Source organism: Mus musculus, chromosome 17, assembly GCF_000001635.26.
Source record: "Mus musculus strain C57BL/6J chromosome 17, GRCm38.p6 C57BL/6J".
Lineage (NCBI taxonomy): Eukaryota > Metazoa > Chordata > Mammalia > Rodentia > Muridae > Mus > Mus musculus.
In genome coordinates this window covers 38,061,782-38,133,870 of record NC_000083.6, presented here as the reverse complement: position 1 = coordinate 38,133,870, position 72,089 = coordinate 38,061,782, and the positions used below count along the sequence as shown (strand labels likewise).

Sequence of the window (72,089 nt, the reverse complement as noted above, 5' to 3'; positions counted from 1 at the left end):
GGGGCTAGTTTTAAATATATAACATTTTTGGTAAGGTAGGAAAAAAAGGGCAATACCTATTTTCTATGTTTGAAATGCTTGGGTCTATATTTGCTATGATCAGGCCTGCTAGATCCCCTTCAAATTCCTCATCTAACACTACAAATAAGACAGATGGTGAATGATGGTTATATTGGTGCATGCTAAGTGTTACCATGATTATTCAACAGTGCAGGGTACTTTGTAATCTGATGGGTGCATACTTTATTTCCAGACTATTTTCCTAAGGCACTTACTTCTAAATGGACTTACAGAAATCACTTTTTTATTTAGGTTCTCCTTAAAGCACAAATTTAGATGGAGAAGTGGGTATAGCTAACCAATGTAGGCAGTGATACCAAGGGCAAATATAAGAGGGAAAAATAGAATGAGATAGTAAGTAGGAAATACAATATAGAGTTTTGATAGTCAGGCTTTATGGAATGAGTATATATAATCTTGGGTTCATCCTGAAAAAAAGGCATGCGTACCTGAAGGAAGACTGGCTAAAACATTAATCTACTTGCTACCATCTTCACTTGAAGATTTCTTTTGGGTCATTTATGTCTCTCTGCTTCTGGAAAACTTACTGATACACAAAATGGTTTCTCAGGCTTTGAGATCTCAGTATACAGAGAAGAGACACACTATGTTCTTAAGGCAGAGTAATGTTAGTTTATGTGCTATACATCTGAGGTCACAGAGAGCTGTGCATTGTAGTTCTTCTGAAATAAGAACTGGTCTTAAGAATGAGATATTTCTGAACCAGAGAGAACAGCTTTAAGAGAAAAATACAAATGCTGCCTTTTGCTTTTGTGACCATAAGGGTCAAAGGGGCACCATGTGTCTTCATGAATCCTTTGAAGATTACTTACAAGAGTAAAATGGTGAGTTGAAACAACAATGAAAAGATAATTGATATTTTCTAGAAAATGACAATCTGAACAAGAATTCTTGAATTTTACATAATGAAAACCAGCTAGACTAGGACTACCCCTTATGAAAAACAGTGTATAAACACTTGATTCAGGGAAAGTATATCTCTAGAAATAATTAGTAGTTAATTAAGAAGTGGAAGATGGTCAGTAGATAAGCTGATATATAGAATCTGAGCAGAAATACAGTCACTGCTACTCAACAGAGGAAACAAAGACAGAGTGTGGAAAAACAGAGACTAGCAGAGAGGGACCATAAGAAATGACAGAACCCATAAAATAGAATGAGGCTGTAGATTTTGACACAGGAAACAAAGTTACTCAAAACATCAATTAGCCCTCTGTGAGTACATTATACTCATATTCACAGCAAAGGTACGAAAATGACTGCAGTTCAAAATTTTAGAAAATATAAAGGATGACTAGGACTGAAAAATCATAGTCACAAAGACAATATATAAACTTTTTAGAATGCATGGTACAGTAAAAAAATATGAATGAGTAAATAAAGATTGCAAAATTTGAACTATTCATCTAAGTGCTCTGAAAAAGAAAAGAACCTTGTCCTGCAATTAGCCTGTACTTTAATAAATTCCTTAATTATAATAAATACTAATGGTGAAACCCTCAGCTAAATCTGTTTCTATTATATAAGTAAAATAAAAATATGAATATAACACACTTTAAGTATTAATGCATACAATTTTCCCTGAATCAAGACTAAAGTTTTATATATGACCCTTAACTATTTGTGCTGATTTTGTTTTTACTGATTTGAAATATTTTAGTACTAATTCTAAGTATTTTGTTTATTCAATTCTCTTTTGTAATCATGCTTCACCATCTCTTCTTTAAAAATATATGAAAATCTTACTATATAAAATTTAGGCACTACAATTTCAGTGTCAAACTTGTCCCCAAATTGAGAATGTGGAATACTTATATGAATGATAAAGTGTTATTCTTCACTGGAAGAAAAACACATTAAATACAGGTGTGTCAATTTATATAATAAACGCTTAGAATTTACTTGGGGTGGGAGTGAGTTCATTCATTTTAAGGTTTATTTTTGCCCTAAGTCAATTATAAACATAAGAAGCAGAAGATTAAATCCACCCACAAGATTGCACAGCATAAAAATGCTAAGTGATGATTCAAGATCAGAAATAATTGAAAGATAAAATAATAAAGGAGGAATGTAAAATGATGAAAGAGGTGTGAAGAGAAGAAGCATAAAAGAAGAAAAAAATGAAAATGTAGACAGCAAAAATAGAAACCAGAAGATAACAGTCAGAAGAATAGAGATGCATGGAAATAACAAGAGCAAGAGAAAGTATAAAATGATGATAAGCATTGCACAATCTGTGTATTCAGTTAGTGTAGTAAATGCTAAATCTTAACAAATATGCAGCATATTTAATATTTTGCAGTGTAGTTTTATTAAAACATCAGTGTATTTTACACAGTTTACCTTGCAGAGTTATAATTAGATATAAAGCATCAGAGAAAAAAAGACAAGGAAAAGAATGAATGACAAATCTTAACTATTAAACTACTTCACTCATTCATTTATTTTCTCCATAAATATTAAAGGTTAACATCATACGCTTAAGGAAAAAAGAATCAAACAAGTTGCACAGCCTTGGTCCCTGCCAGCTAGGATCTTCACAGATTTAAGAACAACCACTTTTATGTCATCTCCTGAAGGAACAATTCTCCCACAGAGCATGGGCACAGTTTGCAATGACACCCATGGTGATTTCATCCTCCGTGGCTTCTCTGACAAGCCATATTTAGAGAAGGTACTTTTTGGGGTAATTTTGGTCTTTTATTGTTTGACTCTTGCTGGAAATACAATCATAATATTTGTTTCCTTGAAGGACCCAAAACTACAGATCCCTATGTATTTCTTCCTTTCCAATCTTTCCTTATTAGATATTTGTTTCACCAGCAGCTGTGTTCCTCAGATGTTGGTTAATTTGAGAAGTCCAAAGAAAACTATCACCTATAGTGGCTGTGCCACTCAGCTCTACATCTTCCTGTGGCTTGGTGCCACTGAATGTGTGCTTCTTGTTGTCATGGCCGTGGACCGCTATGTGGCAGTGTGCCATCCTCTGAGATATGTAACTGTCATGCACCCTAAAGTATGTCTGCAGCTGGCTGTCCTTGCTTGGGGTTCTGGCTTGATTCAGTCTCTGATCCAATCTACTGCTACCCTCAGGTTGCCCTTTTGCTCTCAGCGGGTAGTAGATAACATTGTGTGTGAAGTTCCAGCCCTGATTCAGCTGTCCAGTGCAGATACTACCTACAATGAAGTGCAGATGTCCATAGCCAGTGTTATCCTCCTAGTGTTACCCTTGGCCATTATCCTTTCCTCCTATGGTGCTATTGTGAAATCTGTTTTGAAGATAAAGTCACCTGCAGGGCAGAAAAAAGCATTTGGCACCTGTACTTCTCACCTTCTTGTTGTTTCCCTGTTCTATGGTACAGTAACAGGTGTCTATCTTCAACCCAAGACTCACTATGCTCATGAATGGGGAAAGTTTCTCACACTTTTCTACACTGTAATAACTCCAACTCTTAACCCTCTCATTTATACACTGAAGAACAAGGAGGTAAAAGAAGCAGTGATAAGACTGTGGTGGAAGACTTGGATTTCACAAAGATAACTAAGGATGCTGGCATATGAGTTTCTATTTCTTTATTTGAAAAGGCAGAACCATCTTAACTCAAAAACATTGAGATTGGCCTCCACAAAATCAAGAATAGCTTCATTTTGATTGGGGTGTGATCTTAGCTTCATTCATCAGGTATTGATTAGACCATCTATTTCCTCAAAGTGGTGACTAAACAATATGGTAGTTAAGTTATTTTAGTAGTCATTTTCTTAAGAAATATGACGCAGTTGATTTGTGATAAAGAAACACTAGACTTGCAAATTAAACACCAAATAATGCTTCATACCTTTGTACTGTTTGTATTTACTTCAGAATGTACTGGGAGTTTAAATCAGAGCAACCTACGAATTAAACAAACACCTTTTGAACTACAACACAAGCCTGGTTTTATTTCCTTTAAAACATAAAATATTTATTGTATTTGTGAGAATACATCTATGTGACTGTATGCCACGAGAGTACAGGTTCCTGAAGGTGTCAAAATTTTTTTTTGGATTCCCTGAGCCTGAAATTACAGAATAATATGAGTGCTAATATGTTACCTTAGGTCCTTAGAAAAATAGGAAGCACTCTTAATCACTGAGCCATCTTTCACTCTTTCTTTTTATTTTAAGACACCCCAAACTGGCAAAAGTCATAACAAAAACTCATGTAGACTCATGCAGGTTCCATGATTGCCACTTCAGTCTCTATGAGCCTGTATGAGCCCTGCTTAGGTCATTTGTGGGTTGTTGTCTTGTGTCCTTAACCCCTCTGAAAGTTGCAATCCTTCCTGTCCCTATTCTGGAGGGTTTTCTGAGCTCTGCCTAATGTTGGCTTGGCTGTGGGTCTCTGAAATGAATCCCATAGCTGACAGAGGAAGCCTTTCTGAACTGGCTTATGCTTCAATCTATGAGTATAGTAGAATATCATTAAGAATTATGTTTTGTCAGTTGCATTTGGTTCTTCCATAAGTCTATGGCCCTCACCTACTTGATATATCCTATTCCCAAACCCAACCACTGCAAGTCTATCCATAAAAACAATTCTATTTCCCCTTCCCAGTGAGACCCTAGTGCTCCTGCAAGCCAGTCTTTTTATAGAATATCGGTGTCTGTGTATTGTAGCTTGATTATCTTATATTTAACAGCTAATATCCACTTTTAAGTGAGTATATAGCTTGTCTCTCTGGGTCTGTGTTCTGTCACTTAGGGTAGTTTTCTTATAATTCCAACTATTTGCCTGCAAATTTTTGATATCTTTTTCTAATACCTGAATAATACTCCATTGTGTAAATATACAAGATTCTTTTTTAATCAATTCTTGAGTAGAGAAATGTTGGGCCATGAAAGGCAGTCTGTGTTCTGGTTGAGTGAAGCTTACTCGGGAGTCCCAGTAGAAAAATCTACAAGGGACCTAACCATAAGCTATGCTCCCAGACACAAACGTCTGACACTACCTCAGCTCCTCAACTCCATAATTCTGTGACTATCAGTCATGCAGACAATGTCCCAATCTCCTGGTATTCTGGCTACAAGCAGGTAAGCTCCTCCCCAGTTACCTGGCAATTGCAAGGTAGCCCAGCCCACTATTAAAGGGGTTGCTTGGCCCCTCCACTCTCTCTTAAGCTCTTGCTTTCTTTCTTGTCTCTCACCTCTCCCCTCCTCTCTCCCCTCCTCTCTTCCCTCCCTTCTCCCCTCTCTCAACGTGGCCATGACTGGCTTCTACTTCCCCACTCTTCTCCCTCTCTCTGCCTTTCTACAATAAACGCCTACAAACCATGGACCATCTCTGCTCATGGACATCTGCTGTGCTGGAAAAATGGAGCAGGCTTGTGTCTAACCTCCTCCCAGGAGGCCTTCCTTTGCTCTAGCCACAGCCGCCAGCCAACACAAGCTGCTGAGCTAGCAGACTGATCTAGCCACACACTCTTGCCTGAGTGGGAAACACCGAACGCTTTCTCCCCCTACCCCTTTCCCCTTTGGCCCCAAGGCAACCTGAGCGGCCCTTGAGGCCCCCACCCATTCTCAGTTCTTCGTCAGTGTCCAGGGATGTCCTGAGATGTCCAAGAGCTAGAACCTGTCATCTCTGTACTCGGTGAGGTCAAGGGTCCTTGGACTGGTTCCTCTCTACCCCGGCAGACTGGGGTTACGTGGCTTCCCACAGCCACATGGCCACACACGCAGCATGGAGAGTATGTCACAGTCCCCCGTGTCCACCTGCCCAGAGCCCCCACCCCCTTTTATTTCCCCACACAGCACTCAGCAGAGAAACTCCAAAGGCATTTCCAATTTCTGGCTATTATGAATAAAGCCTCCATGAACAAAAGTGAGCAAGTGTCCTTGTGTTAGGATGGAGTATATTTTGGTATATCTGCCTAAGATTGGTGTAGAAGGATCTTGAAGTATGTCAATTCCCAATTTCCTGAGAAACTGCCATATTGATTTCCATAGTTGCTGTAAAACTTCGCATTCCCATCAGCAATGGAGGAGCTCCCCTTGCTCAACATCCTTACTAGTATGAGTTGTCACTTCTGTGTCTTAATTGACAGGAGCTTTTTAGTTTTGAGAGGTCCCATTTATTAACTGTCATATTTAGTGCCTGAGCTATTGTTCTTTCCAGAACACTTGTGCCAATGTATTCAAGGTTATTCCCAACTTTCTCTTTTATCATGTTTAGTGTGTCTGGTTTTGTGGTGAGGTCTTTGATCTATTTGGGCTTGTGTTTTGTGCAGAGTGATAAATATGGATATATTTGCACTTTTAGCCATGCTGACATTCACTTAGACTAGCACCATTTGTTGAAAGTGCTTTCCTTTTTTCCATTGTACATCTCTGGATTCTTTATTTTAAAAAAATCAGATGTCTATAGGTGTGTGGATTTTTTTTTTTTTGAGTCTTCAATTGAATACCATTGACAACATGTCATATATATATATATATATATATATATATATATATATATATATATATACACACACATACATACAAAAAACATTCAGTTTTTATTGTTGTATCTCTATAGGATAGCATGAAATCAGTGATAGTGATATCTCTGGAAGTTCTATTCTTCAGGTTTCTTTTAGTTATCTTGAGGTTTGTTTGTTGGTTGGTTTGTTTTTCATATGGAATTGAGTGTTGTCCTTTTAAAGTTTGTAAAGTACTGTGTTAAAATTTTGTAGTGAAAATTTTGAAATTTTGGATTAAAAAAAACAAATATAAGAATGTAGTTTTGTTTTAATACCAGGTGTAGAGCTATAGGGCTCCTTTGGACTGACCACAGCAGCAATTATTTGTCTTGTGCTCTATCCAAGTCTTAGTTTTGCCAGCTGCAGTTTCTGTGATAGTGTGACAATTGAAATTCTAAGAAACTTTCAGAGAGGATGTAAATGGTAGGGCCCGAAATGCTGGACCTGGTGATTAGTGTTCACTTAAGGAGGTTGTTTGCAGTCTGTTACTAGCTATGCTCAAAGAAGAAACACAAAGAAAAAAATTAGATTCAGGAATTTTCCTAATTCCCCTCTCCCTCTACTCCCATTTCTCTCTTCTCTAGTTTTAGGAGTGAAATAGAGGGAAAGAAAAAAAAAACACAAAATAGCAAGATACAAATGGTGCATAAAATTAAGGATAAATGGAGAAGTTTGGTTCCAAAAGTCATACAGCAAATAGCATTTGATGAAGGAATGGATTGTTTTTCAGGATGCCACCAAAAAATTTATTGTGACTACAACCACTGGGATATCCCCAGCTTTGAACCCAAGAGATTTTCTGTTTTATTGTGTTTGTTTTTTGTTTTTGTTTTTGTTCTCTTTGTTTTTCTTCTTCCTATACTCTGTTTCAAAAAACGTTGAAAGAATGGCTACACAGTTGAAAAATTGCAGGTGGAAGTGGAGGTGCTTGAGAAATGATAAGTTGCTGAAATGGGGGAAAAGGTGGTCACTTTACTATCTTTTCTGAAAAAGTTGCAGAGTTGTCTGTGCAACTAAAAGGTTGCAGGTGGAGATGGGAGCATTTGGGAGACAAGGAGCATTGGAAAGAGAGAACAAAAAGGCTCAGCTTTAGTGACTGAGCAAGAGAATGGGAGCTTGCTGCAGAAGAAAAGAGGAAATGAAATTGGGCAGGAGGGAGGTCAGTTCAGAGAAAAGCTGAACATCTGGGAGGACAGAATTAGCAGTTTTGAGAGAAAAGCTCAAGCTTAAACCAACTTTACCATCAGAGTTAGAGCAGGGGATTCCTGAGGTTGTGAGATCATAAGCTTTTCCAGTAGTTAAAGAGGATATGACTGCTAATGGTGTGGAACAAGCTTATTACAAAATAGGATGACATCCTTGAGAAATGATAGGTCTAAGGCTATTTAAAGAGGCTATGATTTCATGGAGGGTGCACTTGCCTAATCTGAAACAAATTTTAAATAACCTGGCTACTCAAAATAGAATTATTCCCCAATACTGTAAGGGATTGGTAAATTGTACTAGAGGCCATTCCCCAATTGCAGTGGATAACATGGTAGAGGAAAGGAGCCACAATTGAACACTGAAGTAGACTGAGGGGAATGAACATAGGAAAAGACCAGTTGCTGGATGAAGGGCAGTACTCTGAGGTAGCCTCCCATAAACCTGAAGCAGGCTAAACCAGAACTTGACCTTGCTGCCACTAAGGAGATTATCTAGAGTGGAGCCTTGCTCCCTAGATCGCTCTATTGTTCTGCCACAGCCTCTGTTCCTCTTCAAGATACTGCTACCTGCTGAGAGGCCCCACCCCACAACCCCACCCCCACCCCAGAGCTATTCCGGAGACTATGCCCTATTCTGCACATCATCACCTGCAGCTGGTTCCAGGCTCCAAAGATGAATTGGGGGGAATGGACTCCCCCCCTCTTTTATAAAGCGTGTCTGCCATTAAAAATTTGAACCTTGATCAGAACCCTGTCTTGGTTCCAACCTTCCTCTCATCGCCTAGTTTCCCTCTCTTTCAGCACCAGCATGCTCTTCAGGTATACCCGTCCTTGTGAGCTGCTGGACAGCTCACAATACTCTGATATACAAGGACAGATTTAATTTGATGATGCTACTACAGAACAATACCATTTAATAGTTTTAAGAGTTTGGGACAAAGTTGAGAACCCTGGGAAAACGGTACCACATTTATAGCGATTATACAATGCTATGGATAGCCCTTATCTGATTTTTTTAAAAAGATTATTTTCAGCTGTAAACAAAGCCAAATCTTATCCTGATACAAGGCAAATGTTATTAGATGTGTGGTGTGTGAAAATTCTAATACCGAATGTAAAATTTTATTAGACCATTAAAGCAGCTGGTGCTGTCTATGGATGATTAGGTAAGGGATAAAACTATGTTGTTTCTATATTGTATCATGCTAATAGATCGAGCTATAGCTAGAGTCCTTAAATCTCAAGATGACTGTTGCTTTAATTGCGAAAAATTCGGTAATTTGCAAAAAAATGCAAACAAAACATCTCTACAAGAAATGTCTTTTTCTAAATATAAACCACAAAGAAGGCCTAGGTTTCCAGCAGTGTGCAGGTGATATGGCAGTGTTGTTATTGGCCCAATGATTATATGTCCAAAAGAGATATTTAAGGTAATTTCTTACTGTCAGGAAATGTCCTTAGGGGCATAGCTCGAGGCCCCACAGCAAAAATCATAACCCATTTCAGTCAAGGAATAACAAGCAGACCAACTCCCACCACCACCACCACCACTCAACATTGGAGATACAGTTCAGGTAAAAAGTATAACAAAGTAAAAACAAAATTCTAGGCCTTTAGGCCCAGGCTTGGGAATGTGACCTCTGTGACTCTTTGCTCCAAGGTATGCTAATCATAAAACAGATAGTGACATTCCTCCACCCAACCCCCTTCCTGGGTTCAAAGAGTGTTCATTCAAAGAGAGTCACCCTGACCATTGCCAGAACCCGCTATGCAAATGTGCTATTGTTAGGGGCTCTTAGAAACTGTCTTGAGAAATAACCCTCACAATTACCAGGTATTCCTTGTGACTCTTGTAACTTTGCACTTCCTTGTGACTCTTAACTGGTATTTTTGTTATTTTCCAACAACGCCCTTCCCACCTCCTTGAGTTGTGGTTTCTTCCTTTAAATACCCCCTTATCCAGCTACTCGGGGCACAGTGGTCCTCTACCCCTGCGTGGTGTATGACCGTGGGCCCGAGAGCACTCTTGAATAAAAATCCTCTTACAGTTTGCAACAAGACCATTTCTTGTGGGTGATTTTGGGGTGTTGCCTCTCCTGAGTCAGAACGTGGGGGAGTCCTCACGTTGTGGGTCTTTCACAGGCTACCACAGGCAGCAGAGCTCCGGACTTGGCCACAGCTAAACATCCCCCAACATACAATGTTATAAAATAGCTCATTGTGTGTCCAAGAATCATAGGTGAAGATTTCAGAGGAGAAATTAAAAGTATAGCCTTTGTAAAAAGAAAGATGCAATTTAATGCAGGTGATATTTTTTGCAACAAATAAAGCCATTCATGTTGAAGTGATAGGAGGGATCGGATGTACTGAAAAATGTGTGATCTGGCAAACATTTATTGATGATCAGATGCCAAAAGTAAAAATTATAAATACATAGTATTAAAATAGAGTGGATATGGGAGCTGGTATAACTATCATTTCCCAAAATTATTGGAATTCAGAATGGCCACTTCAATGATTTATACCTAGATTTCGGAACTGAAAAGTTATCTTAGATAAACAAAGTCTGAGATGTGTTAAATGTGTGCAACTGCATGGTCAAATAGGAAAGTTAGTGCCTGTGAGGCACCAGTCCTGGGGAAATTAAAGGGGTGGGAGAAATGACCCACATCCCATCAGAGCTCTAGGGCAGGCAGACTGGGAAACTGCCCCGGGGACTCCAGAGAACTGCTGTGGGATGGGGGTTGGGCCATGTTAGGCCGCTGGACCCAGGGGGTGGGGAAGGTGCAGTCTCAGATCCAACTCTCCACAGATCACTGGTTACCTTTGGGGACCGCAGAAGAGTCTGCTCTGGGGTCTCTGGCCCTCACAGAGACCAGAGACAAGTGGTTCTCAGTCTTGGACATCCCAGATGACTTTGTATGTCGCAGGAGAGCTGAAATGAAGTGGGGGTAGGGGTCCCTCGGGCAGCCCTGGCAGCTCTGGGGCCGAAGGGAGAAGGGTCAGGGGGAGAAGGCACTTGCCCATGTGGGCAAGTGTCTGGCTAGCTCAGGCTGCTAGCTCAGCGGGTGGCTTCTGTTGGCTGGCTGCCAAGGGTAGAGCACAGGAAGGCCTCCAGGTGGGAGGTTAGATGTGTGGCTCTTAGAGGGAAACCTGCTCCATTGCTCTAGCCCAGCAGATCCTGATGAGAAGAGATGGTCCATGGTTTCAAGGTGTTTATTGTAAAAAGGCAGAGAGGGGGAGAAAAGTAAAGAAGTAGAGGGCAGCCATGGCCACATAGAGAGAGAGAAAAAGAGGGGGGAGGGGGGAAGGAGGGCGAAAGGTGAGAGTTAGAGCAAGAACTTAAGAGAGAGAGAAGAGACAAGAGAGAGAGGAGGGGGCAAGCAGCCCCTTTTATACTGGGCTGGGCTACCTTGTTGTTGCCAGGTAACTGTGGGGAGGAGCATACCTGGCTATTGCCAGGTAACTGTTGGGGTGAAGTCCAGACAGCCTATGTAACTGATGGCCACACAATTATGGAGCTAGGTCCTCATGTCAGGAGCCTAAGTCTGGGAGCATGGCAAACAAGCCTTTTATCCCTTGCAGATTAATCTGTTGAGTCTCCAGGGTTTGAACCTAACTTGACCAGAAAACAGGCTGCCTTTTATGATCCCACAAATGCCTTATGTGAATGATATACCACTAAATCTTTTGGGGAAAGATTTTCTATAACTTGGATTAATATTAGTATTCCTGCCATTTCAGAGATAGCCCATGATAAAATAAAGGGTGACATGATACAGGAGGTACTGGGTGGGAAGGCCTTGGGAGAAAGAGAGGAGGGTGTAAAGGTGGAGCAGGATCGGGTATAAGAGGAGACTGGGTGTAGCCACCAACAAGTCCTAGATGCCAGGAAAGCAAGAGGATCACAGGACCCAACAGGGATGAGATTACCTGAAATGACCAACAAAGGGGAGAGAGAACCTGTAGAGACCATATCTAGATGCTAGGCAAGGCAAATACTTAAACCAGAAGGGCTCTATTTAAAGGAAATGTGGGGACAATGTGTGGGGCAGAGACTGAAGGAAAGGCCATCCAGAGATTGCCCCACCTGGGGATCCATCTTATATATAGACACCAAACCCAGAAACTATTGTGGATGCCAAGAAGTGCTTGCTGACAGAAGCCTGTATAGCTGTCTCCCAAAAGGCTCTGCCAGAGCCTGACAAATACAGAGGAGGAGGATTGCAGCCCACCATTGGACTTAGCAGAGGGTCTCCAATAGAGGAATTAGAGAAAGGAATGAAGGAACTGAAGGGGTTTGCAACCCTATAGGAAGGACAATAATATCAACCAACCAGAACCCCCAGAGATCCCAGGGACTAAACGACCAACCAAAGAGTACACATGGAGGGACCCAGGGCTCCAGCTGCATATGGAGCAGAGGATGGCATTGTCTGGCATCAATAGGAGGAGAACACCTTGGTCCTGTGAAGGCACAATTCCCCAGTGTTGGGGAATTGGGGAATGCCAGGGTGGTGAGGTGGGAGTGCGTGGGTGGGAGGGGGACCATCCTCATAATCACAGGGGGAGGGCTGAGGGGAGAAGGGGGTTCCAAATGGGAAACTGGGAAAGGGGATAACATTTGAAATGTAAATACATAAAATGTCCAATTTAAAAAAAGAACAAAAGGAAAAAGAAAAAAAAAAGGTGAAATGGTAAATGTTCCTGGTGAAGATATTGATATATGTCATCAAAAGCAAACACAGGCAGTCCCAATTATCCAAACACAGGACATAACTGACATTGAGTTTCCAAACTTATAAGGGAGATGGGCACTGTTGAAATACCAATGTCCCTTCCCTTAAAATCATTTACTGACAAGCCTGTGTGGGTAGATCTATCATCCATAACTAAGGAAAAATTCCAAGCACTTGAACAGGTGGTACAAGACCAGCTGGAGACTCACCATAGAGAAGAGTCTACCAGCCCATGGAATTCCCCTGTATTTGTTATAAAAAATATATCAGAATAATATAGAATGTCAACAGATTTAAGAGCAGTGCATAGAGTAATCCAATAGTAGGTCAATTATAGCCTGGACTTTCTGTACCTTATTACCTAAGACTTAGTCTGTGATAATCGATTGAAAGGATTGGGTTTTTTTTACTGTCCACTTGCATGAGCAAAATAGGGAAAGGTTTGCTTTCATAGTGCCTACTCATAGTTGTGCTCAATCTGTAAAACGATACCAGTGAAACTTTCTGCCACAGGGAATGTTGATCAGCCCAACTTCGTGCCAATATTTTGTGCAAAAACCACTAGAAATAATTCATAGGCCATTTCCTCAATTCATTCTGTATCACTGTTTGGGTGATATCTTTGTTCGCTGATTATGACACATATACTTCAGAGAAAATGTTTAAGGACACACAAAGAATTCTGCCATGCCCGGAGTTACAGATTGCTCCTGAAAAAAATGACAGTGAAGAGGCTTTATTAACTATTTGGATTATAAAATAAGTCTACAAAATTGAACTACAAAAGGTACAGATCAGAAGACATTAGTTGCAAACCCTTGGTGATTTTTAAAAATTAATGGGAGGTATTAATTTGCTATGGTCCATCATTGAATTAACGACTCGAAAGCTAAGTAATTTGTTTCAAACATTACAGGGAGATTCAGATTTAGACAGTCCAAGACATCTGTTAGTGGCTTTTTAATCAGTGTCTTACCAAGTTATCTCTCATATAATTGATATTGGACAATTATATTTCTTTAACATGCTTTAACCTGAGCAGTATTATTTTAATATTAAGATAATCTGGCTACTTCCCACAAAAATTCACATGATAACTGTATTCTGTGACTTTTTCTACTCAAGCTGTATTCTCATGGTCTCTCCTGGACTCCCTCCCCATGGATAAACCCCAATTTCCTCTCTACCTCACCTACTCTCTTGGCTGGCAGGAAGTTCAACCCTATTCTCTGCCCTGCTCTGTCACTGACTGTTAAGATTTCTTATTGACACTTCAGGGAACAATTGGATAGCTGCTGTTTACACAAGATTGAGACATTAGAGTTTCTGAATACAGATTATAACCATATAGAAGGGAGACAGAAATCAACATTTGAATCTTCACACAGTACACAATAATATTATGCCTACAATTAACAAAGGAATCAAATAAAGTCAACTTTAGTAGAAAAGAGAAGATGCATATGTGGATCACATAGATCCCAAACTTGCTTGTCGTTTGGTTCTTTTGCTTTAAATTCATTCTCCTATTGGGCTCATTAAGCAAAGAAAATGGTATTACAGAATGAATTTTCTTAGCACACAAAGTAAAATATTAAAGATTTACATTGAAAAAAATTTGATGTAATCATAGAATAAGATAGTATATGACTATATCAATTGCTAGGAACAGACCTGGCAGAAATCATAGTACCTTATACTAATGCTGAGATCATGTCGTTATGGATAATCAGTGAAGACTGGCAAAGAGTATTAAGCAATTATTTGGAGATATTAACAACAAATATCCTAAAAGCAAGCACCTTCAGTTTATGGAAAGAAAAAAAAAAAGAAAAACTTAATTGGATTCTCCCATGTATTGTAAAAGAAATGCCAGTTCCTAATGTGCCTTTGATCTACACTGATGAAAATGAGTTTGGAATGGCAGGCTATAATTCCGACAAAATGAGCAAAGTAATTCAAAGCCCTCATACTTCAGTTCAAAAATTCAGAGCCATACACAATTCTTATGGTATTATTAGATTTTCTTGAGACTCTTAATTTAGTTACTTAATCTCAATGTGCAGAAAGAGTTGTTTTGTATGTAAAAATTGCTCAACTTATTCTAGATAATTCAGGGATAAATTTTGTTATTTATACAGCTGCAACAGGCAATCAAAAATAGAAACTGTCCCATTATAAATCACCTATATTCAGCTTACCAGGTCGATTAGCACATGGAAATGTGACCAATTATTAATAGGAAATGCTTTAGAAGCCCTAAAATGTCCTGATAAATACAATGTTAACAGTAAAGGTTTAAAGAAAAAATTTCTATCACATGGTAACAAGCCAAGGAAATTATAAGAAAATGTCACACTTTTGTCTGTATGGAACCAAACTCTATTCAAATGACTAGAATTAAACCCAGGTGTACCAAAAGTAAGGAAATTTGACAGATGGATACATTTTATTTTGCAGAATTTGGAAACTTAATGTTTGTACACCATACCATTGATGAGTTTCAATGAGCAACAGCTTTGAGTTCTGAATAGGCAGATTCTGTAATTATGCACATTATGGAAGTAATGGCTCTTATGGGGATTGTTGGTTTCTGGGAATGACCACACAAACTACTCAGACATAGATCTCAGTCAACTAGGAATGGTTTACTAAATATCACACCCCAAGATTGGTGGACCTGAGACAGGATTCAGGCTTGAGAGCTGAACTGTGACTCTGAGTTAAGATCTACAGGGCTTTTAAGCTTAAGATCTACAAACATCTGTCTCAAGTTGTTCCACCAATCAAAATCTAGGTATTGGGAGATTTTCTTAGGAATATGTCTTTGTTGTACACTTATCCTGCTTCGATTTGTTGAGGGATTCAACTGTGTCTTAACTTGCCAACCTGGATTTCAGTTGCCAATGTATGTGTCTCCTTCTGCTCAGTATGATGTCAGTTTCCAGGAAGGTTTTGGGAACTTAAACTTTACTTGACCACTACTGAAAACGAAAAGTCTTTCCAAATAATTTCTTACATTGATGCAGGTGTCTCTCTTATGTTAGGGTCCATTCATATAACAGTTTATAAAAGCAAATGCCAGAAAAGCATATATGCAGGCGGGGCAATTACTGTTGGGTGATTGGTTCAGGTCTAAGATTATTGTGGGTAACTATGCAAAGCAATGTTACTGACTACTATTGTGATTGGTTTCCAAGGACACAAAACATAACAGAATATGTAATAAACTTAGGCACAAGGAAGTTTCCTAGTAACAACAGAAATAACATATGAGAAAGTTTCCTTATAATGTTACTAACAGTACAAAATAGCAGGCTAGCCAAATAACAATTACTAGGCCTTAACATTTTACCTAGGCCTAAACACTCCATTAATTCCTTAATATTTTACTTAGACCTTAACAGGGATATTTGTACAAATAGGCACTGACAACGCCCCTTCTTATGTCTCTAGTAAGAAGTAGAAAATCTTTGTATATTAAAATATGAAGCATATTGTAGGTACACCACACAGTCATAAAGGACAAATAGTTGTAGAAAGTTCTAATTTCATCTTAAAAGTAATGATTATAAAACAAAAAGGAAGACTAAAGATCCCCAGTGATGAACTAAATAGTGCTCTATTAACTTTAAATTGTCTGACTGTTAATGAAAAAGGAACAACAGAAGCTTAGAGACACTGGGTTATCCACAAAAAAAAAAAAAAAAGTGAAATTAAATCAGCCTATACACTATAAAGATGATTTAAAATCAGAGTGGAATCCAGTTAATATTTTGTATTGGAATGCAGATTTGTTTATATATCCACAGGAAATAAAAAGCTGTGGATGCCATCAAAACTGATAAAGAATAGAATTTGAGCAGGTGACCTCTTTTGAAAACCTTGGCTACTGAGCCGAAAAGCACTTATCTCATTGTAAATACCTCTGTTCCTAATTTCCCAATATACGTGGCACAATTAATGGCTTAAAAGAGAAGTGAGCAAATGTAGTGACAATTGTAGAATTTTGATTTTTTTAAAAAACATGGAATAATAAAAATTATTATTATTACTATTAGAGTGGGGTTTTTGTTTTAATCCCAGGTGTAGGGATATAAGGCAGCTTTGGACTTACTGCAGCAGCTGACTATAGTTTGCCTTGTACTTAAGCCAAGCCATAGTTTTGCCAGCTGTATACAGTTTCTGTGATTGTGTGATATTTGAAATTCTGAGAAATTTTCAAAGAGATTATAAATACTAAGGCCCCAAGAGGTGGGGCTTGGTGATTGTTGGTCATTTAAAGAGGCTGATTGCAGTCTGTTACTGTCCATGGTCAGAGAAAAAACAAAAGGAAAGAAATTAGATCAGGGATTTTCCTAATTTGTCTTTTTCCTATCCTTGTTTCTCTCTACTTTATTGTTAAGGATGATACCAGGGGTGTAAAGGGTGGGACAAAGAAGAACCCATAAAATAGCATGATCAACTACAGAATGTGGTGGGGTTATATTGAATCTGTACATTGATTTTTGGAAGAGCTCCATTTTTACTCTGTTAATTCTATTGATCTTTTCATTTTTTGATATGTTCAATATCTTTCATCAAAGACTTCTCATTTTATCATACAAGTCTTTCACTTGGGATGTTAGAGCTACCTCAAGATATTTTATACTGTTTGTGGATATTGTGCTGTTTCCCTGATTTCTTTCTTTGTTCTTTTGTCATTTGTATATAGAAGGGATACTGATTTTTTTGAGTTAACCTTGTAACAAACCACATTGCTGAAGATGTTTATCAGCTGTAGGAGATCCATGGTAGAATTTTTTGGGTTACTTATAAACTGCAAATGTAACATTTTGACTTCTTTTTTTCCAATTTGTATCCTCTTGTTTTCTCTTTGTTTTCTTACTGCTATAGTTAAAACTTAAGTACTGTATTGAATAATTATGGAGAGAGTAGACAGACTTGTCTTGTTCTTGATTTTAGTGTAATTGTTTTGAATTTCTCTCCATTTATTTTGATGTTGGCATTCAACTTGCTGTGTGTTACCTTTATTGCATTCATGTATGTATGTATCTAGAATCACTAATTTCTCCAAAAATTTTATCATGAAGGGATGTTGGGATTTATCAAAGGCATTTTTATCATTTTCTGAGAGGATCTTTCGTTTGTCTGTTGTTTTCTAGTTTGCTTATAGGTGGATTACATCGACTGGTCTTTGTTTGTTAAACCATCCCTGTATCTCTGGGATGAAGCCTTCTTAATCATTGTGGATGATCTTATGATGTGTTCTTGGATTTGGTTTGTAAGTATTTCATTAAATAGCTTTGCATGTATGAACAAAACAGAAATTGTTCTGTAATTCTCTTTGTTGAATATTTGTATGGTTTGGGTATCAGGGTGACACTGGCCTCATCAAATTAAATTGGCAATATTCCTTCAGTTACTTTTTTCATTATTTATTTATTTATTTCACTTTACATTCAGATCTCAGCCCCCTCTTCTTTTCCTCCAATTCCAATCTCTCAAACCACTCTCTCATATCCTTTCCCCTTCTCCTCAGAAATTCTCATAAAAATTCCAACAAAATTCTTCACAGACCTTGAAAGAAAACTTCTCAATGTCATACGGAAAAACAAACAAACAAAAAAACAGGATAGCAAATACAACCCTGTACAATAAAAGAACTTCTGGATATATCACTATCCCTGATTTCAAGCTGTACTATAGAGCAAGAGTAGTCAAAAGGTCATGTTGTTGGCATAAAAACAGATAGGCTGAACAACGTAATGAAAAAAATAAAAATTAAAAAAACAGAACTAAACCAACACACCTAACTACACTTAATTTTTGATCAAGAATGCAAAGCCATGCACTGGAAAAAAGAAAGAATCTTTAACAAATGGTGCTGATGTAGCTGCATGTCTGCATGCAGAAGAATGTAAATAGATCAATATTTACCATCCTGTACAAAACTCTAGTCCAAGTGGATCAAAGACCACAACATAAAACTGGATACACTAAATATAACAGAAGAGAAAATGGCCAATTGCTTTAAAAATATTGGCACAGGAGATAACTTCCTGAACACCAATAGTTCAAGCACTAAGATCAACAATTAACAAATGGGACCTCATGAAACTTTAAAGCCTCTGTAAGGCAAAGGACACCATCAATAATGCCTTCTGTTTCTACTTTGTGAAATAATTTGAGAAGTGTTAGAGTTAACTTTTCTTCAAAAGTCTGGTATACTGTTGGAACGATGGCTCAGTGGTTAAGAGCACTGACTATTTTTCTAGAGGTCCTCATGTTTGAGTCCCAGCAACCACATGGTGGCTCATAGCAAGTGGATATTAAGGAAAAAAAGCTTGGAATATCCACAATACACCTCACAGACCATATGAAGCTCAAGAAGAAGAAAGACCAAAGTGTGGATGCTTTTGTCCTATTTAGTAGGGGGAACACAATAATCATGGGAGGCAGAGGGTAGGAGGGACTTGGGAGGAGAAGGAAAATAGGGGTAGCAGGATCAGTTGTGGGAGGAGATAAGAGAGATGTACAAAGGTCAGGAAATTGAACAGAAGTGTGTAGCAAGAATGGGGAACTGGGGGTAGCCACCCAAAAGTCCTAGATGCCAGGAAAGCAAGAGACTCCCAGGACCCAGAAGGGATGACATTAGCTGAAATACCCAATAAAGGGGAGAGAGAACCTGTAGAGACCATATCCAGAGGTTAGGCACATCTCCCTGTTGAGGAATGGGGCCAACCACCCACCTCAAAATTTTTAACCCAGAATTGTTCCTGTCTAAAGGAAATATGGGGACAAAGAGTAAAGCAGAGACTGAAGGAAAGGCAGACCAGAGACTGCCCCACCTAGGAGTCCTTCCCATATGCAGACAACAAACCCAGACACTATTGCTGATGCCAAGACGTGCTTGCTGACAGGAGTCTGATATAGCTGTCTCCTGAGAGGCTCTTTCAGAGCCTGATCAATACACTTGCAGATGTTTGCAGGTAACTATTTGACTGAGCATAAGGACCCCAATGGAGGATTTAAGGGAAGGACTAAAAGAGCTGAAGGGGTTTGCAACCCCATAGGAAGAACAACAATATCAGCCAACCAGACCCCACAGAGCTACCAGATATTAAACCACCAACCAAAGAGTATACATGGAGAGACCAATGGCTCCAGCTGTATATGTAGCAGAGGATGGCCTTGTTGGGCATCAATGGGAGGAGAGGCCCTTGGTCTTGTTAAGGTTCGATGCCCCAGTGTAGGGGAATTCCAGGACAGGGAGGCCGGAGTGGGTGGGTGTGGAAACACCCTCATAGAAGCAGGGGGAGAAGGTATGGCATAGAGGATTTTGGGGAGAAGGGGACTGGGAAAGAGGATAACATTTGGAATGTAAATAAAGAAAATATCCAATAAAATTTTAAAAACAAACAAACAAACAAATGGACCTATAAATTACAGACTACTGCGGAAAAAGGAAACAGGTACTGACCACATTTCAAATGATTCTGAAGATAGTCTTATAGGAATAAGAGCTTGCTGTTCATAGATGCAATACTGCTTCTTACATTTGTCTGATAATATTCTCCTAGAGAAAGCAGTTTTTCATTTTATTTTCGAACTCCGTTAGGCATTGTCTTCCTTAGAACTGATAATCTGCTAAAATATGATGAGCATTTTAGGTTAAAGATACACAATGCCTTTCAGTCATAACCACTTTCAATTAATCTCCAACAGTGTTAATTAGTAACATCAGAAGTCAATATAATTATAATCCATAATCTTAATATTTGTGGGTCAGGAGGCTGCTACAAGCATGTATCATAGATACCTGACCTTTTCTTATGTGAGGACACCACATAGACAATGTGCCCATATCATATTTCTGACTTCTGTTCTACTCTATGTGGTTAGAATTCAGAAAATATGACTAGCTTCTATTTAACATTGCCTTAAGGTAAATTTTATATGTGTCTTTCTTTACAATATTTCATAGAACATAAACGCTCCAGTTATATGCAATACCCATCCCTGTATCAGATTCAGATGAAAGAGTCCCAAACTATATTCCTATACCAATAGTTCTTTAAACCTTCCCCCAAATGCTTTCATGGTTTAAATTCTGAACTATGGACTCCCAATTTCTCTGAACTTGGAAACACAAAGAAACATCAATCCTGCTGGAACCTTTCAATTGGGTAATAATGGAAGCTCCTTTGTCTACTACATCTTTGACAGTGGTCACTTAGTCACACCATTATCGGTTTATAAATCTTGACAAATAAAAATATATTTAGGATATATAAACCAAGATAAACATACCAGTTACAGTAAACATCACTATTTATAATGAAACACCTAAAACAATCTCTTGCAGTTTTTAGGAAGTAATCATGACAGCTATCAATTTCTATTTAATCTATTCAATTTGTTAATAACCAATTCCACCCTGCTTAGATGAGTATTATAACTCTCTTCTTTATTATTCTGTGTCAACCTTGTCAATCTTATTTTCATTCATTCAGAGTATTTCATAATTACGTACACATTTCCGTTTTCCTGTAGAGTCCCTTGGATCTCTCCTATTACTTATTCTCACTCTCTTTCTGATTGAATTTGATTGGATGCTTTTATTAACTTCTGTAAGACATATCCCTAGAGGAAAGCTAAGACAGCAAATTCAATAAAGTTTCTTTCTAATACTGTTGCTCAGTTTTCATTAGGAAGATCATATGTAGTATTCATGGAAAATGGGGAGCCCTTAAACACAGCATTGGCATTCACAAGACTATTTCGTGGACACTTACCCTAAACCCAGTTCCACATGATCTGCACACACATATCTGGTGCTTCATCTGAAGTACTCAAGACAGCATGTGCAGCAAGGGAAAGTCAGATGCTTTCATAGGGAAGTGGATTTTAGAGCAGTTATATCTTGTCTATCAGGATGGCTGCTTCCAGATGAATCATCTGTTTTGTGTCTAGAACATATTTAACCATCTAATTGCTCAACAGTTTTACTTTTGAGTACTGTTACATTCAAATATTTGCCTCTAGTCCATGTTATTTAAAAATATGCAATGTCCCTAAATTAGTTACTGTTAAAACAAATGGTAATAATTCTGGGATTAATAATTACTTAAGAATTAAGTATTCACACACTGGAGATACTTGTCTACAGAATAAAGTAACTCTTATACATAACTCTAGGCTATATATTGTTTCATCTTACTTCATTTCTGTTGATATCCTTCTTGGGAAATGTAACAGCTGGGACTTTTAGGATTCCAGCTAGGAACAGAGAGTAAGGAAGGAGGTGGGAGATCTGCCATGCTGGAAGAAGAAGAGGAAAGATGCCACACCTGAGAAAGTGAGGGACAGCAAACATAATCACCATGTAGGAGCCAGGGAAAAACAGCCACAAGAGGGCTACCTGACTGGGCTCAGGGCAGCAAAGATGGCATATAGATTTTAGTAAGTAATAACTTGGGAATATCAGAAGAAGGTGAATTAGACATGTGAATGTTAGGAAATGGCCCAACCATTGAGCTGTTTTAGCCATATCAAAATATAAATTCTCTGTGAGTGTCTTTTATTCAGGATCCCAGAACACTGGAGTGGGTAGAGAGAAAAGCACTGCTGCCAGGATCAATTTGAGGATTTAATCAGGAACTGCAAGAGCGAGAGTTCTTTTGGTAATGAACATGTTCTAGACAAAATTAATTTTGCTGAATAACTTAGATCTGAATATTGACGTCAAGGCTCAAGAAAACTTGAATTTAGTTCAGAATCAAGGTCATATAGTCACTTCCCCATCAGTTTCTCAACCAAAACCACTCAAGTACCACATAGAATGGGAGATAACAATTCTAACACACAGTAATACATACAGATAGCAAGAGATGTAAAATCCTGGTATCAAAACTCACTGTGATCCAAGATGTTAGTTCTAGCCTCTACTCTTTACTGCAGTGTACAACAGCTTTTGTGTTTTCTGTTTTGACTAGGAAACATGAAATAGAGTTGCCAACTATGGAGCCAACATTGCATTATTACAAATCTTTGATATTCAAACATATTTAAATTTCCTCCAATTCTTCAATAATTGTTCCATTTGATATTTAAGGAAAAATATAATATGAATGAGATCCTCTACTCTATTACCCCACACTTTGAGATCTGACTAAATTCAAGAAGGGAAAGCTTCTACTGGTAAAGAATTAGACTCCTCTGAAATATAAAACATTTGGGGATCAAAAGGAATGTTCATTCCAAGAGAATCTTGATCATGACTGAGAGCAAGTAAATTAGATTAAAGCATGTAAAGAAAAAGAGAAGTTTCTGTTTCTCCCTGCTTTGTGCCTTAGCATGTTCTCCCTCCTTTCTTCCCTTCTCCTTTTCTCCATTTCTCTCTTTCTTTTCCCTTTCTTTCCTCTTTTCCTTTCTTCCTTCCTCCTCCCTTTCCCCTCTTCTTTCCCCTTCCATTTATTTCTCCCTCCCTCCCTTCTTTTCTTTCCCTCTTTCCTTCTAAGGTATATTTTTCACCTTTAGCCTTACTATCTCCCTGTCTCCTTTTCATACCTTTCTTTCTCCATTCCCCCTCCCTCTTCTTATCTTCCCTGTCTCCTTAGTTCTCTTTCTCCTTCCTTTCCAGTTATATATCCTTCTCCCATATATATATCCTCATTATCTACCAACTCCTGGCATATAAGTACAATATAATATCTTTCCAAATAGTATATATGTGTACACACACATGAGTGTTATCTGTGAGCTATCTTCATAAATTATATAAATTATCAAACTCAAAGCCAGTCATTTATGCATGATTTTTTTAACAAATACATTCTTAGTATAGAAAAGCTCAGACACAAAACAAATTTTAATGTGTAAATCTCTAATGTGTTTGGCTTCTGGAGGGCAAAAGTTGAGAAAAATTTGAAAAGTCATAGAACCAAAATGTGTCCCAGCGAATCATGTACTTCTTGGTTCATAAAGGAACAAACAATTGTCATAGTAGTTAAGGTCCATATCAACTTAAACTACATTCTTCTTCCAGTTTTCAGATATCTGGTCCCAGCCATCTCTTACAAATGCTCCTGTGCCTTTCATTCTCTCTTGTTTCAAATTCTCTTATCTATAGTATGCCCATCCTAATACAGGTTGTTTCCAGTACCTAGTTTGTTATATTCTATGTTCATAGGTCATGTTTATTCATTATCTGTTTCTGGGCATCTGGGCTGATTCCACATCATAGCTATGGCAAACAGTGCACCAATAAATGTAGCATTCAAGAATCTCTTTGATATACTGATTTAACTTCTTTGGGGTATATATAGAGAGAAGTGAGATTTCAGATTGAAGGATCATCTGAAAAACTTATTATCAGTCTTTCCTGGAACTTCCATACTACTCTCCAACTTAGTACTTATTAATGTACTTATCTACCAACTGTGTATGAAAGTTCTGTTTTTCTTTTTCTGTACCCTTGCCAAAATTTGTACTTTGGGGTTCATATTTATTAGCTCCTATAATCATATTATCAGAGTTGATATCTGTCCAATTTGTACTTCCTTGATGACTACTGAGATTAAAATAGTTTTCATGCATTTATTAGCTTTACGTATTTCCTCCATATCCTAGTAAGGGTTTTATTGCTGTGAACGGACACCATGAGCAAGGCAACTCTTGTTAGAACAATATTTAATTGGGGCTGGCTTACAGATGCAAGAGGTTCAGTCCACTCTTCTCATGGTGGAGACATAGCAGCAACCAGGAAGACATGTTTCAGGAGGATCTGAGAGTTTTATATCTTCATCTGAAGACCACTAGGAGAAGACTGGCTTCCAGGCAGCTAGGATTAAGGTCTTAAAGCCCATAACCACATTGATACATTTCCTCCAAAAGGGCCACACCTACTCCAGCAAAGCCACACCACCAAATAGTGATGGTCCCTGGGCCAAGCATATTCAAACCAAGACACTTTGTTAATACTTCCTCAGATCATCTTATCATTGTTGAAGTAAATTACACTTTAAAAGAATAGTCTCATTGTATGACTTTCTAAAAAATTTGTACCATAATATTTTATTGTGAAAAATTAGAGATAATAGAAGTAACAACTAAGAAGAAATTAGTTAACTAAATATGCCATATGCTTAACATAATCCGACAAATATGAACTTACTCAGAGAAACAATGGAAAGACATACTATTACTTGAATCATATGTAGACCTATGCTGTACATATTGTATGGTAAGTCATATTTGAATCAATAGTGATATATTTTGCATAACAATGAACTATATTGGTGTGTCTAGGGGAAACATGATTTATGTTAGGAGAGTTCCTATAGAGTTTTTTTTCTTTATGATCATAAAATACACCATTTATACAAAAATAGGAGAATTTTTATTACTTGAAATAATTAAAAACTTGAAAATAATTAAGCTCAATTTATTTTTACTTCCTTACTTAGTCTTGAACAAGAAATATGTTTTCTTAAAAATATCATTCAGTAAACATTTAAATTGTTCAGGTAATATATAGAAAGTCTTTCATGGGTTCTACATTTGGCTAAGAATCTGTTCATTGCAAAACTGCTAGTGCCCAAGTTTCTGAACACAAAATATCACAATTGCCAAATTTAAATGATTGCTTTACTATTCTTTCATACTATCTCAGAAAATTTGGCAAGCTAAAAGTAGATTTACTTTTAAAAACAGAATAACCAGAAATATAGTTGAAAAATACTTATTTTATTTTCAAAACTATGTCTCAATAAAAGAAAAAATAAGAGAAAACCTAGAGGATATCTCCTCAAATTATATTGTTTGTAGTATAATTTCAAATTTTGTAAGCTCAATTAGTTTTATGCCTTATGTAACTAACTTTCTCATTAATAGTAGACCCAAAGTTTTTTTCATAAATTAGATCTATAAGATATGCACATTATTAATATCCTATTCTGAAATGTTTTTGTAATTCTGAAAATCATAAAATTATTGGCATTATTCATGACAGGTATGGTAAAGAGATAAAATATAGTGGTGGTAACAATAATTAGAATTCTTTGTATATATTAATAAATTGTCTAGGAAAATTTTAATTAATAAATTTACGGGCCACAAATTATCAACAAAGGCATTTAAGATTTATATGGTTTCCTTCTCTTTCAGTACAGACACATTTAATTTCCAAGTAAAAAGTAGGACACAATTTGATTTAACCTTTATGCCACTGGATAATAGCTTCCTTTACCTGATGACACTTATAACTTGAGATTACACAAAACAAAAATTTTCCACTGTGAATGTTGATATTCCAGAATGTGCTTCTGTTTATTGACATGTGTCTTTTGGTTTTATTCTTATTTTCTTAGAAACAATAAACTGTGTTTGTTTTCATGTTTGTATGTATTACTGGGGAAATACTCAAGAACTCTCAAGGAATGGACTCTTTTTTATGTTTAAAGTTAAAGTAATATCAAGAGAGATTTTTACTAAAGCAATTATTAACATGAAAGAAGCATATGACCCTAGGGAACTCATTATAAAGTTGGAGTTACTGATGTTTATGACCTCATATCCCAAAAGATTTTGTCAATTTATATTTTTCTGATGATATGTGTAGTTATTAAAAACTTATACTGAATAGAGCAAAAATTACCTTAAAGGGTTTTTAAAAATTCACTGCACATTAACCTATTATCATTATCTATGCTTAGTAGTTAATTCTATCCCTATTCATATTCTAGCTGCATTAAGTGGATTGAGTTAGCTTTATAAAATGGTGCTAGTATTTTCATTAGGATTGCATTGAATTTATAAGTTGCTTTTAGTAAGATTGTAATTTTCAAAAATTTAAATCAACCAATCTATAAGCAGAAGATATATTTCCATTTTCTCCTGTCTTTCTCAACCTCTTTCTTCAGAAATTGAAGTTCTCATTGTAAATTTTTTTCACCTCTCTGATTAGATTTATTACAAGGTATTTTATTGTCTTTGATGCTACTGTTAATGCTAGTGTGCCCATGATCTCTTTCCAGGTGTTTGAAAGGCTACTGAATTATACCATGCCACTTACATGAAACTGTTGGTTGTTTCTATAATTTTTCTGATAGAATTTTTGGAGTGTCTTATAAATAATGCACAATCATCTGCAAATAAACATAATTAGACTTTGTCTTTTCATATTTGCATACCATTAATTTCTTTCCTTTACCTCATTGCTCTATCTAGTTCTTTCAGAACTATATTGAAAACAAGTGGGAATACTGAGCAACTCTATCTTCCTTTTGATTTTAATAAAATTGCTTCCAAGTTTTTCTCCATTTCCAATAATGTTGGCTCTGGGTAAATACATAGCCTGTATTATGTTGAGTTATGTTCCCTCTGGTCCTATTCTCACTAGAATGTTTATCATGAAAGAATACTGTTTAATTTTACCAAATGCTTTTTTATTTTGATGCCTATTGAGATATTCATGTGATTTTTTGCCTTTAAGTCCATTTATATGATTTAATAACATGAATATGTTGAAGCAATCCTTCATTTTTAGAAAAAACAAATTTGATCAGGGTAGATGATCCTCTTGGTACACGCTTATATTCTAGTTTGGAGTCATTTGGGACTGACAATGTGCCTCGTAAAAAATCATAGTCTAACAAAAACTCCAATATGTAGCATGAGAAATCTCTGTTCAGTATGTTGGTCAGAGTAGTCCTGCTGGATCTCATAATATATATCATTGTAATCCTTGGTTTCCTATTACAGATTGAGGATAGGCCCTTATTGCTGAACACATTACACTTAGAACACATGACTGATTCCAGCTGGATCAAACATGAAAGCCTCTTTTCCATGGTTCCAGAAAGTACTATGGAAGCTGCTGAGGGAAGAAATTAAACAGTCAGTCCTACCCAGACACAACACATATGAATGTCAACAATTATCCACATAGTGAAATAGGCAAGAGGTGTATTAAGTTACATGAACATGTTGGTAACATCCAGTAACTCTTATTAGAATTAAGACCCAACCACAAGGATGGAAATTATGCCTTGTACTGGAAATCTAGCCAGCTTCCTGTGCTAGTGAAATCCTAATCCTTAAAAAGGAACCTACTATAGCCACTTGCTAGATCAGAATAATTAATTTCTTACTGCTCTCTAAATCTTAGTCTTATATCCTCAGATAAGTGTGACTAGCACCCATGAATAGAGAATAATCTCTTTAAAGGAAAAAGAGATCATTGCAGAAAACCACAATGGGACATGATGTAGAGAACAACAGATCATGGGGCACCTAGTCCTCACATATCCATCTACGTCATAGCTCTTGTATCTATGTTTCAGAGAACACATTAGTGGAGAGAACAGAAAAATTATAAGAGTTAGAATATCAGGAATTCTGTGAAATAGTCTGTCCTACAAAGTACTGCTTAAACAAAACCAATATAATGATAATATCAATAGATATGGCAATTTGGAAGTAGGAAAAACTTCACAGGGTCACACCCCTAAACAAAGAACTTCAAGCAGCTAATTACTGTTTGGAGAAGATTTAGTGTCTCTCAGGGAAAAGCTGCTTTACTGGTTGTAAAATGTGGAGTTGTCAGCCTTTAAACCATATGCACATCACCAACAAAAGCAGACACAGCAGAATATATATTTAGATATGTGTGTGTGTGTCTATGTAGATGTATCTAACAAAAATAATCAAATACAAAATGGCTATCAGCTTGAGAGTGGGGTAAAAGAGGGGTTTGAGGGAAAGAAGCTGAGACAGAATAGGCAGAGGGAGAAAAGGAAGGAAAAATGATGTAATTATATTTTAATAAAAATATTAGAATTAAAAATAATGTTATATATTTTTAGTTGTGAGCCTAGCCTTTTGATAGCTGAGCCATCTATCCAGCCCATGTGTGGTGAGCATAGACTAGTGGGGACATCCTTGTAGAGATACAGCACAGTGAGGAGGTATGAAATGTGAAACAGTCAGAGGGTGGACTGGGAGGGGAATAAAATTGGGAGTGTAAAGAAAAAGATTAAATAAAAAGAAAAAATGTTAAAAATTAAAATAAAAATTATTTTATAAATGCAGAAAATAATATTATATACATACAATATATTTTCAATCAATAAACAATTTTAGACTTTCCTTTTCTTTTCGGTGAGCCTCATGGGATGATTACCACTTTGAAGCTTACATACTGGGTTTCTCCCCTTATATTATCAAATGTGTGTCAAATGTGAAAATTCAGCTTTAACTATTACTAGCTCATGTATAAGAACACAAATATACCACATTTTCTGTATCCATTCCTCTGTTGAGGGGCATCTGAGTTCTTTCCAGGTTCTGGCTATTATAAATAAGACTGCTATGAACATAGTGGAGGATGTGTCCTTCTTGCTGGTTGGGACATCTTCTGGATATATGCCCAGGAGAGGTATTGCGGGATCCTCCTGTAGTACTATGTCCAATTTTCTGAGGAACTGCCAGACTGATTTCCAGAGTGGTTGTACAAGCTTGCAATCCCACCAACAATGGAGGAGTGGTACTCTTTCTCCACATCCTCGCCAGCATCTGCTGTCACCTGAATTTTTAATCTTAGCCATTCTGACTGGTGTGAGATGGAATCTCAGGGTTGTTTTGATTTGCATTTTCCTGATGATTAAGGATGTTGAACATTTTTTTCAGGTGCTTCTCTGCCATTCAGTACTCAGGTGGGAATTCTTTGTTCAGCTCTGAGCCCCATTTTTTAATGGGGTTATTTGATTTTCTGGAGTCCACCTTCTTGAGTTCTTTATATATATTGGATATTAGTCCCCTATCTGATTTAGGATAGGTAAAGATCCTTTCCCAATCTGTTGATGGTCTTTTTGTCTTATTGACGGTGTCTTTTGCCTTGCAGAAGCTTTGCAACTTTATGAGGTCCCATTTATCGATTCTCGATCTTACAGCACAGGCCATTGCTATTCTATTCAAGAATTTTCCCCCTGTACCCATATCTTTGAGGCTTTTCCCTACTTTCTCCTCTATAAGTTTCAGTGTCTCTGGCTTTATGTGGAGTTCCTTAATCCAGTTAGATTTGACCTTAGTACAAGGAGATAGGAATGGAGGTACATTTACACAATGGAGTACTACTCAGCTATTAACAAGAATGAATTTATGAAATTCCTAGGCAAATGGATGGACCTGGAGGGCATCATCCTGAGTGAGGTAACCCAATCACAAAGGAACTCACACAATATGTACTCACTGATAAGTGAATATTAGCCTAGAAACTTAGGATACCCAAGATATAAGATACAATTTGTTAAACGCATGAAACTCAAGAAGAACGAAGACCAAAGAGTGGACACTTTGCCCCTTCTTAGAATTGGGAACAAAACACCCATGGAGGGAGTTACAGAGACAAAGTTTGGAGCTGTGACAAAAGGATGGACCATCTAGAGACTGCCATATCCGGGGATCCATCCCATAATCAGCTTCCAAACGCTGACACCATTGCATGCACTAGCAAGATTTTATCGAAAGGATCCAGATATAGCTGTCTCTTGTGAGACTATGCCGGGGCCTAGCAAACACAGAAGTGGATGCTCACAGTCAGCTATTGGATGGATCACAGGGCCCCCAACGGAGGAGCTAGAGAAAGTACCCAAGGAACTAACGGGATCTGCAACTTATAGGTGGAACAACAATATGAACTAACCAGTACCCCGGAGCTCTTGTCTCTAGCTGCATATGTATCAAAAGATGGCCTACTCAGCCATCACTCGAAAGAGAGGCCCATTGGACTTGCAAACTTTATATGCCCCAGTACAGGGGAACGCCAGGGCTAAAAAGTGGGAGTGGGTGGGGAGGGAGGGGGGGAGGGTATGGGGGACTTTTGGGATAGCATTGGAAATGTAAATGAGGAAAATACCTAATAAAAATTTAAAAAAAAAACACAAATGATTTTTTTTTTTTACAATGCAAACTGAAAAATACTAAAAGCACATGTTACACTTAATATATGTCAACTTTATGTAAGGTTGTTATTCTCTTCCTTCATGCACAAGATATAATTCAATAATTGAGGTTTTTTTTTAGATTTATTTATTAATATATGTAAGTACACTGTAGCTGTCTTCAGACACACCAGAAGAGGGAGTCAGATCTTGTTACGGATGGTTGTGAGCCACAATGTGGTTGCTGGGATTTGAACTCTGGACCTTCAGAAGAGCAGTCGGGTGCTCTTACCCACTGAGCCATCTCACCAGCCCCAATAATTGAGTTTTTAAAATTAAAATGTAGTCATGTCAGCTATAAATCCTTTATTTCCATTTCTCCGGAAGTCATAGACCCGTTTACAAGGGTTTAGACACCAAGAGCTGGCAGGTTTACAGGGCCATTACTAATAATCCCTTCTTCATATATGGCCCCATAATAAAGTAATTAAAAACTCTTCTAGGGAAATTTTAAAGAAAAATCCTAAATAATTTTCAAAGGCATTATTTGCTTCTCAATTAATAGAATCTGAGTCTGTGAACTGCTCAGTTTGGAAACATGCTTAGAAGTCATGAAATAATATTTCTTTCTAAAGACATAGTTTTCCTGCAGCAACTAACAAACATAATCAAATTGGACTGTTATGACAAAGCACAAACTGAGAGACTTATAAAGTGTGGGAAGTCTAGCTACTGAGAAGTTTAATATCAAGGCTCTTTATGCATCTAACTACCAACTCACATAACACATGAGTAAAGCTCTTAAATAGATTTTGAATGTTCAATTCAAGGATGATTTAACAACATGAAATTTTATGGGCTTCCATATCCAATTTATTTTTATATTATGTTTCAATGTCACAATTTTGAGAAAGTCCTGACTCATACAGAAAGAAATTCCAGATACCACATCAACTGGTGCTTACTTTTAGTCTATCTCATTAAATATCATATTCCTGATTCTTGTAAAGAATCTACACCATAGCAAGATATTTGGATACTTCTCACAGATTTGAAAAACTGAGAATTTTGATGATGATTATTTGACCAACTTGCAAAAACACTCCACAATTAAGTTTATTACTTAAACGTAATTGAAGTATTTTCTTTTTTTTTTCTTTTTTTTCCTTTTTTTAAAATTAGGTATTTTCTTCATTTACATTTCTAATGCTATCCCAAAAGTCCCCCATGCCCTCCCCACTCTCCTGCCCCCCACCAATCCCACTTCTTGGCCCTGGCATTCTCCTCTACTGAGACATATAAAGTTCGCAAGACCAATGGGCCTCTCTTTCCACTGATGGCCGACTAGGCCATCTTCAGCTACATATGCAGCTAGAGACACGAGCTCCGGGGGGGGGGGGGGTACTGGTTAGTTCATATTGTTGTTCCACCTATAAGTTGCAGATCCCGTTAGCTCCTTGAGTACTTTCTCTAGCTCCTCCGTTGGGGGCCCTGTGATCCATCCAATAGCTGACTGTGAGCATCCACTTCTGTGTTTGCTAGGCCCCAGCATTGTCTCACAAGAGACAGCTATATCTGGATCCTTTCGATAAAATCTTGCTAGTGCATGCAATGGTGTCAGCTTTTGGAAGCTGATTATGGGATGGATCCCCGGATATGGCAGTCTCTAGATGATCCATCCTTTTGTCACAGCTCCAAACTTTGTCTCTGTAACTCCCTCCATGGGTGTTTTGTTCCCAATTCTAAGAAGGGGCAAAGTGTCCACACTTTAGTCTTCGTTCTTCTTGAGTTTCATGCGTTTAACAAATTGTATCTTATATCTTGGGTATCCTAAGTTTCTGGGCTAATAGTCACTTATCAGTGAGTACATATTGTGTGAGTTCCTTTGTGATTGGGTTACCTCACTCAGGATGATGCCCTCCAGGTCCATCCATTTGCCTAGGAATTTCATAAATTCATTCTTGTTAATAGCTGAGTAGTACTCCATTGTGTAAAAGTATCACATTTTCTGTTTCCGTTCCTCATGAAGACTACAATACTATGCTTCCTAGAAGTTTCCATTCTACACATACATACTACTGCTCTTAGTGACTGTTAATGACCCTAAAGTGTATTTAAAATTTTTATTAGTATGCCAAAAAGAAATTCATTTTCTATTTAAGAAATCAAGACACAAAGAATAATAAAATAGATAATAAAATTTCACTTTAAAAACTGGTGCCTAAAATAGATCTTAATACAGAACAAAAAGAATTTCAATTAATGAAAGTAAAATAGATATAGAATAATGGACAAAGGGGGTATTCATCTGTATGTGGTAGTGCATGTCTTTAATCCCAGCACTTGAGAGGTAGACACAAGTGGGTTTGAGGACAACCTAGACTGGAGAGCAAGTTCCAGGCAAGCTGGAACCTACAGAGTAAGAACTTTTCTCAAAATAAATGTAAGAGAGAGAGAGAGAGAGAGAGAGACAGAGACAGAGACAGAGACAGAGACAGAGAGACAGATAGACAGAGATATACAGAGACAGAGAAACACAGAGAGAGAGACAGAAAGAGAGAGATCATTGCTGCAAATACCCTCTGCTTTGCTCTATGAATATAACCTAGGAGTTATGTAAATGGGTATCTTTAAAGCAACAGCAATAGGGATGAATCATATTAACAGGAGAGTTCTTACATCTGATTTTGTGTTTGTTTGTTTGTTCATTTATTTGTTTGTTTAAGTGAACAAGAAACCACAGAAAGGATCTTTGTTTGGAAAAGTAATCTATAGTTTGATCATTGCAAAGGTATTAGGCTACATTGCAAATAGGCCTGCCATTTAAACTCACAATTGACTGCATAAAAACCTAAGGCAAAAAGATATCATTTGTAAAACTAATCTAGGGTATGAAGAAACATGAATGCATTATTTGTTCTAGGCAAGTGCTCTACCATTGAGCTACATCTATTTTGTTAATTATATTATTTTTATTTTTGAGATAGTATCTCACTAAATTGTCATGGCTAAATTAAAATCTACTTTTTTATGCAAGCTGACTTCTACATTTCAATCCTTTTACATCAGCCTTCTGAACACATTGGATTATAGGTGTGCTGCACACCCTGTCTCTAGAATCATTTTTATGATTTAAAACATACATTCTGTTTATAATTAGTAATAGTACTTGGAGAACCATTTCCTAGAAAAAATATTTCATTTAAATGTAATGTTAAAAATATGTCATTTCTCAAAGTTTGGAGCTGAGACAAAAGGATGGACCATCGAGAGACTGCCATACCCAGGGATCCATCCCATAATCAGCCTCCAAACGTTGACACCATTGCATACACTAGCAAGATTTTGCTGAAAGGACCTTGTGAGGCTATGCTGGGACTTAGCAAACAAAGAAGTGGATGCTCACAGTCAGCTATCAGATGGATCACAGGGCCCCCAATGGAGGAGCTAGAGAAAGTACCCAAGGAGCTAAAGGGATCTGCAACTTATAGGTGGAACAACAATATGAACTAACCAGTACCCCCCAGAGCTCGTGTCTCTAGCTGCATATGTATCAGAAGATGGCCTAATTGGCCATCAGTGGAAAGAGAGGCCCATTGGTCTTGCAAACTTTATATGCCTCAGTACAGGGGAATGCCAGGGCCAAGAAGTGGGAGTGGGTGGGTAGGGGAGTTGCGGGGGAAGGGTATGGGGGACTTTAGGGATAGCACTGGAAATGTAAATGAAGAAAATACCCAATTAAAAATATAATGACTTAAAAAATGTCATTTCTATACATTCAATGACAGTAATAACTAATTAAGGAAAGGTAAAGTTATAAGGAAAAAAGAAAACAAGTGACACTTGTCTTTGAATTAAAATGTTAAGGAAGAGACAAGAGCCATGTATCATTATAAAAGATAAAATATAAGGAAGAAACTATTATATAAACTCATAACATAGAAATATGAAATTGATAGAATATGTGACAAAAAATTAAGATTAAAGTACTACAATTTAGGAGTGAAAATTAATGAAGAAAACAAAACAAATGCATGCTTCTTTTTAAAATAAATACATGGGAAGGCAAAAACAATGGAGTAAATGTTGAAGAAAGGATCAACATGCTGAATTAAAATGATATAAAAGAATTACTAGGGCCTTGAAACGCTTTAGCCCAAGCATCGTAGTACACACCTTCAATCTCAGGAGACAAAGGCAAGGCAGATCTCTGAGTTCATGGCCTGCCTGGGACAGAACAAGTTCTAGATTAAAAAAAAAAAAAAACAAACTTGAATCCAGGCATAATGATACTTGCCTTTAATCCCAGAATTCAGGAATAGATCCATGCAGATCTCTGAGTTCAAGGTCTACAAATCAAGTTCTTGGACAGCCAATCTTAGATAGAATTCTGAAGCTTTGGCCATGTGGCTCTGGCTTTAGAGTCAAGAATAGAAGGGACTACTGGGACAATTGATGCTGGTTAGCTGGAGCGAAGATATTAGCAAGATTAAGAAGAAACCAAATCACTTGTATGAAATCTACTGGAAAGTGTTTTTGGGTTTTTTTTTTTTGTTTTTTTTTTGTTTTTTTTTTTAGGTATTTTCCTCGTTTACATTTTCAATGCTATCCCAAAGGTCCCCCATACCCACCCCCCCAATCCCCTACCCACCCACTCCCCCATTTTGGCCCTGGCGTTCCCCTGTACCAGGGCATCTAAAGTTGGCAAGTACAATGGGCCTCTCTTTGCAGTGATGGCCGACTAGGCCATCTTTTGATGCATATGCAGCTAGAGACAAGAGCTCCGGGGTACTGGTTAGTTCATATTGTTGTTCCACCTATAGGGTTGCAGTTCCCTTTAGCTCCTTGGGTAATATCTCTAGCTCCTGCATTGGGGGCCGTGTGACCCATCCAATAGCTGACTGTTATCATCCACTTCTGTATTTGCTAGGCCCCGGCATAGTCTCACAAGAGAGAGCTATATCTAGGTCCTTTCAGCAAAATTTTGCTTCTAATACCATAAAGAAGCTGTGTTCTGTATATAGCCAAGGTTGTAACTCATGATGCTGCCGTATACTTGGCAATATGAAAGAATCACCCAGATGGTACTGGCTTTGAACGCATGAAGGGGGTCATGAAGAGCAGCTGAAGGTTGATACTATGAGAGGCCAGGGAGGGACAAGGGTGAAGGTGCAGCCTCATTTTCAGTTGATGGCCCAGGACACAAAGGGTTATGCAAGAAGTTGAGGCTTGGCACCATGAAGGAAACGATAAGAGGCTACTGGTGAGGCATAGTTGCAGTGGAAGACTCCAATGAATTGGAGATGCTAGTAGCATGGGATGATCACCAAGAACAGCAGCTGTGGAGTAGATTCAACCAGAGCCTAGAGTAGTGCTGAAGAAGAGACCCAAACCCTGTCGAGGAGCCCAGAAGATCCATGTGTAAATCCCAAACACTAAAAAGTTGAAGTTGCCTAGAGTTGTCTGAGCAATGGGATACCTGCTGAGGAAATCAGCTAATAGAATGGAACCAGCCAAAGAGAAATAATTGTGTTGCAATCAACAAAGCAGAAAGGGGTTGAATATCAGACATGGAGATGCAGAATTTGGAGTTTGCCCAGCTGGCTTTGGTCTTGCTTTTTTCCCAGGATTTCCTCACCATGTTATTTTGGAATCATAATGTAGATCCTGTGATGTTGGAAGTATGTGATCTGCTTTTCTATTTTATTGGGGATTACAGTTAAGAGATTGCATGAATCTCAGAAGAGACTTTGAACTTTGTACTTTTAACATTATTGAGACTATTACAGACTGTGGGACTTTTGAATTTGGAATAAATGTAATTTTTTAATTGTCCTATAGCTAGCTATGGCCCCAATATACCCATGTGTTTGAACAAGCCTATAGAGGCCGAGGAGTAGAATGTGGTGGTTTGAATATGCTTGACCACCAGGTGTGGTGGCGCACCCCTTTAATCCCAGCACTTGGGAGGCAGAGGCAGGCTGATTTCTGAGTTTGAGGCCAGCCTAGTCTACAAAGTGAGTTCCAGGACAGCCAGGGCTACAGAGAAACCCTGTCTAATATATATATATGCTTGACCTAGGGAGTGGCACTATTTGGAAGTGTGGCCTTGTTGGAGGATGTGTGTCACTGTTGGGTGTGGGGGTTGAGACCTATACCCTAGCTGCTTGAAATACTGTCTTCTCCTGTTGGCCTTCAGGTCAAGGTGTAGAACTCTGCTCCCCCAGTGCCATGCCTGCCTGGATGCTGTCCTACTTCCTGCCATAATGGTTATGGATTAAACCTTAAAACCTGTAAGCCAACCCCAATTAAATGTTATTCTAGATAAAAATAAAATAAAATAAAAAATGAAGTACTAAAGGTAAAATATATCTTTACAGTTTATCAAGGATTTTTTGATAAATGTTTAGTTAGATTTCACATACACATATAATTCAAACAATAGAATATAAACTGTAAGAAAGTATCTAAAATTGAAAATAATTTTTGAAATTAGACCATTTTAATGAACTAGTAATCATGCAAAATCATCATAAAAAGGAATACTATGGTATGCAAAAAGGAAATATACACCATAAAGTAATGTTTATTAATCAAAGCAATAACACTTATATAATATGGTCCAATCTATGAAATAAATAAATAATTCTATGAGCTCTGTACAGTGGGATATGAATCACTTGATAAACTCAGGAATTTATCAAAAAAATACTGAACATACAAAAGGCTGTTTTTGTTTTCTTATTAGTTTTTTTTTTGTTGTTTGCTTTTACAAATCTTCAACAGACCATCAAACTGAACATTTACCTTCGGAGTGTGTGAAAAAATGGGTAAATGCTTTCATCTTCATCTACTTTTCCCTAGAGAACATAGTCAATGATGTAAGAAAAGAGAGTGAAACTAAGATGAAAAGTTTATGAAAGGAAAAAAAAAACACACTGTGTGCAAACAAATTTGAAAAATAATCTCCAGATAAATCAGTGAAATTAATGAACATATTTAGCAAGGTCATTAATATCATAGCAATATTCCAAAATAGTTGATTTATTAGTAAAAACTAATTAAAAAGGAAAAAATTAAGAAGGGCAGTATAATTTAGAATAGTGGTAGAAGCACTATTTTATTTTAAATATTTATTTTAAAATGTAAATATAGAGGAACAATTTTGAGAAAGTTCAAACATTATGAAAATGCAAATATAAAAATGAAGGGTCATAGCATATTTATGACTCAGAAAACTGAAGGTTGAGGTAATAGCTTTGGTAATCTTAAATTCTTTTAGATTGTAGAGAATAAAATTCACTGAACTTATAAACTCAAATAATCTATATTCTAAAACCCAAAGATATTGTAGGAATGAGAAATTATAGTTTTAATATTAATGAGTTTAGGTGAAAATATAAGCAAATCAAGAAATGCATAAATAAAATGAAATAATTCACAATCAAGCCAACCTATGAAATGAAGGCATAGTTTGTATAATCTTAATGATAAATTTCAACGTAAGAAAGCAAAATGTAAAAAAGTTATGCGGTTTTCTCCATAGTTAAAGAAATATATTTGGGACAAGTTAAATTCTTGATGAAAAATAATAATTTCAAGGAGTTGTATTGAAACAGTGCAGTGGAAACCTCCAGAACCAATGAGGTTGACCCTAGCAAGGACTCTTAGTAATGGACACTATGGAGCCTGAACCAGCCATTATCTGTAACCAGGATAGGCTCCCAATGGTGAGACTTGGACACTAGCCCAGCCACAAAAATCTGTGACCCATAACCTCTCCTGCTTGCAAGATGAGCTGGGGCAATGGTGGCTCAAAGTTTGTGGGAATATCTCACCAATGACTGATCTAACCTGAGCCCCACATCACAAAAAGGAGCTTGTTGGAAGATTCTGCTATTTAAAGGTCATAGTCTACCCTATCTGGACAGCTCCCCTGAGCTTGGTGCAAAATAGAGGACTCCTTTCTTATCAAGATTTCCTTTTTTCTACCATATCTGGTGAGCCCTGAGGAATGTCAAGTAATTCTTGGTGAATTACAGGTTCAATTTCCAGGAATGCCTCTGTATCTGAATGAGGTATCCCCAGAACTTTTCTTTTTAATTAGATATATTTTACTTACATTTCAAAAGTTATCCCCTTTCTTGGATTCCTCTCTGAAAACACCCTATCGCTTCCTGCCTCCTGCTGCTCCCCAACCCATCCACTCCTGCTTCCTGGCCCTGGCATTCCCCTATACCAGGTCATAAAACCTTCACAAGACCAAGGGTCTCTCCTCCCATTGATGACCTACTAGGCCATCCTCTGTTAAATATGCAGCTGGAGCCATGCATCCCACCACGTGTATTCTTTGGTTGGTGGTTTAGTCCCAGGGAGCTCTGGGGGTACTGGTTAGTTCATATTGTTGTTCTTCCTATGGGGCTGCAAACCCCTTCAGCTCCTTGGGTACTTTCTCTGGCTCCTTCATTGGGGACCCTGTGCTCAAGACTGAGCCAATGAAACTTCTCACTAGGAAGATTTCTTTTCCAGTCTCTGAGGTTTATTTAGGCATTGTTAACCCTGAATAGAAAGAACAAGCTGTTTCACCAAATATCATTTAAAAGAACTGTTTCATTGAATATTATATAAAGAGCTGTAACACTAAAATCTTCAAAGAAGACCTTCTTCCTGTGTTATTCACTGCTAGATCAGGATTCTGCTGACACACCCATTATGGACTCTGATTCATTCTTTACCCCACCTGTGTGCAGTGATGCCTAAACACCCCAAGGGAGGAAACAGAAAACTGAACCCAGCTCCACTGCTCCCTACTTCTGTGCATGGCATTGAGCAATGCCTGGACACACACACACACACACACACACACACACACACACACAAAAGAAGGTGAAAAAAAAAACCATAGAAGCCCATTCCTGACACTACCTAGAATGCCAGTATCCAGAAGCTGAATGTCTGAGACACCTATGGTACAACCAAACTGATTGGGAAAAAGTGAATGAAATGTTTTGTAATGATATTTTTTCTATACTCAGGATCAGTGCATAGCCCAATCATAAACCTCTTTGATTATGATCCCACAGACAAATATTATACAGAGCTCTGGAAACTCTGAAGAAGAGAGCTTAGAGGAAAGATTGTAGGAGCCACAGGGGTTACAAACACCAGAAAAACATGGCATATATAATCAACTAATCGGGGCTCATAGGGACTCTCAGAGACTGAAGCAGCAACCAGAGTCTGAACCAGACTCTGCATACAGAGTTGTTTGTTTGTTTGGTTGGTTGGTTGGTTGTTTGGTTTGGTTTTTTTTTTTTTGAGACACGGTTTCTCTGTATAGCCCTGGCTGTCCTGTAACTCACCTTGTAGACCAGGATGGCCTCGAACTCAGAAATCTGCCTGCCTCTGCCTCCCAAGTGCTGGGGTTAAAGGTGTGCACCATCACGCCCAGCATAGGATGTACTTCTTTAGCTTGAGGTTTTTGTTGAATTCCTAGCAATGGGAGTGGGGGTGTGTCTCTGACTTTTATCTACTCTTAGGACCCTTTGTCTCCTTCTGGGTTCCTGGACCAGCCTTGATATGAGTCTTTGGGTCTAGTCTTATTGCACATTCTTATGCTGAGTTTAGTTTATATTGCTGGGAGGCCTGCATTTTGAAGAGAAATAGATGAACAGTGGATCTGGAGGAATGAGGAGATGGCAGGGTTGGAATTGGTGGTGGTTGGGATGTATTTTATGAGAGAAGAATATATAAATAAGATAAAAATAATTTTGAAATATAAGAATCATGAAGAATGCACATCTGGTAAAACATGCCAACATGAAGCCTATTTTACTTGTTATTCAAAAATAGTAAAATGATAGAAATTCTCCTTTTATATTAGAAGTAAGAAAAAAAGGACAATAGATTCAGGGAGAAGTGGCAGATACCATGCACAAGAAGCTGCAGTGGGCAAATGAGTTTCCTAGAGACAGCCCTTCTTTTTGCATGGCTGCAATGGTGTATCCTGGAAAGGCATGACCTCAGGGACTTCCTCCCAGGATTGCTTCTTGCTGCTGATTTGCCTTCTCACATTTCTCATTGCTGTATTCCTCATTTTTCTGACATAGTGTGATTGTGCCAAAAAGACACTTTCTGCCTACAATCTGTTTATGATGGATTCCTGAGTATTAGCCTGCTCTGTTTGGCAAATTTTCTACCGATCAACATGAAAGTGAGCTCTTATGAAATACATTGCTTAGGTAAATGAGTTATTTTATGAAATTCCTGATTCAATATAAATAGTTTAGTAAGTTAGTTTGATTTAAATAATTTTGGAAAGTTTGGGGAACTGATAAAATTGATAAGTAGTTGTTGGGATCAAGAACACAATGTGCCCCTACCTTACAAAATAGCAAGAGCTGCATAGGTGAGAAAATAGTACAGTGGCTTTCATGTGTTACAAACATGTGAATTGCACTAAGAAAAAAAAATAGGCTTGGAGCAAATTAATGGTTACCTAGATATCAAAAATAAGACATAAGATAGATGACCTATTTCTTCGTTAAAATGTTCTTAACCTAAGAACTATTGAATTAAACTTATAATGAAATTGTGAAGTACAAGATAGGTAAAAGTATTGCTTTCAACTTTTAATGACCTATGGAATAAAAGATAGATAAAATGTTTGGTTAGATATAAGTTTTAATAGAAAAACATGTAATTAATAATCCTGCTATAACACAGTCATTCTTCAGATATTAAGATATTTTTTTCTTATGTAGAAAACTTTGTACTAGGGGGTATAAAAAGGCTGAGAGAAAAAATAAAATTGTTAGAACTTGCTTTACAGAGCTTTGCTCTACCAACCAATTGTGTGTGTGTATTGGTGTGTGTGTGTGTGTGTGTGTGTGTGTGTGTGTGTGTGTGTGTGTTTATATAAGTGAAATGGTTGGAACCAGCTCGTTGGAGCTTTGCTGCATCCACCAATGTATGAATGTCTGTATGTCTGTCTTTCTGGATGGATGGATGGATATGTATGAATTCATGTGCATATGTGAAGTTATTGAAGCTTGCTTGTTTGAGCTTCCTTAATTTTTTATTAATCATTTTATCCATTTACATTTCAAATGATATTCCCCTTCCAGGTTTCTCCTCCATAAACCTCTCATTCCATCACCCCTTCCCTTTGCTTCTATGGGTGTGCTTCACCACCCACTCCTATGACACCCCTCTAGCATGCCCCTACGCTGGACCATCAAGCCTCCAGAGGACCAGGAACCTTCATTCCCATGAATGCCAGATAAGGCCACCCTCTGTTACATATGGAGCTGGAGCCATGAATCCCTCCATGTACATTCTTTTGTTGTTGGTTTAGTCCCTGGGAGCGCTAGGTGGTCCAGTTAGTTGATATTGTTCTTCCTATGGAGTTGTATTGGAGCTTTATCCAGTAAGACTGTGTGTGGATGTATGAATTTTCTCTTTCTCTCTCCCACTGGTCTCCAATAAGTTTAAAGAGTTCAGAGTTTCATGCTGATCACAGAAATTACTGGTCCAAGATAGTTAAGTTTTATTCCTATCAGCACTACTAGTGCTGTCCTATCAGCAGCGGGGTTATGGGGTCATCAGTTGCTATTCACACTGACACAAATCACTGAATCCACACTTGGCTCTCCGCTGTTTACCCTGTGGTGTCAGAGCTGGCCTGCAATAAATAGAGGAAATCATTGCCTTCATTTCTGTACTCACTGAAGATCCCACTGGATTCCAGTGATCCCTTTAAAAGGCAATAGTCACACAGTCTGTTTTGATTGAACACCCTGGTCTACAAATAAAAATAAAAATTGATGAACCAAGTGGAAAACATCTGTTATGGATGAAGAGGAGTTGTTGATAGGGATGGAAGAATTATTAAAAAGAATTGAGTGTAATCAAACTATGTAATAATATATATACATATGAAATTGTTAAAGAACAAAATTATTCAATAAAAATATTTTTCAAATCCTTAAAAATATGCTAAAAATATCAACAGTAAACTAAAATGATCATTCACTGTGACCAAGCTGGATTCTTTCCAGAGATGCCAGGATGATTCAGCCCAGATGACTTCATACAATTGTCTAATTGGCTTAGCATATTATATGGGAAAACTGTATTATCAAAATAATAGTGAATAAAAATTATGTAGTAAAATTTTTCATGCTAAAAACTACAAACATATTTAGAAGGAATGTGCCAAAATAGTAAAGCCCATGTGATACCCAGAATTATCACCATAAAAAATGATATTTTCAGATATTTTACTTTAGTATATGGACAAACAAAAAGATGTTCCCTTCCACCATACATATCGATATAAAATTACATGTTTTATCCAGAACAATTAGGCAAGAGGAAGAAATAAACGTTGTAAGTTGGAAAGAAAACCAATAAATTATTCCTGACTGCAAATGATCTTATTGAGAAACCTGCAAATACCATGAAAGTTATTATTAAATCTAATCATTGAATACAGTTGAATTGCAGACTACAAAATCAATATAAAATAGTTTATTTTATATACAGTAATAACAAAATACTCAAAAATTAAATTAAGAAAATAATCCATAATAGTGTTTAAAATTTTTTGGTTTTTATAACAAATTTAACTAAAATGATAAAATATCTTCACATTGGAAAATTGTAAGATATAATAGAAGAAATCAATGAAGTCACCAGTAAATGTAAATATAGCCTATGGTCACAAACTATCAACATTCAATATTATTAAAATATACAATCTATCCAAAGCATATATTAAATGTAATTTTTACAGAAATTCAGTCATACTATTCACAGAAATATAAAAATCTCTCCAAACTCACAATTAACCACAAAATTCTTAAATAATCACAGAAAACATTGAGCAAGGAAAAGACAAATAGAAACAAAAGCAAAAACAAAACAATACAAAATAAAAAGCATACTACCTTAAATCAAAGTCTATTGCACAACTTTAGCTATTAAAACAACATGGTGTCAACATAAAAATAGGCACTTAGAATAATACAAAAATAAGTAATTGTAGATTTTTGAAATTATTAGATTGATATTAAAAGTTTATGTAAATACAAACAACCAAAAGTATTCCAGACAAACTCTGAATGAAATTGTGGTTGGAGAACTACTAATATGTCTCTGAGGTAGAACTAATCGAGATTATATTCTATTGGTTGTGCTTATGCCAGGACAGGAAAAAAATGCAAAGCAAAAACAAATAGCACCTTCAGATACTGAATCATAATTAAACAATTAAATTCATGTTACATATCACAAGGAGGCACAGCATTAAAATACGGCAGGGATAATATTTTTGATGTTGTAATCACTAAATAGAATATGCACTTAGAAAAAAGGGGGAGGGAAAACCCTGCCACAAAAGGCATAAAAGTCAAATTACTAACAAATTTTATTTACATGTAAGTGAAAAATAGAGGAAAAAGATTTAATAGTCTTAAGATGATAAAACTGTGCATGAATGAGACAAAGATATTATCATTCAAAAAGAAAAGTTTTAATAAATTAGGCACTGTATTGTGAACTTTTCATAAGAATAAATCAAACATGAACAGTTGAGTTGATTAATATAAAAATTATTGTTTTTTCTCATCAAAAATGTTAGTTTTTAAATTATTTAATTAATTTTAGATGTCTGTCAGTGTGTGTGTGTGTGTGTGTGTGTGTGTGTGTGTGTGTTAGTGCATAATATCTCAAAAGTATACTTACATCGAAAACATGTAAAGAACTCTTAGAAATCAATAAAGGAAAAATCAGATACAAAAACGGATGGATAAGCATTAGAAGGATGACATAAACGTCAAATTTGAAAAAATTTCACACTCACAGTATAATGCAAATTAAATTGGTGATTAAATTTCTTATACACAAAACAAAATAGATAAATAACTAGTTTTACAAAACATGACATTACAAGAAGTTTTTGAGGAAATGAAGATTGATAATGATTGAATCATAAATTATTTTAACATTTTGTAACCTGGTTAAAAATCTTCATTAAACCTAGATATGCTTTAACATTTAGATAAGAAATTTCATTCCTAGATTTAACACAAAAAATAAAAATTGTGCAGTTGTTCAGTTCTTTCAACATCACGTAACCAGAAGTAACAATTGTACATCTTCTGTTCATAGGTGGAGAGAATAAATTGTACATGCAAATGAACAAACCAGTCACAAATCATATGAGTTACATGCTGCTGATACCCAAATTTCAAAAGCTGTAAACTGTAGTGCACAGTTTCAATAGTGTTTGAGAGCATCACGGCGGGGAACTGTCTCAGAGTGTACTGAGAGGGTCAGACACAGGAGTTGGGAAGCATCTTCAGATTTGAAATTGTCTTTGAATTTGGAATTGGCTTCAGTGTGTATTATGCAAAAAGATTAGGGACATTAGAAAAATAAGTTAGATAATAGGATGTACTACATAGGGATGAAAGTTCAGTGGAAGAATCACATAGAATTTAAGCTTTGTAAATAATTCATGCTGCTATTTTTCATATTTTCCCCTAAATTCTTATTTCTATGAACTGTGCTTAATTGCAACAGAGGGACTGTCTCCCTGAGGTCAAAATTCTGCACACTTGGCCCTGATGTTACTAATCTACAAGGGCTAAAAAAAAAACAGATTATAGTCAAACATGACTTATAAGATGAGTAAAGCCAATTCTATAGTGAGGGTTTGTTACAACTATGGTTCAGATGCAAGGAACAACAGAAAAGATCACTGACTTAAAGGTGAAAAAATGGAGCCAGACTAAGAAGCAAGGGCCCAAAGAGCCTTAGGCACATCTTCCACTAAGATGAAGGACCAACATTCTAAAAGAGGTGACATTATTTTTATGTTTAAAGTTTTCAAAGTATTACTTAATGAACAATAATGAAATAAAAGAATTTCTCTTTGAGATAGTAGCTACAGGCAACAAGGGAGAGAGGCACAACAAGGATTGGGAATTAAAATTCATTTTATAAATAGTGAAGAAAAACAAAATAATTTTAAATTTGAACATCATGAATACAATATTTAGGTTAAATTATTTACTAATTCCTTTATCAGAAATAGCCGAGTTATTCTGGGTAGTTCTCCTAAAACATAAACTCACCTTTTCCCCAAAACCAAAGTAGATTTCACATAAAACCAACTTATAGATTTGGAAAATGTGTTAAATAAACAAAGGAAATGGATCCATATTTATCAAACTATATATATTCATTTTAATTTGGAAAGAATGGTCACTTGGCTTTAGGGATTCTACATGTTTTATTACTCTCCATTATCCACTATGTACCTTGCAAATGCTTCTGTTAATTTATTATCACATTAGTTAACAAGAAGGGGGAAAAAAGAGGACAAAACAAGTTATCCTGGAGCTTCCTACCCAGACCAACCTGGTCATGCACTTCACATACAGCTAAGCCTTTAAAAGTGTTTAAAAGTCTTTAAGTCTTTCAGTGCTTAAAAGTAAAGACAAAAAAAAAAAAGAGGTATATTCTTAAGAATGAAAGTATATTGAAAAACTTTTTTGAATTATTGAAGTCAACTATTTTTTAAGGTAATGTAAATATATTATTTTCTAAGTAAACCTTCATATATGCTGAGTGGCAGTCTGTCCTATAAGCTGCTTCTAAACAGTAAAAGCCAGTCGGGAAAATTTCTCAGAAAACGCTACTAAACTAAGCCTTCATTTTTACTTGTTTTGACTGTGTTTTTCTTAAAATTAGTAATGAATTATAGCTTTTAAAAGGTAGAAGCTACATTTTGTCCTAAGTGAAATCTGGTTTTATGGTTTGATCCACTTCCCAGAGCTATTTCCAGATGTGCTGCATTGCACATGTATGGAGACAATGAATCTTACACCTTCCTTTTCATGAAATATTAGATCTCAAGTTGATCTCAGCCAAGTGAAAGAGAAATGTTAATTTGTATTTGCTAGAGAAAGATCTACTTTATCAGTGTAATCTGGTAACTACAGTGAAACTTAGATTGTTCATCTTCTCAATTTGTCAAGTGGTTCTGCTTGTATCTACTATGAAAGTGATGAGTTACAAGGATGCTAGTGACTAAAACATTCTTTGCCAGTGTGGGATATTGATAGCTTTGAAATTTTCATATAGGAAATTTTGTTTTGTTCTATTTCTACCTTCTTAAATCATGTCATTGAATTTGTACAATAACCTCCCTAGTCAGTTATTCTGTTGTGAGGGATATAAAGTTGCTAAGATGCAATGCATTGGTGTTTTTTCTAGTCCAAGAAGCAGCCCCTGATGACTTCATCATAGATCCTAACAGGAAAAATTATACCAAAATATCAAGTATGACAAACATCAATAATAATGTTCCTTAGAGGTAACTATGTATTGGGGTTTTATTCCTTGAGTTAAGGTGAATGATTTTGGTCATTTTTGTAAATGACCATTTTGTAAATGTGAATGATTTTGGTCATTTTTGTAAATTATAAATATGTTTTTGTTTTAAGACATAATTTAAAAATAATTATAATTTTAGACAGGGAGAAAGTAAATAAAGAAATTTCTGTCTTTCCTTTCATCTTCTCTATCCTTCTTTCTTTCTTAGATAAAGAGAAGTAGGTTAAAAAGAAAAAGGGGTATATAGTAATTATTTTAGAAATTAGGCAAATAGGAGTGTATTATTAAATGTGTTCCTAAAGAAAAAGCACTATATAGCCACAGTCTTACATTGGTAGAGATCTTCTTATTTCCATGCAGAGTTGAAGTTATATGTTTTTTAATTTGATACAAAATTTTAGATATTGGTACAAGTTTAAGGTTTTCATTGCTATAAATATTTGTATACTGATATTAAATTTAAAATCAATTGTGTTACCCTTAGGTAGGCATTGTACCTATGCAACTCATTTAAGGAATGTCAGACATTCTGGGCCAGAAAGCTAAAGATAGATGCTCCTACATTATAAGGAATATTGGGGACTGTCCAGGCTGTCAGCTGTCTCTGCCAGTTGTTTAAATTTTGGAAGTTATTTTTTTTCATACTCAAATATCTTCTTAAATCTATGATGGGGTTGAAGATTTGTTATAGTTTCACAATGAAAATTAAAATTAAATTATTTAACATTTAAAAATATGTCCTAGATCTAAAAGATGGCTTTAGGATGGTATACAAGTTAAAATCAAAGATAACTGAGATACAAAATTATAAACTCATTAAGGTATGATAAATGATAAAATATTTTAAGTTTCTAAATATAATCGACTAGACATTATAAATATGTATCATACCTTATAATTTTCATAGTTATTATACTTATATGCAATATATCTTAGAGGAAAGGAGTCTTTTTTGAACTAATAAGGGCAATTGTTGAGGTTTGGTCTTGCTGTCTATTGTAATACTAAGTATGGTCTGCCAACACCTAGATTCTACACTGACCCCCTCCTGTTCACCCCCTCCCACAATCCTTCCCTCCCTCCTTTTCTCCTCTGAGTGGGTGGGCCCCCCTATGTATACTCTCACCCTAGCATTTCAAGTCTCTGTGAGGCTAGGTGCTTCCTCTCCCATTCAGGCCAGACATGACAGTCCAGCTTAAAGAACATATTCCACATAGAGGCAACAACTTTTGGAATAGTCCGCATTACAGTTTTTCAGGATCCACATGAAGACCAAGCTGCTCATCTGCTCCAGATGTGTGGGGATGTCTAGGGCCCATGAATTTTCTTTGGTTGGTGTTTCAGACTATGAGAGCTCAAAGGGTCCATGTTGCTTGACTCTGTTGGTCTTCCTGTGGAGTTCCTATCCCCTTTGGCCCTGCAATCCTTCCCCCTATTCTTCCATAAGAGTTCCCAAAACATCAATCCACTGTTTGCTGTGGACAACTATATCTGCCTTAGTCAGCTGCTAGGTGGAGCCTCTCAGAGGACAACTTGCTTCTGTCTACAAGCCTACCCGAATATCATTAGTAGTGTAAAGGATTGGTGCTTGCCCATATGGGTCTCAAGTTGGCCTGGTTTTGGTTGGCCACTCACTAAGTCTCTGCTCCATCCCCTGTGTCTGCATTTCTTGTAGACAGGATAAATTTTGGGTATAAAAGGTTTGTGGATAGGTTAGTGTTTCTAACGCTCCACTGAGTTTCCTGCCTGGTTACGTGAGGTAGCCTCCTCAGGTTCCATATCCCCAGTGCTGTGAGTCACAGGTAAGATCACATGTGTCTTGTCTTTTATCCAGGAACTAAATGGTTTAAGGCGGGATAAAAACCCTTCGACAGGATTAAATATTTCTACAACTGTTTAACCACATCTTTTGTACTAGATTAGGTAAAGAAAATGCATAACCACTAAGTGAAATGTGGAGACGAGGAACCCAATTTTAAAATAAAATTGCTAATGATATGAAAGGCAAAGAAACCATCAACATTTTAGTCTTTGTTCTTTTCTCATGAATGTATCTCAAAAATGTGAAAAATATTCCATATTTTATATTATGTCTCTGTCATGTAATAACATATTGTAAAATAATTACTGTTGTTTTTTGTACAATAACAGCATGTAAGACCTGACAGAACTGAAGCACAGCAAAGGTTACTGGAGTGCCAAAGAGGTGGAAAAGGAATTGAGGAGATGATGAGCAAAGGGTGAGAAATTTCAGTGAAAGAACACAGATATGTACATGTGATAGATCATACAAAGAGGTGACTAGAGAAGATAAAATGCCTTCTATTATTGCACCCCCACAGGGAAAAAATTAGCAACCCCAAGAGTTCCCAGGGACTAAACCACCAACCAAAGAATACCCATGGAGGGACCCATGTTCCCAGCTACACATGTAGCAGAGGATAGCCTTATCTGGCATCAATGGGAGAAGAAGCCCTTGGTCCTGTGAAGGCTTGATGGCCCAGCATAGAGGAATGCTAGAGCAGTAAGGCAGAAGTAGGGGAGTGGGGGAGCATCCTCATAGAAGCAGGGGGTAGATGGTTTGTGGAGGGGAAACCGGGGATGGGGATAACATTTGAAATGTAAATAAATAAAATAACGAAGAAAAAAAAAGAAGAAAAAAGAAAAATGCTAACAGATGTAAAGTGTTTTCAACAAAAATTATAGGGATTTAATGTTATATGAAAGTTTATTCCCTGTATTTAGTCATAGCACAACACATTTTTTTAGTCATTTTATAGACAATATGTAGAACGTCATCTGTAAAAATATAATAAGATACAAATCCACTTAAAACTGTCCAAAATTCTATAGTAACTGAACGAATAGGATTATACATACATTTATTTTAGAATAAAAATTATTCCTAAACTGCATTAAATATTACCTCTAAAGTAGTTACATTTTTTACCATGAGTCACTTTGCACATGATTGATAAATTCAACTGTGTGTGAGTGAAATTTTCTCATATGAATTATGTGTTTCTTTTACACAAAGGAGAATGAACTACACAAAGAACACATATATGCAATCAATTGCATATGTTCACCTAGACTCATGTTTGATGATTTTTGCGACACAGACAAGCACCAGAATTTTAAAAAAATATCTTAATAGCCATTTCCACTTTGTTGCATAAAACTCAATATAATACATTCTGCCATTGAGAAAATTACATGAAGTTAAAGCATAATTGTTAGAAAGCTTGTGAGATTTTTTTTCCATATGTGGAAATATAATTAAATGGGAAACAATGAGTCCAACTCTGGAAACCATTATTTTTGTAGTTGTGTTACTTGGGTACTGGGAGTTTTTTCTCATTGACTTAATTATAAAGAGTAGAAAGGAGGTCCTACAATAAAAAGACAGACAATGGTCTCACCACCAACTGATACCACCTTTCACAGGTAGCAATTTCTATACTCCACTATACAAAATTATTGAGAACCTGCAGGGAAATAAGATCAATTACAAACTTAATGCAGCTTCAGTGAGGTTTCTGTATTCTTCTGTCTTAGCAGATGCAACACATGATAACAGTATCTTATCATAAACATTTTACTCCTATTTACATTTTTATTTGTTTATTTTTGTTTTGCTTGGGGGGATTGAGAGAGCAATTGGGAGAGACAGAGCCTCACTCTGCAGCCTGTGCTGCTGATATTCTCACAGGATTTCTCTTGCTTCAGCCTTCCAGCTGTTACATGTATATGTCTGAGTCACCATGTGTATGCTATTTTTGAATTTCTAAAACTCTTCACTTGTGAAAGTTGTGAATAAAAGAATAGCAGACAGACTATACAAACACAGATGTTAATGCTATTTTGCTTACTGAGGAAATCAAATGAAATATATTAATGATTTTATTTGTTTCAGCACCCCTATCCAGTTTCTTTATTGCACGAGATATTTAGTTGTAAAAACACAATAACCAGGACCTCAAAATTCTATTATTGACCTTTCCAGCAAACTGGATTTCAACAATGAGAAGGCTCAATACCACTCCCCATCACACCAATGGCTTTATTCTGGTAGGCTTCTCTGAGTGGCCACGACTGGAAATGGCTCTTCTTGTTGTCATCTCCATCTTCTATATTTTAACCCTTTTGGGGAATTCAGCTATTATCATTTTGTCTCGCCTTGATCCTAAACTCCACACTCCTATGTATTTCTTCCTGGCCAATCTTTCCTTTTTGGATCTCTGCTATACCACTTCTACTGTCCCCCAGATGCTAAAAAATATACAGAGCCATGAGAGAAGCATCACCTATGTGGGCTGCATAGCACAACTGTTCATCTTCCTTAGCTTGGGGTCTACAGAGTGTGTGCTTCTCTCCGTCATGGCCTTTGATCGCTATGTGGCCATCTGCCAGCCTCTGCGTTACACAGTTATCATGCATCCCCAGCTGTGCCAACAGCTGGCAGCAGTAGCCTGGATAACTGGTTTCAGCAATTCCTTGGTGCAGACAGTGTTGACTTCTTTGTTACCTCGTTGTGGCCAATACCAGATAGAGAATTTCTTCTGTGAGGTACCTGCCATGCTTCAGTTATCATGTGTTGACACCTGGGTCAATGAAGTAGAGATGTATGCTGCTGTGGTTGTCATAAAAGTTATCCCCCTTGGGCTAATTCTTTTCTCTTACATAAACATTGTCAGGGCAGTCATAAAGATACAATCTTCTGAAGGTCGAAAGAAGGCCTTTAACACATGTGGGTCTCATCTTCTGGTGGTCATCATGTTCTATGGCTCTGCCATCAGTGGATATGCATACATGGCACCGAAGAGCAGCTCAGCCAAACTGAAGGGCAAGCTTTTGGCACTGTTCTATGGACTCATAACGCCAATGCTGAACCCTCTTATCTATACCTTGAGGAACAAGGATGTCAAGGCAGCAGTGAAGAAAGTACTTGGAAGAGAACAAGAGTAAGGGTGGAACTTGGATTAGGCAAAAGCAGATCCTATAGCAATCCAGTCCTTGGTTCCATAGCAGAATCACCCACAGACCTCATTCCTCTAGAGCCTGATTGTGACCACTTGTTATTGATTATATGTAATCAATGTAATAGTCAATGGTCATTGGAATGGTCCGATAGTTCAACAAGTACAAAAGAAATTAAAAGATACAGATTTGCATAAATGTTAAATTTGGTTAATAAATGTTGTCCTGGCTAATGAATTTTTAAAAATATTCTTTCTTCTTCTCTAATACATGAAAAGTAATGGAAGGGGTATGTTAGGAACTTAAATTAAAAACACAAAAGAGAGGCCCATTGGACACACAAACTTTATATGCCCCAGAACAGGGGAACGCCAGGGCCAAAAAGGGGGAGTGGGCGGGTAGGGGAGTGGGGGTGGGTGGGTATGGGGGACTTTTGGTATAGCATTGGAAATGTAAATGAGCTAAATACCTAATAAAAAATGGAAAGAAAAAAAAAACACAAAGACATCAGCTTGAAATTTAGTCATTTGGAGCCATAAACAACCAAGATAAAAATGTCACTTCCTCCTTTCAAATATTTTGCATATTCTAAAGATACATTTTTTTTTACATTTAATTGTAATGTTGATGAATGAGTGGTTGTGGTAATAACCTGAATTGCTATGGAAGACACTAATGCAAAGAGAGCCCCATAAAATGCTTCTGATCGTTTTTGTAACGTGCAGTCTCCCTTAGAATATATTTTTAATTTTAGCTCACAATGTTTATTAGATTTGCCTCCATTGTGATTTTTTTTTGCATGTAAGGAATACAAAGTAACAAACTGAAGAACAAAATTATGCACATGTTAAAATGATATTTGTCCCATTGCTTGATAATAGATGGGAATTATCACTCTAGGAAATAACAATTACAATATTTGCTATTAATAATATCATGGTTATTATTAGGCTTAAGTTATAATCCTGTTTCCAATTTCTTTGGAGAATATTAATTTATTTTATTTATGGGGAAGTTTTTGAAATTTGTTATTAATTTTTATATGATATATTTCAAATTTATTTTGATCATATTTTTTGCCCTGCCCCACATTTTCCTTATCATCTCTACTTCTCTACACACCCAACGTCATGTTCTTCCTTTCTGAAAATAAAAAGCAAAGCAAAGAAAAGCAACAAAAAATAACCCCAAAGAAAAATTAAAACAGGTAAACTAAAAAAGCAAATTCAGTAAGATTGAAAAACACAGCTAAATGACAAGCACACACACGCATGCACATAAACACACATACACAAACACACACAAACAAACAAATGCACGCACACACACACACACACACACACACACACACCAACAGGGAGGCAGTTTTGTGTTAGGTCTGCCCTGGAGTATGGTTGATATACCTAGCGGTAGCTTCATGAGGGAAATCTCCTTTCCCTTTCCCATCTGTCCCAGTGTCAACTGCAGCTCTGCCAATCACACCACAAGAATAAGTGACGTGACATCGGCAGTTAGGCCAAACATAAGAGATCTGTCCTTTATCCTTCGAGGCTCTTAGTTAAGACCTTCTTTCTAAGAACACACTTGGGGCACAGCATGTTGTCCTCCAGGTATGGAGGTGAAAATGTACAGGCTGGAAGCAGGAAGAGGGCAGTTGCTTTCCCGTTCTTATCTGGCACCTAGGCTTGTCCAGCGTGGAACTATAGCCGAATCCAAGTACTTGTGTACCCAGGAAGGCTTGTCCCATGAACCACACACCACATTTCTCCATAGGTCTCTGATGTTGCATTGGAAGGCACTGTTTCAATCTGGCTGCACTGGCTGCAATTCTGGCCCAAGATGCCAACTGCCTCTGAGGCAGATGTAGTCACAACAGTGGTGATAGAATCAATGAGGGCTCCTCTGGTAGTGATAATTTCAAGGGGAACTGTCACCTGAGACTCTTCCCCTGGTTCGGTCTTCATTTTTTTTGAGAGATGTCTTCAACCTGGCCTCTTTGGCTGTGTCAGGAACATTTTTCAACTCGGGCATTTGATCTGGGAAAGCCCTTGCAAGGAGTCTTTTATAAGCATCTACTTTCTGGCCTTTACTGCTCAGCTTCATCTTCTGGCACCATGCCTGCAAAACATCTCAATGAATCGGGTTCACTGGGAGCAGATGCTGTGGAAATGGAGGAACTGGTACCTCCCTACGAGTGTGTTCTGGTGTCTCAGTGTCTTGTGCTCAGTTCTCCTTTGGTTTACAATCGTTATCTTTCTCTGACTTTTTTTGTCCCCCTCCTTCCTCCCACCCCCATTGCTTTAGTCTTTGCAGAAGATGGGTTCAGTTGACTAGACATCTGTCATCCCACATCCTCGAAGACCTGGGCTCTTCTGTGCTCCGCTGTAACTGGTGCGCTGTAGAGGTGAAGGAAATGGATCTCAAGTTAGAGGCTAGCCTGTACTACACAAAGTAAGACTCTCTGAAGTAAACAGAGGATACCACACAGTTGTAGAGTGCTTGACTAGCATACTGGATGAACTAGGTTCAATGCCCAGGTAAGTTATGTATCCCCACTCCCCACCCCAGCAATCTTAATCTCTCTTTAATCTTTTTTGACAGTTCAGACTTTATCCCCTTCCCAGCTCATTCTCTGACTGTTCCACTTAATTACTACCTCTAGTACAATAGGGGTTATAGGTCTTTTAAAATTGTTTACTTCATCTTGATTTAACTTGGTAGATCAGATATATTAAAAAAAAATCCCACCCATTTATTTTAGGGTATCAAGTTTGGTGGAATGCAGATTTTTAAGTATATTTTTATGATTCTCTGAATTTCCTTGATGTCTGATGAAATGTTTCAGTTTGTCATGGTTTGCATATGCTTGGCCCAGGGAGTGGCACTATTAAGATGTGTAGCCTTATTGGGTGCATCATTGTGGGCATCGGCTGTAAGACCCTCATCCTGATATCTCTTTACAGCAAAGCAAACCCTAATGAAGTGTATTTCTAACTGTATGAATTTGGAACTTTTCTATACATTTCTGATTAATTTAACTAAAAGTTAGTCAGTCTTGTTGGTTTTCTCAAAGAACTCATTTTTGTTTCATCAAATCCTTATATTTCTTTTTTTTTCCCGAAACAGTGTTTCTCTGTGTAGCTCTGGCTGTCCTGGAACTCACTTTGTAGACCAGGCTGGCCTCGAACTCAGAAATCTGCCTGCCTCTGCCTCCCAAGTGCTGGGATTAAAGGTGTGTGCCACCACGCCCAGCTTCTTATATTTATTTCTATTTCTTTTTCTTTCATTGATTCCAGACTTGTGTTTGCTTGTTTCTTAATGTAAACTCTCTCTGGGTACTATTGTTTGCTTGCTTTCCTAGAAATATCAAGTATATCATAAATTTATTAACATATAGTTTCTTCAGGTTGTTTATTTTGTTTATTTGTTTGTCTGCTTTATGCAGACATTTAGTGCTATGAACTGGCCTCTTAGTATTTCCTTTCTCATGTCTCATACATTTGGCTATGTTGTGTTTTCATTTTACAAAGGCTTTTAATTTCCTTGCTGAATTCAGTCTTGACCCAATTTTTATTCAGTGATAAGTCGTTCAGCTTCCATGAGTTTGTATACTTTCTGTCATTTCTATCATTTTGATATGCAGCTTTAATCCACTATGGTCAGATCGGATGCAGGGTATTACTTCAATTTTTCTTATATCTCTTGAGACTTGATTTGTGTCCTAATACATAGGAAAATTCGGAGAAAATTCCATGGGCTTCTGAGGAGAAAGGATATCTAGGGTCTGGATAGAAAGTTCTGTAGATATCTAGTGAATCGGTTTCACTAAGGACTTTACCAATTTCAGCATTTCTGTCTTTCATTTTTGTTAGGATGACCTGTCTACTGGAGAGAATGGGGTAGCAAAGTCATACGTATCACCATGTGAGAATGAATATGCAATTTTAGCTATAGTGTTCCTTTTATGGACTTGGACATCATTGTGTTTGGTACATCGATACTAAGAAATGAAATATCCTAACTGTGGATTTTCATTTGATATGCATGTAATATCCTTTCTTAATATGTTTAGGTTCATTTTTATTTCAAGACCATCTTGTCTGATATTAAAATGACTATGCCTGCTTACTTCTTGGGTCCATTTTCTTGGGATATATTTTTACATTATTTTACCATGAGATGATATCTATTCTTTATGGTAAGGTGGATTTTATGGATGCAGATGAAGGATGAATCTTATTTTCTAATCCAATCTGTTAGCTCCCCTGTCTTTTTATTTAAGACAATGTTGAAAGTTACCAATTTATTGACTCTTGTTATTTTGTTGTTGTGGTGTTTGTTTTTGCCCTCTCATTTAATTTATGTTCTAGGAATATTTATTGCTTGTATATTCTTGAGTGTAGTTAACCTGCTTCGATTGAAGTTTTCCTTCTAGAACCTTCTGTAGAGATAGATTTGTAGATAGATACTGCTTAGATTTTTATCTTATTATGATTTTTTTTTCTTTATCACTGTAATTGATAGTTTTTCTGAACAGAGTAGTCTGAGCTGTCGTCTGTTGTGTCCTCAAGTTTGCAGAATATCTGTTCAGATAGGAGGTTGGGGGAACCCTCCAGAATGTACCTCACCTGGGAGGTGAGAGACTCTCAGGACTCAAAAGTGAGGGATCTTATATGAAATGCCTGACAGTAGGGAAAGGGAACTTATAGAGCCCTCCTCCAGCCAGAAGACAGGGCATCAAATGAAGGAGAGGGGGATATCCCACAGTCACAACTCTGACCCATAACTGTTCCTGCCTGAAAGAATTACAGGGATGGAAATGGAGAGGAGCCTGAGGAAAAGGTGGGCCAGCTACAGGCCCAAAGTGAGATCCAGCTCAAGAGGAGGTCCCAAGGCCTGACTCTCACAACAAGGAACCTTGCATGACCGAATTCCAGAAGACCCAACAAGCAGCTGAAAGAGTCAGATGCAGATATTTGCACCCAACCAATGGACAGAGCAGCTGATCCCTGTTGTTGAATTAGCGAAGGCAGAGAAAAGCTGAGGAGGAATACGACCCTGTAGGATGACCAGCAGTTTCATTTAATCTGGACCCCCGAGATCTCTCAAACACTGGACCATCAAACAGGCAGCATACACCAGCTGATATGAGACTCCCAGCATACATACAGTAGAGGACTGCTGGGTCTGTGTTCATTCAGAGATGATGCACTTAACCTTCAAGAGACTGTGTGTAGGGGTGGGAACATCCATGTGAAGATAGGAGAGTGGGAAGGAGTTATTGGATATGGAACAGTCGGAGGGTGGATGGGGAGGCATAAAATATGGAACATAAAAAAATTAATTAATTGATAAAAGAAAAGTTAGGTGTTATTCTAACAGGTCTGCCTGCACGTTACTTAGTCTTTTCCCCTTGAACAACTTGTGTCTTCCTTAGTCAACCCTTCCTGAGTCTTGAGGACAGCCTGGACAGGTCCTCAATTAGGCCCTCCCTCTCTTCTTCACCCATGGGAACAACATCATCCTTCCTTTCTGGCTCCCCCTTTGGATGCCTCTTAGAAAGCCTCCAGTTTCTTCACCTGGTACCCAACCTGAAGGGTTCCAAATTAATTTGCTCTGTGATCACAGCTCTCCTCAATATCATTTAGATAATCCATCCAAATGTGGCTGACTAGTAGCACCCTAGATACCAATATGATTTTGGATCTTCACAAATACTGCTGTGGGAAAGAGAAGGAGGTTCTCCATTTCCAATTTCTCTTTACTCCAATCCCTGTTATTTTTATTTTATTTTCTTTTCTTTTACTTTCTTTTATTTTATTTTATTTTACTTTGTCTCTGACACATTTTGTCTAAAAGTTCTGTCTTTAAGCTAAAGTTTATGGATTTGTAAGTTTATTGCAAAACGAGAGCTAGGAGTCAGATCTAGAATGAGGTGGAGAATGCACAGGAGTAGGTCAGCAATAGCCTGCACACCCCAACACACCCTTCAGTGACTTGTATGTTTCTCTGCTCTCCACTGTAGCAAACTCTCCTAAGGCATATACATATCATATGGTTTTGCTGGCTTCTGCCACCCATAAGATATGATTCCAAATTCTAGAGCCTGATGTAACAGCTACCTCTTTACTCCACCTTCTTTCTACCTATTTGTCTCTAATATCTCTGCAGTTTGGCCTTCAATTGCTACCATGTGGGAATGTAGAGTTGCCAAAAGACTAGGGAGACTTTGGAGCTGTAGGAGCATCAGATGAAACACATTAAGCCACGTCACAGGACAATTTTAATGATAGAAATCGATTGTATAAACATTAAAAAAATGGAAAACTCCATTTGATATCCCTTGAGAGCAAAAGTAAGAACTGAGAGGATAAAAACTTAACATAAAAAAGCCACCACAGTACTTATTGCAACTGTGACCATTGGAGTAAAACCCTCCCTACCTCTCAAAAAAAGTTGAAAAACTCTACCATAAGTAAAAGTAGATATACAACAAGAAAAATTATCTATGATAGTACTGTTAAGGTCTAGGTAAAATGGTTAGACCTAGTTAACTGTTACCCGGCTAGGCTGCCATTTTATGCTGTTACTAATACTATAGGGAAACTTTTTCATATGTTGTTTATGCTGTTACTAGAAAACTTTCTCATTCCCAAATTGATTGCATATTCTGTTATATTTATTGCTCTCGGAACCATTCACAACAAAAGTCAGTTAGAATGGCTTTGTATAGTTAGCCACAATAAGCTTGGACCTGAAAAAAAAAAAAAAAAAACACCCAGCAGCACTTCCTGCACACGTGTATAGGCTCGTATTACCATGCATTATTTTAAAGACATTTTTTTTAACCTTTGTAAACTGACCTTGCAACTATTCAACTATTTGGAATAAGATTTCCATTATTGTGAGAGGTTGAATAAAGTTTTGGTTCCCAAGACCTGGCTGAGAACAGTCATTCTATTTGGAGAAAAAATAATAATAAAATGGCACCCTGTTTGGCAAGTTAAGACATGAATGGTAGACAAGGCAAGTCCTCCAAACCCAGTCAAATACTCCAACCTAAGAGAACAGGATTAATGTACAACAATACATGTTTCTAAGGGACCCCCCCCATCCCTAAGTCCTGATTGGTGGAATAACATGACACAGATGTTTGTAGATCTCAGGCTTTAAAAGCCTTATAGGATCTTAACTCATGGTCATGGATCAGCTCCCTAGTCTGGACTATTGAACCTGTAGATCAGTCCTAGGGCACATACTCAGTAAACTATCCCTGTCTGACTGAGTTTGGTGTTACGTGGTTTGTGAGGTGACTCCTGGACCACAAGAAGTAAAAAGGCTTAAGAGACAGAGGACAGAGGAAGCAAGAGAACACAAAGTGCTTAACTGTGATCTTTTGGTACCTAATTTAGGATTTAGACAACCCATTGAATCTATGACACTGCCTCTTAATGAAATTGAGGAAAGGTGATCACCCTCAATTGCTTTTACAGTTACTTGGGAACAAATGGGAGAAAATGGTGAAAATTCACAAAATAAAAACCAGTCAGAATCCTGTCAAAATACAAGTCTTTATACACTATAAAGACCCAATAGTAACTTATGGAATGTACTCATCCTATGTGAGACAGATGTTAAGTACCTAGGCTACCCAAAACAGGATAATTCCCCAAGATGGGAAAGATGTAGAAGCAGCTATACTGGAACCTGGTTTGTTTTATTTGTTTATTTATTTATTTATTTATTTATTTATTTATTTATTTATTTTTCCTCATCTTTTTTTTTTAATTAGATATTTTCTTTATTTACATTTCAAATGCTATCCCAAAAGTTCCCTATACCCTCCCCCTGTCCTGCTCTCCTACCTACCCACTCCCACTTCCTGGCCCTGGTGTTCCCCTGTACTGGGACATATAAAGTTTGCAAGACCTAGAGGCCTCTCTTCCCAACGATTGCCGACTAGGCCATCTTCTGATATATATGCAGCTAGAGACATGAGCTCTGGAGGTACTGGTTAGTTCATATTGTTGGGACCTGGTTTTCAATTATAGTGGCTGACCTGGAAGTAAGAAGAAGCATAAATTATGAAAGATCTTAATAGCTCTAAAGGTGTTAATATTGTAAAATATCTATTTTTAGGCGAAGGCCAATATGGTGATTTATGGAAGCAATGCAATTTGATGACTCTATTATTATACTTTAGAAGGTTTAAGAGCCTGAGATAAGGTAGAGGAATAAGGAGGAAATGTCCATGTTATTCACAAAGATTATGCAAAGCCCAGATAGAATTTTACTGATTTCTTACATGGATTAACATCCACTATAAACAGGGAAATATCAGGTCCAAATAGAGACAGGTATTAATTGAAACTTTAGCTTTCAAAAATGCAAGTGCAGAGTGTAAAAATGGTTCTTAGACCTTTAAAAGCTTGATCAGCACCCATTGATGAATAAATTAGAACTGCTGCTGATATTGACCATAATGACTATGTAATTTGGCAAGCAATGGCTAGTAATCTTAGATGTCAAAAATGTCCATTGTTTTAACTGTGGGATATAAGGTCATTTGAAAAGGAATCGTAGGCAAGGTTTCCTAAAGACCTCTCTGGAAGATCTCAGGCTTCCCGGACTTGTAGTTGTGCTAAGGTTAGGAATTGGACTAATGAATGCAGATCATCAAAAGGAATGTGAGTCAATCCCTTATTGATGGAAATGCCCTATAAGATAATCTTTTTAAAAGTCCCTAAAGGGGTTCACCCATATCCCAACAACAAACAACAAGAGCCAGGTATTTACTGCCAGCAATCCACAGAACAACTAGAAAAAAACTAAACTATGTCTTGGAGATCTCATGCATGCAACAGAAGGAAGTTCTGCCATATCGTTAGCCATAAGTAAAAATCTCACACTATCACCAAAAGCCCAATGCTATAAAATATTCACAGGAGTTCACGGACCTCTTTCCCTAAAGACAGTAGGAATAGTTATGGGAAGAAGTGGCCTAACATCTCAAGGATTCATTGTGCATTCAGGAATTACATGAAGATTTCAAGGGAGAAACTGAGATTATGGTTTATGTAAAGAAAAATATGTAGTTTAAAGTAGGAGACAAGATTGTTCAGCTTTATAGGTCAAAAGCAAAACAGCCCCCAAACAAAGAACAGAAGGATTTGAAAATACTGAAAGATAGTGTTTTATGTTGTTGTTGTTTTGTTTTGTTTTGTTTTGTTTTGGTTTTGTTTTTGTTTTTTTGTAAACTCTTATCAATAATAAGAGACCAAAATTAAAATAAAATGAGGTTGAAATTGAAGGTTTGGTGGACAATGATAGGAGCTGATGCACCTATAATTTCACAAAAATCTTGAAATCCACATTGGCCCCTTCAGAAAATAATCTATACATTGGGGGGTGGGGGGGTGGAACCTTATTCTAAGTAAAACAAAGCATAAGACAAGTTAAATATGTGGAGCCAGAATGTTGAATAGAAAGATTAAACCCTTATGTGTTAGATATAGCCATAAACCCATGAGGAGGAGAAATACTGCAACAATGGAATCTCAGGTTAAGTGTATTTTAATTGACTTATGGCTTGATTGTTTCTGTATTTACAAAGATAAGAAACCTGGCTTGAGATGTATAGAGATAGACATAGAATGTGAGTGCCTGTCTATTTTAAAAGATAAAAAAAAATGCTAGCTCTTGATATGTGTGGATTCATAAGGATCAAATTGTACCTTAAAGGGCATGCTTGATAAACAGAAAAGGGGAATAAATACTCTCAGGAACAGATTGAATAATGCTTTACTAATTTTTTAATTAACTTTTTTATTAATTTTTAAATGCCGGTAAGGTAGGAACTACTGCCTTATAAGAGACTGCTGAAAGACGGTGTGTTATAGAAGAAAATACTGAATTAGATCAATCTGTGTAATTTAAAGATGTTTTACCCTTAAAATGGAAGTCAGGGAATGTGTACCACTGGGGAAGAGGTTTTGTCTATATTTCCACAGGTGATGAAAGATTATGGGTTCCATCAAAATTCATAAAGATCCAACCTGAATAAGAGAAGTTTCTAATGATAGCACAACTAAAGGAAGGAAGAGACGCAGAAAGAGAGCAATGCAGGTAATCACAATCACACACCCCACCCCACCCCCGCCCCAATTCCATCAACTGAGTGTGGAGATAGCTCAACAAACTCTCTGAAAACAGATTGTTCATCAGACTGGTAGACTGGAAAACCTTGATGCTGATAGGCATTTGATGAATGAAAGATGATCTGGATTACACTTATCTGAATTATCTCATGTACTGATCTTCATGACATTAGATGTGTTAAGTTTGTGAGATTGATAAAAAGAGGGAAAAGGTAGAAGGATTTTATCTCAGCAACATGGCTGCTTTGGCAAGGGAAAACATCCAAAGAAACTTTAGGTCCACATGACCCAGGTGGAATGTAGACATGCCTTGGATTACAGTGTGATCTTGCTGGAATATAGATGTCCTCTGAATAAACACCTTTTACCCCTAAGAATGAAAGTAAGATCATTTTATAGAAGGAAGCAGCCATGTTTGAAAGTGACATATAAGTTTAACTGAGGGGCAGACAAAGTGAAAATTTTGACAGAATGAGTCATAGATAGGATCCACCAAACTCTCACGTGAACAGACAGGAGAGAAAGGCTACATAAGAGCAGCAAGAGACAGGGGTGAAGGGAGCAAGAGACGACGGAGGGGGACGGTGCATATGAGAGGGGCAGTGGGAGGAGGCAGGGGCTGTATCAGGATGGAAAGCATATAAATAAATTAATTAATGGGAAAAAAGCAGTGAAAGAGAAAGGTAGTGGTGGTGTGGCAAGGTGTGTGTGTGCATGTGCGTGTGTAAAGAATTTTAACAGGACAGTTGCACAAAAACAGGTTGCAGAAAGAATCAGCTAGACAAAGGAGAAGACAGAGTGAAGCAGAGAATGAGAATGGGACAGAAAATTAGAACATATGGCTAAAATTAATATGAGGTCAAGCAGAGCAATTCAGTCAGAAGCCCAGAGAAGGTGTATTTATGGTGGCTAGAAGCTTTCAGGCCTAGGCCTGGAATAGTTATGACAGAAAAGGAAACAGTCTGGCCTCAGCCCAGGCAGTGCATTCACACAGCTTGTTTACTGCTCTTATCTTATCATCTGAGGAAATAAAAGTATCATTTACATCTTTTATTTCATCTTACTCTTCCAGCTAGCAGTCAGTCAGTCACCAAGGGAAGCCATAGCAGGAACTCGGAGCTGGAACAGATAGACAGGGACTAAAACAAACCACAGAAGCATGTTGCTTGTTGGCTTCCTTCGAGGCCCATCTTCAGGTATATTTCTTATAAAACACAGGCTCATCTGCCTAGAATGGTACTACCCATGTGGTCTTGCTTCTCTTCCATAAATTAAAATCAAGAAGATTCCCAAGAAATGTGCCCATGGGCCAGTATGATGGAGACAACTTCTCTACTGAGGATCCTTCTTCCCAGGTGTTTCTAGTTTGCTTAAAGACTGACTAGCACAAATATTCTCCAGAGTAAATAAAATTTAGGACAGAAACTATGTCTTGAGTATTAAAAAAAAACTGTGTTAAAATTATTTAAATATCTTCTCTGATCACCGTGGCATAGCATTCTAATCTTTCTAATATTAACTAACACATGGAATTTAAGCTGCATATTCCTCCAACTACCCACTGGCCAATGAAAATTATAATGAAAATTACAATGAATGAGAGTAGTTAATGTGCACTAATATATGTGCAAAATGGTCTACAACAAATTTAATCATAAAAACAATTCTTGTTATCCAATATAGCAACAATAAAGAGGAAAGCATAGTATAGCAAAACCTTAGGGGTTTATCCAAAACATTTCTAAAAGGGAAATTGATAATACCAAATGCCTTAGCATTTAAGAGTGTATACTGCTCTCACACAGGCCCTGAGTTTTGTTCACATTGTTCTCAGTGCACACAATGGACAATTCCAGTTCTAGGGAGACCAATAACTCTTCTGGCATCTGTATACATGTGCATTTAGACACACATCTGAATCAATAAAATTACTTACATATTTTAAATGGATACATCAAAAACTAAAGAAGCAATGACAAAGATGCTATGAATGTCGAGTATGCATGGCTGACTCTATTTTGAACCGCTGATCTATCCTGCTTTCTTAATACTGAATACTTCACACTGTCTCAATTCCTAGATCTTTGTAATAATATTAAATCAGAATGAAATGCTTTAATTTTATTTGAAATGTGTTTATCTATAAGGATCTTACTACCATATATATCTTCCTTTGATTTCAGTTAATAGTGTTGACTGTGTAACAATATCTGGAATCTTAGAATCAAATAGAAGCACTAAATATTGGGTAAATGAAAGTGAAAATATCAGCACTTTAGCAATCTCATTATAAACATGACAGTGCTCTAAAAGCTATTCAGGCAATTTTAATATTCAAGCTTACTTTTAAGTGTTATTAATGGATTATTTAATTTAATATTTAAATGTTAATGAGACAAAAATAAAGATAATTTGTGTCACTTTTAGATCTAAGTTTGTGTGGCTTTAAGAGCCACATTTTCTCCTTAATTTGCTCAACTTATAATTCTATAAGATTTTTTTCATCTCCTTTACTTAGCCTAACTGTAGAAATAGTAAGGATCATGGATTTCACATTATTTAGTCACTTAAAGAATTTTATAAACTAACTAGAGGAGGCTGAATCTGAGAACCTCAGATTTCATAAACCTTTTAAAGTTCCTCCTGAGTACATATTTTATAAAAACAAAAAATATCTATAGGAAATAATGGTGTAGTAGATTGCCTTTGAAACACCAATTTCTTTTCTCAAATATTGACAAATATTGGGCCTACAACAGATATTTATTTTTCAAAATTCAGAATGATGTGGTAGACTGACAATCTTCATCATCAGTGCAAACACAAAAGCATGGAGAAGATTCCATTAAAAACCACAAGGACAAATAACTTAGAATCTCTCAATCCTACATCTTTCATAGGAAAAATATATTGACTACAGACATTAGAATGTTCAAAGGGACTTCTCCCTCTCCCTCTCTCTCTCCCTCTCCCACTTCCCCCCCCCCTCCATCTCATCCCCCTCCCCATCTGTCTCTACAAACAGATTAGACTCAAATTTAAATTTCATGTCTGGTTTTGCCTGGAATGAATTGGATTTCTAAGATCACATGATAAAAATCACCTAATATTCTGAATACAGAAATCAAAGCTACAGTAATCACAATCCAATGGAAATACTTAGATAGAGAAAATTGAAATTTTAGTGAAAAATCTCAGTAAAAGGACCAAATGTAAAAATTAACAAATCTCCACTTATAGATCCACTGGAGTAGATCAGTGAGGGAAAACCCAGGTGTCTATTTTAGACTGGGACATTAGCAAGGGACATTGGTCCAAGGATATAGGAGTCCATATTTCACTGGGTTCATAAAAACACCCTAGTAAAGAATGTCTCAAAGACTTCTAGCTAGCGGTGAATATATTTCATCTTTATATGAAAGAGATAAACTAGTAGACATACTTAATCTAATAGGAACCAAGATTCTTAATAAAAGGGTGACCATTAAGAAAGTAAAAGAAAATAATTGCAGGAGTTTTGACAACAGCCAATGCTATTTTCAATTTACTAGTTAGTCTAATTGTCAGGCCTAGATGGGGCATCTCTGAGTATGATAATTAAGGGAGTGATTTCCTGGCTTGTAGCACTCTAGAGAAGCCGGTGAGTTTAGTTTTGGAGCATCTATCTCATGGTGAGCCTGGGTAGTGCATCTCAACCAGCACCTTCAGGTTTGTGAGGACAGAGAGAACTATATCTCTACCTCGAAAGAATTTTCTTCCCAGTGCTGTTATTTTTTCTTACCAGCCTCTTCAAAGCTCCCTTTACATCTTTGTTTCTTAAAGTGTAAATGAGGGGGTTTAGAGTAGGAATAACCACAGTATACAAAAGGGTGATAAACTTTCCCTGACTGTGTGCATAGGAGCTGTTAGGCTGGATATAGATAGCAGTGATTGTGCCATAAAATAGTACTACTACCAGCATGTGCGACCCACAGGTTCCAAGAGCTTTACCCCAGGTTAGAGCTGACCGTAACCTCATCAGTGCTTGGGCAATGTACCCATAAGATACCAAGATGAGTGTCAGGGGAAGGAGGAGCAGCACCAAGGAAGCCATGAATAGCTGCACTTCATTGGCATGAATGTCTACACACGCTAACTTGATCATGGCAGGAACTTCACAGATGAAGTGATAAATTTTGTGGTTCCCACAGCGAGGCAGGCGAAGGGTGATGGTACCCTGAATCAGAGTGTTGCCCACTCCACTCAGCCACGCCACTCCTGCAAGAGATTGGCAGAGCCGTGGGTGCATAACTGTAGCATAGTGAAGTGGTCGGCAAACAGCAGCATAGCGATCAAATGCCATAACTGCGAGGAGGACACATTCAGTGGACCCCAGAGCCAGAGACACATAAAGCTGAATAGCACAGCCTGTGGCAGTAATTGTCTTGGCTGGACCATGGAGGTTCCACAGCAGCTGAGGAACAATGCTGGTGGAGAAGCAGATATCAACGAAAGAGAGGTTGGTAAGGAAATAGTACATGGGCGTTTGGAGCGCAGAATCCAAACAGGAAACGAGGATGATCGCTGTGTTGCCTACCAGTGTCAGGAGGTAGGAGATTAGCACCAGCACAAAGAGGATCTTCTCAAGTTGTGGCTGATCAGAGAAGCCCACCAGGATGAAATCACCACCTGAGCTCTTGTTAATTGTCATCACTCTACTCACAAAAAGGAGGGTGACAAGTGCAGAAATACATGTTAGATAAGAAGGAATGTAATGGGATCAGAAATCCTCTTGACAGACTTGAACCCTAAAAGTGGAAGATATGTTATGGGCTATGTTCTATACAGAGGATAACATATGGGATATGTTCTATAGAGAAGAGAGGTAGAAGGGGGGATGGGGTGGGGCAGCGCGGGTGTGAGGGAGGAAGGAAGAGATTGATTTCCAGGAGGAAACTCAGAGAATACGGAACGCACTGAGAACTGTTTAAGGTACAGAGCTACACACAGAACTACAAATAAGAAAGGAGGAGAGTGTGAGAAATAGTCTTACCTAGGGAAGAGCATTCCATTGGGTTAATCAATTCCAAATGACCAGTCCTAAAAACATAGGAGTAACATTATCCGGACTGAGCAGGACAAACACACACACACACACACACACACACACACACACACACACACACACATTCTTAAATTTATTTATACATGTAACAATAGGAAAAGGCCATGGATTGGAAAGGAGAAAGAGGGTGTATATTGGAGGATATGAGGAGGGAAAATGAATGGTTAAATGATGTAATTATATTACAATCTCAAAAAGAAAAAAAAATGTTTTGGAATGTTTCAGAACTGCAAAACAGATCATGTGAAAACTACTCAACAGTCAATGGTTGCTCAGTTCTTCCAAGTTGCTTCAATTGTTCTGTCAGGAAATTTACCCTTTTCTTCCTCAACAGCCCTTGTAAGATTATCAGCAAAAGGTAGAGAGAGATATTTCAAATGTATAGATAAATTCTTGGTAGGTATCTAACAGTGTCATTAGGAAAAGAAATAAAGATGTATTTACAGAAGAAAACATAATAGGACAGAATACTCTATCTCCACTTTAAATGTGTATTTATAAACACCATGCTAAGAACAAAGTACACAACCATAATGACTTACTCAACTGGTCGATATCATGCATGGATTTTTTTTTGGTCAGAATTTTTCTTATAATATGGTAACAGGCAGTATGTGGTGTTTTAACAGTCAATGTAGAGTATTCTTGGTAGTTCTGAATAATTTTAGAGCCTTGTAAGATGATTTTAGAGTTGTGCATTTTGTTTCGATGATACAGTACCTATGACACAATATTCCATTTTTAATAGCTCTCCCTTTGAACTTGTGTTTTATAAACTATTTCCTTATTATTTTAGCATTGTAGTATACAAGCAATAGGGAATATAAGCCTAATGAATTTCTTACTGGACTTAGATCCTTTAAATATTTGCATATATACATTGTACATGATACTGTGCTACATGATACCATTTTCATAGAAGTGTACATTGTGTCTGGAGTAGCACTCCTTAATTTCCTATTTCATTTGATTTTAATCAAGACTTTCTATGACTATCCTAGATAGAAAGCCATATAGGTGATCATTTATCTTTTGGCTATAAATCTTCATTACTTGACCTCTTATAGCCATAAGAATAATATAAAAATAGGTCATTCATCAATTTAAAATTATTTCCAAAAAGTAATCAACTTCACACATTATCAATTAATTCGAGGTTCTGCATAATTTTTATCCTCCTTTCTATTTTCAGAATGATATTCCACTTGTGTTACTTCTTACCAAATCAAGTTTTAACTTCTTCACTCATCTTGTGTCTCTTCCTAACACTATCACATTTATACCTACCAACTTCTATTCACATGTCAGTGCCTATTTCCAGTTGAACAACTTCTAAGAAGCTCTGTCCTGAGCGTTCCTCCTGAAACTCTCAGTTGCTTTGTTTGTAACCACGTAAATTTACTCATGAGCAGACCACATGTTTTAAAAGAGGAGGGAAACATTTGAGTATACATATTGGTTTTAATCTTTTTCTTATAATCTAAAATGAATGATTACTTTAATACAATACAATAGACATATATGTACCTTTAATAAGCTGATATCTTTACTAGTTTATTAAGTTCTTACCCTCCCTACTTCCCTCTCTTAACTAGCAAATGTTGTTAAAAGCATCTATTAAATATATGGTGTGACAACATAATGTTCCTTAAATTATCTAATTCAAAGCTAACATTTATATGGTAATATATTCATATTTATTGAAAAGTAAACTTAAAAACTTGAAAATTTCAATTCAACTATAAAAATTGAAGAACGTGGCTAACACTGTTAAAGTAGCGACACTAATTTCTCTCCAACAGAATCTACATATGAAAATTCATCCCTGGACAATGGTTTGAATGTAATATACTCACTGTATTAATGTTAGGGGAACCTTAACTCATTCATTCATACATATTTAGTAAAAAAGATATGTGTTTCATCCCTACCTTTGTGCTCTCCACATTATTCAGTCAGTGTACTTGAATGTCCTTAAAAATTGTGTGAAACCATATTTTAATATTATAATGAGTAAAATAAAATTTCACAGATATGTTGGAGTCTTTTTGGGTAACTACTACTATATATCATATTTTTAAGTTTTTCCTCTGATATGGTCATAATATCCAAATGTATTTATTTAATTCAACCTTGTTGAGAAACTAGAGGACATGAACATCTTAATTTACTCACATTTTAAATGTAAGTATTTAATATGAATGCAATGTTTTTCATTCTTTATATTTTTCAAAAATACAATGATTCAAAGTCAAGGGAACATAGCTACTATACATACACATGAACAAAGGGCCATAGACTACCTCTTCAGTAGTCCATGTACATCCAACATTATTGCTGTATCAGAATTTCTTCAGAAAAACTGTAAAATTGAAAAGAATTTAGGAGTCTATGTCATAGAGAAATCTTTCCAAATATATAAGTGATTGTTTTGCTTATATATCTGCTTTTATTGCTGCTGAATGTATGTTTTTCAGATTACAGGTAACTGTAGAATATGAATTATTTCAAATCCAATTTTATAGTGAAATTTAATTTACTATATTATCCAGAAACACTTTAAATGCTTAGCATAATAAAAAACATGTAAAGAAAGCAGACTTGGCAGTTGATGAAAATAATGTTGTTTTCTTAGCTAGAATGTTTCTAGTACAGAGAGATGAGCAAAAGAAAAATGTATGGTTATTATTTCCTCACCTCTGAAATTTTTGTCCCCTCATCCTTTCAATTACTTTCCCAGGCTGAGAAGATGATGCTTTCCAGAAACTAGATTCTTAAAATTAATCTTAGAATTCAAGGTCAAATATCATATGTTAGTGCCTTGACCAGAACCCTGAGATACTGAAGTGTGCCACTGCAGCAGGAAATGATATCAGTCTAAACTGGGACCTAGGGATCCCTAAATTCCTAATAGGGCAATTATCATCAGGCATGAGAGTGACCAAGAACAAAATCTTCTGGGAACCTGCATTGTAATGACTGCTTCTGTACAGGTAGGTCTTTAATATGAGATAATTTCAGGCTGTCGAGTCACATTCTGAAGTAGGATTGAGAAGCAAATGAAAATAAATTTCTCACTCTGAGCAAGATTAAAGACCTGATTCTCATCAGTAGTTGCCTTTATTGACAGAATTTGTAGTCTGTATATAATCAGGACATAATTTAAAGGTCCTCTAACCTGCGTATAGGTGAAAGTATGACATATCAACCATTGTCACAAGGATGTATTTTCATAAATGGAGTCTGTTGGAGAGAAATAAGAGTACCTATTCTAACAGTGTTATCCACATTCTTCAATTTTTATAAAAGGGTCTGTGGTCAATAAGTTGGAGAGGCCTCACATATAAAGCTCTTAAAACCCCATGAAGTTCATTGGTACTTCTTTCAAACTCACAAAGCAAAGCACCGAGGCTTTGAGAATTGGCTGAGACTACTTTCTTCCAATTCATTTGCCTAAATTCCCTTTTCTGGGTAATATTTCTTAATAACTTATATAAACAAGATATTAAGACAAATGCAGAAAGATATTACAGATGCATTAAGGAATAGAGAGGGCAAAGGCTTGTTGGTATTAGTCATAAATTACAGCTAGTAAACATACAAACAGCATGAGTTTTATGAAGAACATGGACATGAACATGGATAATTTCTCAGTGATATCTTTCAGAATATCTGAAATAGATAGGACAGTTAATTTATATCATATCTAAAAATAAACAGAAAACAGGCATATGCCTTGGAGAAGAGATGACAATTTCACAATAAAAAACTTTCATGTTGAGACATTTAAGGAATGTGCCTGTCTTTATGCCTCTAGAGCAGGGTTGAAGCATCATTAGATCAGTTTTAGATAGGGCCCAAATTAGTAGTAAGGCTTTAATGCAAAAATGCTTTTAAATAAGCTATTAGTCACTAGAAAATTTTGACTCATTAAATCATAGCTGTTAGATATTCTCCTGTTTCCTTGGGTTCCTTGAGCAAAACACTATACTGGCGAGTTTTATGTCAACTTGACACAAGCTATAGTCATTTATAAGGAAAAGGGATCTTCTATTAAGAAAATGGGTCTACCAGATTAACTGTGAGCAAACTTGCTGTTTATTTTCTTGATTAATCAATGTGGAAGGACCCATCACCTTACTGGTGGTATCACCCCTTGACTGGTGTTCCTGGATACAGACTGAGCAAACCATGATTGAGTAAGCCAGTAAACAGCAGTCCTCTATGGCCCCCTGCATCAATTCTTACTTCCAGATTCTTGTTTTGAGTTCCTTCCCTGACATGCCTGGATGATGTACTGACCAAAAATTGTAAGATGAAGTAAACCTCCTCTTTCCCAAGTTGTTAATGATCATAATGTTTGATTTTATCACTAGGGACCTAACTAAGGCAAAGAATATAAGCCAGGCAACCAAATGGATAGTAGCCATCATGTCAAAATCAGATGCTGCAAACACTAGTGTCTTTAGGAAAAAAGAAAGAAAGAAAGAAAGAAAGAAAGAAAGAAAGAAAGAAAGAAAGAAAGAAAGAAAGAAAGAGAAAGAGAGAGAGAGAAAGAGAGAGAGAGAGAGAGAGAAAGAAAGAAAGAAAGAAAGAAAGAAAGAAAGAAAGAAAGAAAGAAAAGAAAGAAAGAAAGAAAGAGAGAAAGAGAGAAAGAAAGAAAGAGAGGGGGAAGGGAGGGAGGAAGGAAGGAAGGAAGGAAGGAAGGAAGGAAGGAAGGAAGGAAGGAAGGAAGGAAGGAAGAGAAAAAAAGAAAGAAAAAGAAAATGAAAAAAAAAGAAAACCCTACCAAAACAAACAAACAAACAAACCTATTTACTGTTAAAGTACAATATCACCTCCAGAAGGGACTCTCTGAGTCTTGGCTTCTTCAAACTATTTGAGCTAGCCCTTCCTATCACAAGGTTTGATGAACTTCAGATACTACTCATTCTTAGATATTCTTAACTCAAGCTGTTGTGGGGAGTATCACCCTGT

At 37.0% G+C, this 72,089-nt stretch overlaps 3 protein-coding genes and 1 pseudogene across 3 annotated transcripts; 2 read left to right on the top strand and 2 right to left on the bottom strand.

Annotated features, from left to right (window-relative positions):
* The first annotated feature begins 2,680 nt into the window (after positions 1–2,680).
* Positions 2,681–3,622, top strand: Olfr132 (olfactory receptor 132). The gene has a single exon (NM_001005481.1). The coding sequence runs from the start codon at positions 2,681–2,683 to the stop codon at positions 3,620–3,622; it is 942 nt and encodes a 313-aa protein (NP_001005481.1).
* Positions 3,623–50,894: 47,272 nt separating this feature from the next.
* Olfr131 (olfactory receptor 131) lies at positions 50,895–51,839 on the top strand. Its single transcript, NM_146867.1, has one exon. The coding sequence runs from the start codon at positions 50,895–50,897 to the stop codon at positions 51,837–51,839; it is 945 nt and encodes a 314-aa protein (NP_667078.1).
* On the bottom strand, positions 53,393–54,236 carry Gm18833 (predicted gene, 18833; annotated as a pseudogene).
* On the bottom strand, positions 65,745–66,698 carry Olfr130 (olfactory receptor 130). Its single transcript, NM_146487.1, has one exon. The coding sequence runs from the start codon at positions 66,696–66,698 to the stop codon at positions 65,745–65,747; it is 954 nt and encodes a 317-aa protein (NP_666698.1).
* Positions 66,699–72,089: the final 5,391 nt, after the last annotated feature.

Coding starts and splice junctions, on each gene's coding strand:
- Olfr130 (NM_146487.1), bottom strand. CDS start 66,698: ATGACAATTAACAAGAGCTCAGGTGGTGATTTCATCCTGGTGGGCTTC.
- Olfr132 (NM_001005481.1), top strand. CDS start 2,681: ATGGGCACAGTTTGCAATGACACCCATGGTGATTTCATCCTCCGTGGC.
- Olfr131 (NM_146867.1), top strand. CDS start 50,895: ATGAGAAGGCTCAATACCACTCCCCATCACACCAATGGCTTTATTCTG.